This window comes from Benincasa hispida, chromosome 6 (assembly GCF_009727055.1).
Source record: "Benincasa hispida cultivar B227 chromosome 6, ASM972705v1, whole genome shotgun sequence".
Lineage (NCBI taxonomy): Eukaryota > Viridiplantae > Streptophyta > Magnoliopsida > Cucurbitales > Cucurbitaceae > Benincasa > Benincasa hispida.
Window position 1 is genome coordinate 53,220,350 of NC_052354.1, and position 72,089 is coordinate 53,292,438.

At 34.1% G+C, this 72,089-nt stretch overlaps 3 protein-coding genes across 4 annotated transcripts; 2 read left to right on the forward strand and 1 right to left on the reverse strand.

Annotated features, from left to right (window-relative positions):
• Nucleotides 1-10,830: 10,830 nt before the first annotated feature.
• LOC120079780 (topless-related protein 4-like) lies at nt 10,831-22,510 on the forward strand. Of its 2 annotated transcripts, none has more exons than XM_039034163.1 (26): nt 10,831-11,024; nt 11,170-11,290; nt 11,402-11,581; nt 11,689-11,802; nt 11,903-12,061; nt 12,176-12,353; nt 12,471-12,594; nt 12,951-13,066; nt 14,748-14,916; nt 15,044-15,153; nt 15,253-15,322; nt 15,459-15,532; nt 15,679-15,774; nt 15,858-15,953; nt 18,146-18,273; nt 18,385-18,619; nt 18,707-18,871; nt 18,955-19,047; nt 19,235-19,381; nt 19,959-20,069; nt 20,155-20,334; nt 20,787-20,915; nt 21,012-21,107; nt 21,249-21,437; nt 21,531-21,697; nt 21,817-22,510. In XM_039034163.1, exons 2-26 carry the CDS (start codon nt 11,211-11,213, stop codon nt 22,013-22,015), a joined length of 3,405 nt encoding a protein of 1,134 aa, XP_038890091.1. In that variant the 5' UTR covers nt 10,831-11,024; nt 11,170-11,210; the 3' UTR covers nt 22,016-22,510. The 2 variants fall into 2 exon arrangements, with proteins under 2 accessions (XP_038890091.1, XP_038890092.1); XM_039034164.1 differs by having other exon boundaries at nt 10,832-11,024; nt 12,954-13,066.
• A 1,029-nt stretch (nt 22,511-23,539) lies between these two features.
• Nucleotides 23,540-32,668, reverse strand: LOC120079727 (BRAP2 RING ZnF UBP domain-containing protein 1). The gene is made up of 11 exons (XM_039034071.1): nt 32,274-32,668; nt 31,685-31,793; nt 31,485-31,599; nt 31,276-31,373; nt 26,548-26,654; nt 26,181-26,430; nt 25,876-25,929; nt 24,962-25,105; nt 24,785-24,849; nt 24,117-24,171; nt 23,540-24,029 (listed from the first exon to the last, which is right to left on the reverse strand). The coding sequence occupies exons 1-11, from the start codon at nt 32,582-32,584 to the stop codon at nt 23,874-23,876; spliced, it is 1,464 nt and encodes a 487-aa protein (XP_038889999.1). The 5' UTR covers nt 32,585-32,668; the 3' UTR covers nt 23,540-23,873.
• Nucleotides 32,669-33,805: 1,137 nt separating this feature from the next.
• LOC120080259 (actin-related protein 6) lies at nt 33,806-37,872 on the forward strand. Its single transcript, XM_039034875.1, is given in 8 exon segments — nt 33,806-34,541; nt 35,028-35,244; nt 35,326-35,389; nt 35,715-35,799; nt 35,892-35,942; nt 36,035-36,097; nt 36,194-36,600; nt 37,275-37,872. Coding segments are annotated over 7 exon segments (1,206 nt in total). The 5' UTR covers nt 33,806-33,945; the 3' UTR covers nt 36,324-36,600; nt 37,275-37,872.
• The last annotated feature ends 34,217 nt before the right edge of the window (nt 37,873-72,089 follow it).

The following is a 72,089-nucleotide window of genomic DNA, read 5'->3' on the forward strand; positions in this document are numbered from 1 at the left end:
CCTCTAAATCCTTATGTAGACTACCACAAGATCTTCCCTACTATTCTCTCGGTGCTCTAGATTGAGTTGTGGGACTCAAAATAAGCTGGAATTAAAGGGAATATGGAGAAAGCTCACTGAACCAACCCATTAAAAAACACCTTCTTCATCCGAATTTTTCAGCAAAAATTCAATCGGTTCTTCCTCTTTTCTTCACTCCAATCTCTTCGATATATTGCAGACTATCATGGAAAGAGATGTGCTGCATGGGATGTAGCTCATGCTTGGAGTAAAACCAAAAAAGAGGTGGAACTGGAGTAAAACCAAAAAAGAGGTGGTGAGTTCCTTGTGAGCAAGTTGAAAATGAACCTGAAAACCCCATTTTTCAAGTTCTGTGTAATTTTTCAATTTTCAAAAATCCAAAATTGATATTAAAATCATATTTTATTTCTAAAATCAAAATTTATTAATTTTAAAAATTAATTTCATAAATTAATTTTCTAATAAAATTAATAAATAATTATTTAAACAATTTAAATAATTCTAATTAATTTAATATCCAATATTAAATTAATTTTTTACACAAATTCATCTTCATATATTTAAATCACATTTAAATATATTTTCTCCAATTTCGTTTGATTTTAATTTGAACGTTTCAAATTAACTTATCACGCTACTCTAGAGCTAATTCATTTCTGAGCTAGTAGGGGGACCTCATGGACCAACAGATCATGGGCTCCAATGATCCGAGATTAATCGGCTAAACTCATTAGACCAATCTAACCCATTCGTTAACTAATGGGTCACTCTACTAAAACCCATAGTTGAACTTCTCTCGCTGTAGATATATTATGTCCACTCAATATAACCATGATTAATAAGTTAACCCTTCACAGGTTGTCCGCAATAACGGCTAGGTTAAATCTCTGTTTTACCCCAAAAATTACCTATTGTCTTAAGTTCCCACTGATCTTCTAATGAACAATTGTTTTATGATTCAATCACAAAACTGAGTCTCTCTCATACCAAATGAGAGGGTAGGATTCCTTATTCAAGCCCCAGAATCAGTAGGGAACAACCTCTCTACTATCCCTAAAACGACTAGGAGCGAATTCTCTCTTGCACCTTATGTCCCCAACTATCTATCCAATCTCATCCCTGAAATGGCAGTCATATTGAGCTGACACAGTTGAGCAAACTCTCACCTATGCAAATCTAAGTACAATTCTGAGTTCATAGTTAGCTTAGGATTAAGGTCAAGTTACCTAGGTCATCGCTTTGAAATAGTCCGTCTTAAACAGTAAACAACGTTATAAAGTAAGAGTGAATTAGGATCACTTCGTTTGTAGCACTTTACAACTCCTTGTAACAACTACAGAGCAGGTCATATCCAATAGTGTTACCAGAATAAGGCCATATACTATAGATCATTTTGACTATTTACTCAAACCTGATCCACCTTTATGTCTCCACATAAAGTTCAAGTACTTATCAGGTTTATTGGATTTCTATTCGGGTAATAGATCTATTCAATAACACCTTTATTGAATTTTCAGAATAAGCTCTATTCTATTGTTTACATACACGAGTTTTAGGACATAAAACCCAACATTTTACTTGAAATATTATAACTGTCAAGTATATGAGATTTGTTGACTTATTTTAAGTATCAAGTATTTAAAGTCTTAACATCTATTATGGATCAAGGTTTTCATAACATGATAGTTTTTACTTGTCAAATGTAATTTCTTCTTGACATCCAAAAACTGACAACTTAATGAATACTTGATACTTTTTACTTGTCAAGTTTGTATGTGTTTTTTTTTTTAAAAAAAAAAATTATACTATTAGAAATTACCTATATAATTGCTCATGTTTTGAGGTCCAACAATCACATTGATATATATAAGACAAACAATATTTATCAACCAAATAAACGACATTTCCAATATTGTCAACCGTATAAACAAAGAAATATATTCAAATGTTATGTCTACAACATTACTAGACTAACAATTACATGAATAATTCCAAAATCACAATTCTATATCAATACTTTCAATATTACAACACTAACAACCTCATGAATAATTAAAAAGTTACAAACTATCTCTCCCAACAAGTGGATAAAACTCATTTGGAAATAATACACTTAACAACAAAAAAAACTAGTTATGATCCTCGATAAGAAAGAGAAACTACACCATCCTCCAAGCACCACAACACTCTTAGGTAACTCCAAAGTCAAAGCCTCATCGAATATTATTCTAACTCCTTGAAATCTACAAACAAAAGAGAAAGTACTAAAACTCATAAGTTTAAGTCTAAACAACCAATCAAGCTTAGCATTAAAATTAGTTCACCAACAAAGGGACATTTTGTTCACCATAAACTATTATACCAGTATAGATAGATATACTTACCAACAAAGGAACATAAAAGACGATCAATAAGTAAAAATAAAGACAAAAACACTTGTACTTACACGCTGTCCTTACAATTTACAAACTACCCAATTATCTTACCGAAGTTTCACCCTTTTGAACAAGGAAGCATATTCCGGATCATCAGGCTCTGCAAAGTTACTCACAAACTGGGCCAATATCATGAATCAAACAACAAGAAGAAAAGCTCTGAGAAAATAACATCAAAATACAACAAATAACATCAAATAATAGAGATCTTTGAAGAAGTTGATTGAGTTTTGAAGACATTACATATTTGATATATCATTACGACATTCTTTCAAATACCTTCTATGTAGCAAATTGAGTTTGAACTTGCAAATATTTCAATCTCTAATTTACCAAGAACCAGGAAAACAACAAGATTCTAGAAAACAAACAATGAAAAACAATGTAAATTCCATCGAGATTAACTTTATCTGAATCCTACAAAATAAACCAAGAAGACAACAAGAATCTAGTTATTAAAAGGAACACATGCATTTACTAGGGTGAGACAATCTTATAAGTGGTTTCCAAACTAGTTTCACGTCCATCTAAAATTAAGACATATGATATAAGATTCTTTTTACTTACAGAGCAAGTTGATCTCCATTTTAGCCTTTGCGTAGAGAAAATATTATTCTGCGATCATAAACTTCTTGAAAACTCAAAAAGGATCAATATAATAAGATAACAATTACATATCCATCTCTTTTTATCACTTGATTAAAGAGTATATATATATATAAGTAACATTCATCAACCCAAATCAACAACAAACATATTTACAATCTTATCAACCAAAATTTTCACCAATAACTTTCACAAAAGTTCACTTCTTCAACAGTGTCTATATATAACTTACAACATTATAAAGGATTTCTAAGTTAGAAGAATATGGACAACCACATACGAACAATTTCAAAAAAAAAAAAAAAAATAGAATGAACAATTCCAACATTATACTCAATCTCATATGAATAATTTCAAAAGTACAGCCAAAAATGTGATCAGAATCACTTTGTGAAAGAAAGATTGGGACAAAATACAAAGTCCAACAGACTCAATCCACTACTCCAGTTAGATCCAACAAATCCATATACCCCAACCCTTTTTTCTCTCATGAATTTTATCAGACAGGTTGTGTGCAATAACCCAATTGAAGAAGAAAACACCCAAATAAAGAAAACGCATAAAAACAATGATCAAAGCCACCAAACCAAGTGCATCTAAAACAACCCAAATGATCAAACAAAAAATGATGCAAATATGAAACAAAATAAACCAAGCATTTCTATTGCACTTCCCTCCGAATAATCACGGATGTCTAGCCTAGCATATACACACCAAAAGTATACATATGAAAAAGTTTGTGAACATAAATTTAAAAAGAAAGGAAAAACGGAGAGAGAGAGAGAAACTGAGGCGAAGCCAAATCAAACTTGCCATGGGGAAACAAATTCATGAATAAGTTTAACTTGTTTTCTAATTGAAACAAAGCACAAATGAGTTTAACTAGTTCTTCACTAATAGAAACTGTGTACCAATCTTTTTAATTGAAATGAAAATGGCTTTTTGTTAAGCTTAATAAACATTTACCACTATCAAATGGAAATTTCAGCTCTCTAAACCATTAACATTGTTATTTTCCTTTAAGCAGAAACTAATCGATGGCATTACAATTTCCTAGCAGAAACTAATCAAGAAAAAAATTCAATTCTCATTAAAGACCTCGACTGCCTATTACATAATAACAAAGCTTTCTGAACATTAAACGATGCGAATTCAAGAATAGAATCCTTAATTACGGAGATATTACGTTATAGCCAATGTCAATAAACGAATTGAACATCGCAAAAATAAATGAAAATGGATCCAAATTTGAGAAAAATTCAAAGGAAAGAGAAACAAATCGTATCAGCTACGAATTCATAAGAAGAAATAACATCAATCGTATCTCAATCGCCATGTGTAATTGATCACTTCATTCTTATGATCCAATTTTTCTAGTCACCAGCAGTGATGATTCCATCGACGGCGTGAAGAGGAACCACCGATGTGAAGGGTTTGGAGGCACCTCTCCAAAATTTTCATCTCTTCAAGTATATGAAACCTAAAACAGAGAAACCACAAATTACTTGACATTTATAAATCGTGAGGTACAAACGGAACTAAAAAAATCCGAAAATTTCTATCAACCTCCATTTCTTTTCATCAAATTTACATGTTACTTGATGTCTTTTAAAAACGTAAGTACTCAAAAGTTTCAAACGTCAAGTAATGTGGTTTTTGTAGTAATACATATGAATCATTATGTGAAATATAAATCTCTTCAATTAACGAATTTACATAAAGAGATTAAATATTTCACAATCCAATTTTATACAAAGCAGACTCTTTGTATAGGATACTTCTACTCACATGTCTTCACATGAACGATTTAGATTAAATTGTTTGTAACAATTAAAAAGTAGGTCGTGTCACTAGGATAAAGACCAAACCTTATCAATATACTATAGATTTTTTAGGCTATTGCTTGAATCTACATCCACTTGTATATCTACTACATAATGTTCAAGATTTCATATAATAACCTTGGATTTTTTTTACTCTATTGGATTATGTTATGCAAAATAAAAAATAGCAAATTCTTTTATTAATAACAATAATTAGTTACTACAAAACTACGAACTTTAGGGCATAAAACCCAACGAGATCAACTTACAACTTCTTTGTAGGAGTTATGTTGGTTCCAAATTTAAACGAACGTGCCAAAGCAAAAATCATAAACTTCCATGGGACCAAGATCATGTTCCAAAACACAAAAAACAAAAACTTGTTTAATAACTATTTATTATTTCCCGTATCTGATACGTTTTTGTCTTATTTTCATTTGTTTTATAGTTTAATATAATTTAGTTATGTTAGGTAAAAGAATGTATAATTATGTTAAAATATATAAAATATAATTATCAAAATTTTGCATTACTTAATACATATGAAATTTGATACAAAATTAACAAGAATAATATAATTGTTTTTATCCTTTAAATAATGTTGTAAAAAATGATGAAAAGTGTTATTTTGTCACTCAATTTATTCGATTTAAATTTAGAATTAAATATTTTAACAATCATCAATAGGTCCTACCGGGAGTTGAACTCAGTAAAGTCCAGAGTGCTAACCACTACACCATAAAATCAATTGGTGTCTAATTTATAAAAGTTTGTTTATTTTTATATTTAAATTATATTATATTTGCACTTATTCATGTATTTAGTATAAGATTTTTTTTTTAAAAGTAATTATAAAGTTAGAATGAATCTTATCATCTCAACTTTAAATTTAATAACAAGAGAGGAACAAATATCTTTAATCAAACTTGGGAGAACTTAGAGAATGTCTATAAGCCTATACAATAAGTTGTAAAAGAAAGAAAAAAAGAAAGAAAGAAAGAAAGAAAGTCTACAATAAATTGGTCATATTTGACAATTTTGTTAAAAGGAGGAAAATATGGAAAATAACAATAATAATAATAATAATTAAATACATGGCTCACGTTTTCGAGTCTGATTTATCCTTTTGTTTGTGACAATCATTTAAAATTATTTGACCTAAAGGAATCCTTGAAATTGTATCAAACCCATTAATTTAAATAAATAAATTAGTAAGTAAATGATAAACAATTATTTATATAATGCTTGTCTCAATCAAATAAAAAATAATCTGTCTTAGAGTGGAGTGGTTGTTTTGATCACAGCCAATAAAAATGCAACAAATTTAAAACTTTGTCATTTGAATTATTTGAATAATGAAGATTAAATAAAAATTTTGTGTTAATTTAACCTCTAAACTTTTAGGCATGTGAATATTTGATCCTCTTTAATTTTAAGATTAAAATATCATTTTAGTCAATGTATTTAAAGACATATTCAATAGTACGTATCTACTGCAATTTTATTGTTGTTATTTTTTATTTTTTTTTTAAAAAAATCCATAAGCTTTTTCACTTGAAGTTTTTTAAAAAATATCACATGGTGTGTTTTCTTGCAGGAAAATTATTATTGTTATTTGAGCAGCTTTGATAAAATATTAGTGAAATGCTCATTTTACACTTTTAAACTTTGGAGTTTGTATCTATTTAAACCATAAACTAATAATTATATCACTTTAAACTATCAACTTTTGTGAGTATATCGATTATCACTCTCTTTCAAACTTAGTTGAAAATTATTGTGTGAAGACATATATTTATTTCAAATTAAACTTCTACCCTTTATTAATATTACATTTGAAATCGTCTATGCATTTAATTCCTACAAGTAAATTTATTCAAATGTCGGATTAATATAATGGACGACTAAGATTAGTGCATGAAAATTTTAAAAGGAAATCTTAATTGAGAATTTAAATTAAATTCAGTCGCTTTTGAAATTTTATGGATTTAGTTGATTAAATTATAAGAATCACATAATGTTAACCAAACAAAATGTAGTTGATAATTTAAATTGATATATTTACAAAACTTCAGAGTTTAAGTTAATATAATTATTAGTTCATGGTATAAATTGACACAACTTCTAAAATTTACGACAATTTTAAAGAGGTGTAAATTTAAACGAAGGGATGCACGAGCAACTAAACTTAAGTTAACTTTAGGAAAAAAAAATGTTAATATTTGGTTTAAAAAAACATTTCCTTTAAAATTAATAAAATGAAATTGGAAAAAAAAAACATGAGAACTAAAATGATAGATTTGACCTAAAGACAAAGTAATACTATTATAGTTTCAATAATAAAAGAAAAATAAATTGTAACTGTCCGATGAACATCCCCACATAAATTAAATTACAAAAAAACCATATATTAAATTGCATCATCATAATGTTTTATATTTAACAAAAAACTAAATAATGCATTTTATTATAAGAAACACTTTATAATTATATCTATAATTATTTTGAAAAACTTTAAAGTCTTGTGTGCATTCATTGTAATATCTTCATATATATTTTAAACTTTAAGACTTCCTTGGACAACAATATTAAAAACACACTAGATACTGGCTGCATATATATTTATATAACTCACCTTGGTGTCCAATTAAAATTTGACACGTATCAACGTTATATAAAAATTTTAAAAAATAATTATAATCTTTTTTACTATATAATAAAAAAGGCCTAATATGGAGATGTGTGTAACTTAGTTAGATTGTACCAAATCATTGCTTAATATTTTTATATTTGATCTTTTCTAAAAAAAAAAAATTGTACACATACTTTTTTAAAAAAGCACCTACTTTTATTCTTTAACACTTTAATTCATTCACATGATAATTTAGGTCTGTTTGATAACTGTTAGTTTTTTTTTTTTTGAAAATTTAGCCTATTTCATCCACATTTCTTACAATAATTTGCATACTTCTTAACTACAATAGTTGAATTCTTGGCCAAATTCAAAAAATAAAACAACTTTTTGAAAGTTATTTTTTTTACTTTCCAAAATTTTGCTTCGTTGTACCATTGGTGAAAAGTAAATAACAAAGGAAGAAATTTGGAAGTGAAACTAGTGTCTATAAACTTAATTTTCAAAAACAAAAATTAACACAAAATGTTTACCGAACAGGACCTTATTTTTTTTTATAAATCTAAGAATAGTTTTCTTGCATTACATCATTTGTTCTTCGTGATAAAATATATAATATTAGAGATAAAATTTGTATGGGCAACGCTCCACTATCAACATAATGGTATGATATTGTCCACGTTGGATATAAACCCTCATGAATTTGCTTTTGGTTTCACCCCAAAAGATCTCATACTGGTTCGAGATAGTTGTTCTCACTTATATATCTATAACCATTCCTTTATCCAACCAATGTAGAATTTTGATCAGATTTTCAACAAATTTCACATTTCGATTTTTTTCCTATCAGCAACCTTTGATCCCCACATACATAAAACATTATTCATTTAGGTCTTTTCAGTCTAAAAATGTCATTTATCTTGCCCTTTAATACTTCTCTTGGATTCTTACCATTTATGTTGTTTCCATCCTTGTTAGATGCAAATAATGCGATTTCGTTTTAATTTTAAAATATAAATACTATTTTCATTTGAAAGAAATAATAACACACCAAATAAAAAAAATAATAATATTATTATTATTTATTTTTGCTTGATAATAAACTATGCACGTTTTGACCAAAATATATCATTATTATTATAGACAAGTTCAATTTAAAATTGAACTAAGAATATTATCAAATATCCCCTCATTTATTATAATGTATATAATACACTATAATAAAGACAACGCGATCAAATTTTAAGTTACTTTTTAAAAATTATATGCATTGATTACCATATATATTTTACGTATTCAATCCACCATGAAGATTTATGTATCAAAATCATAATTTAATATAATATAATTATTGATTACCAACATGATCATAGCTAAACCCACTTCGAAAAAAGAAAAAAAAGGTATTAATTGCCGCTTATTAGTAAAACAATGACCGGTTTATATTTGAATTGTCATATGCAAATAGAAAAAATGCAACTTGAATTAATTAAAGGTAAGAATAAATAAAAATGGAAATATAATAATTATTTTTTAATTAGAATCTTCTCGCCAAAGTAGAAGGAAATTTCACTGTCATTTACCTAACACGATAATAATAAAAATTATTATTTTTCCCAATAATGATTCAAGTGTTCAAAATTGTTTTTTTCCTACCAAAAAAAAGAAAAAAAAAATTGTCTATATGTGATAACCATTACATCCATTTTAATTGGATATGAGAATTCTATTATAAAATATTTGAATTGACTCGTGAAATATATCACGTTTCATTGTTTTATTAATAATGTGTTGTTTTTAATTTTATTTTGAATAATCAAGGCTAGTAAATGATACGTGACTTTGAAATTCAAATAACGAATAAAAAGTTTAATAAAATGATTTTTTAAAGGGTTCCATAAATGAATTTAAATTCTTTATCTGATATAAAATAAGAGATATTTTGGACGGTGTAATAAATTCATCATTATTTTTTTTTTATATTTTTGAAAAAAAAAAAGAAAATTAGTTAAATTTATCAATATAATCGTAAAAACATATACTAATCTCAAACCAACTTGACGGATTTAAAATAAAATTCAAATGGACCACACAAATGAAAATAAATTATTACCAAAATAAAAATCTTTTGACTAGTTGGAATATATTTATTTATTTTGTATATTCTAGGTAATTCTTAAATTCTATTTTTATGGCAAATAATGAATAGAGGTATTATATTTTTTTATACTGTTGTAGTATATTTTTCTCATTGTCAACCCAACTAGAACGGGAGCGCTACAATTCTCGTGTCATGCATGCATTTGATGTGGCCTAACTCAATTACATTCAATTTGAGCCCACGAGTGTTACTAGACTCGAGTATGCGTTTATAGTGTAACATAGTTGTCTCTTCCAAATTTTTATAAATAGTGGAATACATTCCATATATGTAGATATGGACATTGCCCTCACTAAACTCGAAACTACTTCAATTTATACTAAATTAAGCATCAGAGCATTAGACACACACGAATAATCAATGACATATATCACCTCGACAATTTATTATTCCACTTGAATCAAGTACACTTCTAAATTATAATAATTTAATCCACTTATCCATTTTAATAACATCTAATAACACAAATCTTTTTTTTTTTTTTTTAAATTCTAACACCAAACAAATTTAGTTCGCAAGTCAAATATTTTTTTTTGTCTTGTCATTCTCTCTTTTGAATAAAAAGAAAATAAAACTGAAAATAAAAAAGTTTTATTACATAGATGGTTGATCTAAAAAAAGAGAGTAGATTAGGGACACACTAATAATTGATGTCATATACCATCTCGACTCGATCAAGTACACTTCTAAATTGTAATAATTTAATTCAGTTATCCGTGTTAATAACATCTAATAATACAAATTTAATTGTTTTGTTTTAATTCTAACCCCAAACAAATTTAGATGGCGAGTGAAATATTATAGATGGGTTAACGAGAATAAAAGAAAATAAAAAAGTTTCATTAAATATATGGGTGGTCTAAAAGAGAGAGAGAATGTAAGGCTATTTTCGTAATTTAATTAGGTAGTGGGCTAAGTTAGAAAAGTTAGGTGGGCGAAATTACAGCGACTAGTCTTCGAAAATCCCGCAAATGCAGCCGAAGATACACGCAAGTCCGAGGCTATTTAAGACAAATATAAGTAGAATTACTTATCACTTTTTTATCACATAACCTATCAACGGATAAGTTGGCAAACTTATTACACTATTATTTATCATCTCGTTCTCGGTCGCGGTATTTAATTTGTCCGATTACCTCTGTTTCTTCGCTTCATATTTCTCTCTCTCTCTCTTCCAAATCCCTAACCCTCTCTTCTTTTTTTGTATAAAAGCTTCAACCAGACGAGCTTGGGAGAGAAACTAGAGCGAGAAAAAGCACTGAAACTCTCTTAAATTTCTTAGTCTTCGTCGTATTCGTCTTCATCCTTTCAAGGACTTCCGATCTGACTTGCCAAATCTCGCGGAGGTTTTTTTTTTTTTTTTTTTTTAATTGTTTTATGTAATTCGTAATTTTCAACATGTTCGTTGGGATTTCAATTGGAAATAATGATTGTTGTTGTGATATTTCTTGTGCGTTTGATGTTGCTAATGTTATTGATCTGCTTGGTTAGATCGTGTCGAGGTTCTTGTTTCCAAAATTGAAGACATAAATATGTCTTCGCTTAGCAGAGAGCTTGTGTTTCTCATACTCCAGTTTCTGGACGAGGAGAAATTCAAGGAGACGGTTCATAAGTATGTTTAAATTTCTTTTCTCTGATTTTTCACGTTGCTATGTTTTCGCATGTTCTGTTGTTAATTTGGGTGATGTTGCTAATTTTCTTTTTATTTTGGGTGTTGGTGGAGGTTGGAGCAAGAGTCGGGGTTTTTCTTCAACATGAGATATTTTGAGGATATGGTTACGAATGGCGAGTGGGAAGAGGTGGAGAAGTATCTATCTGGTTTTACGAAGGTTGATGATAATAGATACTCCATGAAGATATTTTTTGAAATACGGAAGCAGAAGTACCTTGAAGCTTTGGACAAGTAAAATAAAAGAAATTTTATGGATTTGATTTATGATGCTTTGTTTTTTCATTTTGACATTTTTCTTTCTTCGCCTCAACTTTACTAAGGATAGAATGAAATTGTAGGCGGGATAGAGCAAAAGCTGTGGATATTCTAGTTAAGGATTTGAAAGTGTTTTCGGCATTTAATGAAGAGCTTTTCAAGGAAATTACACAGTTATTGACTTTGGATAACTTCAGGTACGAGGTTACTTGATTTTGAAAGGAAATTACTTTTTGTTCCTGAACTTCAGTTCTATCATTGTTATGAGATCTCATTCGTTGTGTTATGTTTGCACAGAGATAATGAGCAGTTATCGAAGTATGGAGACACTAAGTCTGCTAGGGGTATAATGCTTGCTGAATTGAAAAAATTGATTGAAGCCAATCCACTTTTTCGTGATAAGCTTCAATTTCCAACCTTGAAGAACTCGAGATTACGGACTTTAATTAATCAGAGGTCTCTACTAATTCTGACTTTTTGTTGTCTCACTATTTTATGGTTGGGTAATTGTAAAAAATTTTAAAACCTGAATTTAATTATTACATTTTTTTTTCCTAATTGAGAATGCAGTTTAAATTGGCAGCACCAGCTCTGTAAGAATCCAAGGCCAAACCCTGACATAAAGACCTTATTTGTAGACCATAGTTGTGGACAACCTAATGGTGCCAGGGCTCCATCTCCTGTGACCAATCCTTTAATGGGGGCCGTTCCGAAGGCTGCAGCCTTTCCTCCCTTGAGTGCTCATGGTGTAAGTTTAGGAGGAGATTGCTTTTCTCTCTCTCTCTCTTTTTTGTGAATTTCCAAGCTATTAGATTGTTTCTTGGCCTCTGAAGTTTGAATGCTGGTCCACTTTGTGTGCTTGTAGCCATTTCAGCCAACACCAGCTGCTCTTCCTACTTCTTTAGCTGGATGGATGGCAAATCCATCCCCTGTGCCTCATCCGGCAGCTTCTGCCGGTGCTATTGGTCTCAATGCAGCTAATAATGCGGGTAGGATGTGAATCTTCTTCTTCCTTTTTCACCTAGGTGGAGAGGATATACACGTTTACATTCTTGCATTTAGTTATGCTGCAGATGTATGGAATGTGCACTTGTAATATTTTGTTCTTGTGCAATTGCATAATCAATAACTTAGAATAAACAAGGTGAAGAATATGTGTAACAAAAAAATGTGGAATTTTCTAATATTATTTAAATCGACACTAATCAACCCCTCTCATTGAGATAGTTGGTCTTCAAAGTCATCAAATGCTTGTTAATTTTCCTTGTTGTCCACTTCTTTCTACTCTCAAGTTCTTTTCTTGTGATCTAATCTCACCCTGTGATTTCTGATGGAAATATGTTAGCAGCTATTTTAAAGCGACCTAGAACTCCTCCTACCAATAACCCAACTATGGACTATCAAACAGCTGATTCTGAACATGTGTTGAAGCGAGCAAGACCATTTGGATTATCTGAAGAGGTACTGCTTGGTTTCTTGTTTTTCTTTCTTTTTATTTTTCTACCCTTAAAAACTCTCTCTCTTTTCCTGTTTTGCATGCATCCCAGAGCATAGCCTTTCACCCTTTCGCATTCTACATTTTAATTGAAAGTCTTAGCACTTATCTCCTGTAAAAAAAAGGAAAGAAAAAGGGAAAAAAAAAATCCCGAAATGTCTCACCCTTTCGCATTCTACATTTTAATTGAAAGTCTTAGCACTTATCTCCTGTAAAAAAAAGGAAAGAAAAAGGGAAAAAAAAATCCCGAAATGTCTCACCTCATGTAGAACAATAAATGTTAAAAATTAAGAAATGTTATATGTAGCAAGATTGGCCTTCTAGCTTAAGAGTAAGACTGAATCCTATTCAATTAAGAGCATTTCTTCCATTCACTTAGCTGCAAAAGTATTGTCTAAATTATTTATCCCACATCACCAGAGGAGCACACTTTGAATCTTGATTTTTGCAAGAAGAGGTGGCTGGCGAGAGCCTTCTTGTATTTTGTCTATAAAAGGCTTTGGCCTCTTCATCAATAAAGCATGATATTTCCCATTCAATCTAATCCTCCAAGAAGTTTTACATAAGTTAAATAAGACACATGTCTCCTTTTGAAAGGTTATCATGTTGGGTGCTTTTCAGATTTGGTCCGTAAATTGAAATCTTGACTTCATAAAAAAATTTCTGCTGCCTCTTTGGGGAATTCCATTTTGTCTTTGTTCCTGTCGATTATGGATGGAACCACTACCTTACCATATGAGTTCTGGTGATAGTAAAACGTCTGTTGGGATAACGACATGGATATTTTCTTTCACTTTACTTTCAGCTTTGATGGGTTCTAGTTTCCTTAAAAGTCTTTTTACACTAAATGAAATTTCCACATTCTCTACCTTCCCTTGAAATATGACTTTTTTATGTCTGTTAATGGGAATGCTTCTTGTGTTATCCATTCAGCGTAGGAGGGAAAAATTGAGTTTTTCATTTTCTTGTGGGAACTTTCACTTCAAGCTTCAAATTTTGGATGGAAGTTTAACCACAACCAATCATGTCATACCCAGTGTTTGCTAGCCTGATTTTCCTGATCTTTGTCTGCACTTCTTAGCAAGAAACTGTTGTAGTGACTAGTGAAATGAATTGATGACATTTAAATAAACTGTCAATTCTGGATATGCCAAGGGCACCTTATGCCAGTCAGTGAAAATATCTCCTGTAAGTCCCCTATTAATTTCCTCATTGATTTTTTCACTCAATCCATTGGGGTTTTCTTTCTCATCAACATTTGAATCTGTGATTTTATCATTCTTGGCCATTTCTTCCCTATATCCTTCGTCACCTTTACAAATGGTTCTTCCTTAGCATATGAGAGAAGATAGTGTATTACCACCTTATTGTTTTCGTTAAGTGTGTTTCCAGTTAACACTGGGCCTTCTTCTCCTAAAAAAGTTTTTCTTCCACTTCTAAATTCGATCTTTTCTTTTTCTTAAATATTTTATCATCGAGAAGTTGGTTGTAGCAATACTTTTGGTTATTTCTGGAATTGATGATGAATCTTGGAATATTCTTAAGTTTCTTATCTATGTATGTTCTTTACCCGCTATTATAATGAAACTCAAAGTTAGGATTAAGGTTTATGTCATTGGTTTTGAACAACCACATGGTTTATTGCAGGTTAATAATTTACCGGTAAACATTCTTCCTGTTGGATACGCCAACCAAGTTCATGGGCAGAGCTCCTATTCCTCTGATGACTTGCCTAAGAATGTTGTTACGACCTTGAGTCAAGGTTCAGTTGTCAAGAGTATGGATTTCCATCCACAACAACAAACTATACTACTTGGTACGTCCCAATTTGTTTTAGAAGCCTATCAATAGTTCTGTTATTATGTTGTTAACTTTACTATACTTGTAGATATCTGTATAAGAGTGAATATCTCACATTTCTTTCAACGTATTTTTGAATTCAGTTGGAACGAATGTGGGTGATGTCATGATCTGGGAGGTTGGTGGCCGTGAAAGGATTGCTATTAGAAATTTTAAAGTTTGGGATCTTTCAGCATGTTCAGTGCCTCTACAGGTTTGGCTCCTGTTGCATTGGGCTACGTGAAACATTTCTTATTAAATTTATATCTGAAGATGGACTTTTGAGATACTGAACTCTTTGGTTTGCTTCTAGGCATCGTTGGCCAGTGATTATACAGCATCAATCAATCGTGTAATGTGGAGCCCTGATGGAACTCTTTTTGGTGAGTTCAATTTTTGTTTTTTGTTTTTTCTTTGTGCTAATGATACTCTTGAGAAGCTGTTGTTTTGTTAGAGATGTATTTTTAAAAAAAAAACAAATTGGTAATTGACTAGTTTGGATTGCTTTTCAACATCCAGGTGTTGCATATTCGAAGCATATTGTGCACATATATTCCTATCAGGCTGGTGATGAATTAAGAAACCACTTAGAGGTTTGTGTTGGGGGGGGGAAATCGCGATCAATTTTAACTTAGTACTTCCATATAATCACAGTATTCAACTAAAACTGCTTAATCCTGATTTTGTTTGGATAATTTTGGTGGTTGACTTTCGTTTCTTCTTTAATTTCTAAGTACAGATTGAGGCTCATGTTGGCAGTGTCAATGATCTTGCCTTTTCATATCCAAACAAGCAGCTATGCTTGGTTACCTGTGGGGAAGATAGGGTTATTAAGGTTTGTTTCTCAGTGACTTTTAGATGACTTCCACATACAAGTTGGACGTTTCTTACTAATAACTATTCTTTCATACTTTGCAGGTGTGGGATGCAGTCACTGGAGTTAAGCAGTTTACTTTTGAGGGTCATGATGCACCTGTGTATTCTATATGTCCACATCACAAGGAGAACATTCAGGTAGTATGAATCTCACTATTTTCAATTTATGACCACCCCCTTTTTTTTGGTGAAATGGAGCATTAAGTGATTTGTCACAATTGTCCGTTTTCCTAATTGGAAAAAATGTATCATAGTTGGAAAACTGATCCTAATAAAATTCTCAATTCTAGAAACTAGTTCTAGATATGATTCATGTAGTGAAATTCCATGGGCAGACCTAGTAACCTGGATTTATCTAAGAGGACATCAAAAAATTCCACAAAAGTTCTAGTAGAAGTGTGAGTAACTTTCATAAAGCAAAAGTAATGATATATAACTAGGTAATATGAAAAAGGAAGAAAAAAAAAAAAAAAAGAAGAAGAAAAAAGAAGTGATATCAACTATGTCGACATAAATCAATAAAGGGCTATGAACACAACGGAAAAGGGCTCCAACTATTTAGAATACAATATAAAGGATAAGTACAAGACTTTTAGGTCGAGACCAAACCTCCACTAAGACAACCTCAGCGTTTAAAAGTTCCCCAAAATAGCTAAAAAGGTAGTAGTCCGCAAAACACCTCTATCTTTGAGAATGGAGGATGGAACAATATCTTCTCCATCATAAAGCAACAAAAATTGTTAAGGGAAGCAAAGTTACATTACATCTCTATGGTACATGATTCAAACTCTCTTGAGGCATATTTGTACAAAATGCACCACTGCGGCTCCAGCTGCTTGGGGAAAAGCCTTTTGAGTAGAATCGACAATGTTAATTTTCTCCTGCTTAGGCAAAGTGTTGAGTCCATTGGCCTGGATGCCGCTTTTTTACCTTATGCCTTAGGAAAGAGAGATGCTAGCTCTTCTTGTCTTCCAGTGGGTAAGCACTTCTCTTCTTGGCCTTGGGAGAGTTAGGTAACTTCAGGGTTCCCTATATGGCTGGCAGCTAGAAAACTTATTAAGAAAGTGTGGCATCGTCTAAACCACTATGCTAGTCTCCCAAAAAGAGAACTGACTAATCGCTAAGAGCTCACCCCGAGTGGAGCCAAGTTCAGATAAGGCCCCATCCATTAAAGGAAAGGATCTCTCTTTGCTTGCATCCTTGTCGCACTCGAAGCAGGTAGTCAATGAGATTACGTCAATGAATGTGGAACAAAGATAGGTGGATTCCCATTCGTTACAGCTTGCTTGCCCACATGGACAGATTAAGCACCATAGTACGCTCTTCTTCTAGATGAGGTTGGGAACGGTTTCCGATCAGCGAGCACCCCGCCCACTATCTCTCATGTATTCAGTGAAGAAAACCATTGTTACTCGTACATACATTTGATGCATTACTCATAATGAACTCAAGAATCCTAATCATGAAAGGATCACTCTTTCATTTGTTAACTAGTAGGTCTTGCATGGCAGAGGATCGTTGAAAGCCCTCGGATGATTAAGGTTGTCCTTAAAAAGATCATTTTGATCATCTTCGATGGTCTGACTAAGGAACATTCTAATAAACAGGTGTAGCAACTTCTTTCTTATCCTTTGTTGGGATCTTGCTTCGGGCTTGCACTATTGAACGAGAGACTTTCTTTCATCAGCAATGGACTTCTTTCCCACCCACACAAAAGGCTTTGAAGGAGACTCCTGTCTGTCTCAATGGAAACTGACCTGCTAAAGGACATCAATAATCACAAGGATTGTGGGGATCACCCTGTCTAAGGCATTTTTGTTTGTAGTATTTATTTATTTTTTGTCTAAGGAATGAAGAGAAGGGGGTTATATATTGGCTCCTCAAAAGAGTGTCAGTGGCTTGATCAGGGAGTTCGTCCTTCATTCGCCTTGTAGGGATAGAAGGGCACTCTCTTTGAGATGTTGAGGTGTGTGCTTTGTTATGAGTTTTATGGAGAGAGAAATAACAAGAGTGTTTAGACGGATGGAGAGGGTGCGCAGTGATGTTTGGCTTTGGTTAAGATTAAGGCTTCTACTCTTTTAGGAAACATTATACTTGGTCCCCTTTTCTTGAAGAGGGGGGGTTGTGGGCTTGGTTTTAGAGAAATAACCATGTGTGTGTCGACCGTTTTCTTTGTCGAGTTAGGTGTATCATGTATGCATAACTTTTAATAGCTATTTCGAATTCTATATTTGTCTGTACCTTCCTATGGAAACAGCCTTTTTGTTGTATATTAGGGTAGGCATATTTTAGTATTGTGATTTTTTATTCTCAACTTCTTTTCTTTCTAGTTTATCTTCTCAACAGCAGCTGATGGAAAAATAAAGGCATGGTTATATGATAACATGGGCTCAAGAGTTGACTATGATGCACCAGGCCACTCATCTACTACAATGGCATATAGTGCTGATGGAACAAGGTCTATATGTTAATACTTTACTATTATGGACATTTTCAAATCAAAATAATACAATGTTATCCTTCCAGTTAGTTATTCTACAATATTTATTCATTCTTATTCATCCTATAGGTTGTTTTCTTGTGGGACAAATAAGGAAGGAGAATCGTACTTGGTTGAGTGGAATGAAAGTGAAGGAGCTGTAAAGCGTACATATCAAGGTCTTGGCAAGCGATCAGTGGGTGTTGTCCAATTTGATACCACCAAAAATCGTTTCTTGGCTGCTGGTGATGATTTCTCTGTTAAATTCTGGGATATGGATAGTGTAAATCTTTTAACAAGTATTGATGCAGATGGTGGATTGCCGGTTAGTCATGATATGATCATCATTTTTGTACTGACCCAAATAATATGCTTGCAGTAAGCTCATTATTTTGATTTCCAAAATCTACAGGCATCCCCCTGTATAAGATTTAACAAGGATGGGGTACTATTGGCTGTTTCAACCAATGATAATGGTATCAAGATTCTAGCGAATGCAGAGGGAATTAGGATGCTCCGAACAGTTGAAAATCGTACATTCGATGCTTCTAGAGTTGCTTCTGCTGCTGTTGTGAAGGTATAATATTTCAAATATTACATAATGCTTTGTTTACTTTATCTTTCCTCCAGCTGTGATTTTATTCAATTATTTTCCTTTAGGCTCCACCAGTAGGTTCATTTGGCCCTACTACTGTGACTGTTGGTATGAGCATTGGAGATCGGACTGCCCCTGTTGCAGCCATGGTTGGAATTGTAAGTGTCGTCTTGATGATCTAGTTAAACCGATTCGAGTTGGTATTACTGTTACTCTTGTTCATAAGTTCTGTCTATCAAAGATGTTTGTTATGGTTCTTTATTGGATATGGGACGAGTACATGGTTGACACTCATAAGCAGTGTGATAATTCGTGACATACCCTTTCTTTTACTGACAATTTCAGAACAATGATAGTCGAAGTTTGGCTGATGTAAAACCCAGAATTGCTGATGAATCAGTGGATAAATCTAGGATCTGGAAACTTACAGAAATCAACGAACCAACTCAATGTCGTTCCTTAAGGCTTCCCGATAATCTAACAGCTTCAAGGGTACGAGTCTTGCTCAGAAGCTTCATTTCTTTTGCCAAAATTTTTAATTACTAAATATTTGTATAATCACACATAAGTTGAATTACCATTTTGTTCCTGTATTTTGAATCTCATTCTATTTTATTTGTTTACTTTCAAATGTTCAAATTTGGTCTATATACTTCTCATAGGTCTTAAAATTAGTCTTGACTTTTATTATTAGTTTGAAATTAATTTTTATCAAAGTTAGTAGAATAATAATAATAATCTTATAAAGACACGATATGAATATGATCCCAAAAATTGCTAGTAGAGACCATTTTTTTTTTTTTTTTGTGTGTTTTGTTTTGTTTTTGAAAAGTTCACAATAAAGTGATAGTAGGAAGTAAATTTAATATGATCGCATTTATTCCTTGAATATCATCATATCTTTTAATATGATTTGTCAGAATGGTTTTAGAATTCCCTTTTGAAGGGCAAGTGGGTTGCTGTATTAAATGAACAATATTACAAACAAATTTCAATGGATTAATTTCTTTAGTGAAGCGCATTTATCTTGTTTTGCAATTATGTTGTGATACATTGATAGCTATTTCAGGTTTCTAGGTTGATTTATACAAATTCAGGCCTTGCAATATTGGCATTAGCTTCTAATGCTGTACATAAATTATGGAGATGGCAGAGAAATGATCGAAATGTGACAGTGAAGGTATATATTTATTAATCATGTAAGATGAATGTTATGATGATTCATTCCTAGAACTCCTCTATTTATGAAATAATGTTGCGTGCAGGCCACTGCTAGCGTAGCACCACAGTTATGGCAACCACCGAGTGGAATATTGATGACCAACGATATAAGTGATACAAATCCAGAAGATGCTGTCCCATGCTTCGCACTTTCAAAGAATGACTCTTATGTTATGTCTGCCTCAGGGGGGAAAATATCCCTATTCAATATGATGACGTTTAAGGTAGTTTCTTGTATCATATTACATAACCTACCATTGTCTCTCTCTCTCTGGGGGTTTACATATGTTTGTAACTGGGTTGTTGAATTTAGGCTTATATTGGAAGTTGCCGGTGTTTAATCATGATTGGCTTACGTAATCACAAAACTAATATGTTCAAATAAATTTATTTACAACTTATTTTGGGATGAAAAACTAAATATTTCAGGTAATAAATGCATGCCAAATATTTCAAGTACTAGATGTTATTGTAATTATCTGAATGTTGGATATTCCAACAGTTCTAACAATCTCATGTTATCTGCTGGTTTTACTTGGCCATCACTGTGGTCGGAATTTTTTTAAAGAAAATGTCCTTACGTGGAGGAGCTGTGGGTAGATATTGAACTATGCCATGACTTTGATGAATTGCATTTTTTATGTATTTCGGTTCTTAAATGTGTTTCTCAATACAGACAATGACAACATTCATGCCCCCACCACCAGCAGCAACATTTTTGGCATTCCATCCCCAGGATAACAATATTATTGCTATAGGCATGGAGGACTCTTCAATTCAGATTTATAATGTTCGAGTTGACGAGGTCAAATTCCGTTAGATTGGTCTTTTTAGTTTGCAAGTATAGCTTAATTCAAATTGGAGTTCGGGTCTTTGATAATCATTAGCTTTCATAATGCAGGTGAAAACCAAGTTAAAAGGTCACCAGAAAAGAATAACTGGGCTCGCCTTCTCGAATCAACTAAATGTTCTTGTATCTTCGGGAGCTGACTCTCAGGTTTGAACTCTGTTCTTAGCTTTTTTATTTAAACTTTTGTTGCTTTTATCTATTTTGTGTTTGGAGTTATTGAGTTGCATGGCTCCTTTGCTTCATCCTTTATTTGTGTTTACGTATTATAATCGTTATTATTTCTTGTAGCTGTGCGTCTGGAGCGCTGATGGATGGGAGAAACAGGTCAACAAATTCTTACAGATTCCAAGCAGTCGAACGACTGCTCCTCTCGCAGATACGCGTGTTCAATTTCACATAGACCAGATACACTTGTTGGCCATTCATGAAACTCAGATAGCTATATACGAAGCACCAAAATTGGAATGCCTTAAGCAGGTAAAATAGTGTGCAGAACAATGCCATATTCAAGAATCAAGAGCATGTTTTTCTTTTTTGTAATTTGTAATTTGTATTGTCTTTCTTCAACAGTGGCTCCCACGAGAAGCCAGTGGTCCAATCACACATGCCACTTTTTCTTGTGATAGTCAGTCAATCTATGTCAGTTTTGAAGATGGAAGCGTAGGTGTTCTTACTGCTTCGACTCTTCGATTAAGATGTCGAATAAATCCGAACGCTTACTTGCCTCCGAATCCAAGGTGTGTTTCTTCATTTTATAAGATCAACTCACTCCTCGTGTACTTGCTATGTGCAACTACGTAGTTCTTCAATTTTCATTCTTTCTAATATATTCCATTGTGTTAATTTATGAGCACAGCTTGAGGGTACATCCTTTGGTTATCGCCGCACATCCATCCGAACCCAACCAGTTTGCATTGGGACTGTCAGATGGTGGTGTCCACGTACTCGAACCATCAGAGTCGGAAGGTAAATGGGGGACGTCTCCTCCAGTTGAAAATGGTGCCGGGCCAAGCACTGCTTCGGGTGCTGCAGGTCCCGATCAACCTCAACGGTGATGTCGACCATAGGAGATGTTTGTGATTAGAACGGAAGGCAAATTGCCGTATTAGATTATGTAGATGTAGGATACCTGAATCAAACATGCTGGCAGCTTGTCGCATGTGGCATTGTAGCAAACCGTGGTGTTGTGCAGTTGGTTCTCGTCCACGAAGACTCAGAGATGACAAGCAAGACGGCATTGTAGGGGCGGACACAAGACGTGAAGGAAGGTTGATGATGGCTGACAATCGAAGAAATCGATTTTTGTTGTATCAACTGTGCTGTCGTGAGATTCATAATTTCGCAATAGTTAATTTTTTCATTAATTTTTTTTTCTTTTTATTTTTGTTCTCTAGTCTTTTGTGAGAAATATGAGTAGATAACAATCTGATGTTAATTTTTCTGAGGGTTTCAATTTCTCTATAGCATCGATTTCCACTGGCTAATTTGACCATCTGTTTGTACATTAACATTTATATCTTCTCTTCATTTTCAAATTACTTTGTCCGTCATTGTTTAGCATGTTTGCCTTATAACTTTATTCCAACATCCATTTTTCATCATCTCTATTTTGCACTTGTTCTCATACTATCCGACATCCGTCGATTATAGGTTGTGACTCAAAATGATTTCAACTTCAAGAACAGTTGGGATGAAAGTTGTTGCAGTAGACACTTTGTCGATCGTGATAGTAAAGAGGCTAACCATGTCAACGAATCTTAGTAACTATTTCAAAAGTAATATCCTAAAGAAAAAACCCTAACTCTTTTCAATTAACCCTTCCCCTCACTTCATCAATGAATTCTCACACGTACCTCTCATCTGCCTCATGCAAAAAAGTTACTCTCAGAATTATAGTACGTAATTTTACACTTCACTCCCTCCCCTCCGCCCCCAAAAAAAGGGCAATCGTATAATGATGTTAAAAAGTAGGATTTAAAAACTATACTTTATTTAATCTACAAAGTATAATATATCGTATAAGATAAAATAATATCCATTTTAGCATAGTGGACACTTTTTTTATATATTAAACTAACCTGGTTGATATCAAATAGATAACACGTCTTGAGTATAAAATACAAGGAACTTTAAACTTCACGCTTAAATGTAGACATGAGATTTAAACTTTCAATTTCAAAGGAAAGAACTATCAAACTATGCTGCTTTATGTGATGTTTCTCAAATTAGATGAGTGCACTCTTTTGAAACATTAAATAAATAGTACCTTTTAAACAATAGCATAGATAGATGACACTTTAAATCAACCGGCTTTAATAACACCTCCTTCTGGTCATAAAACCAAACCCGAGAAATTGTCAAACAAAAAAGTTGCATTTTAAAAACAATGATAATTGTTAACAACCAAATAAATGAGATGAGGATAAGAACAATACTAGGAAGCATCTCAAAGAAGTAAAAAAGATTTGCCACATGACAAACTATAAAACAATTAGGAGAAATGCATGACGCACATAAGGTGAGCATAGCTCAATTGACATAAAAATATGCATCTCATTTTTTTAAAAAAAGATAAAACGAGAGCCTAATGTATGTGTGTCACATATATATATATATATATATATATACACTTCAATACTGTTACTGCCAAAGTGAGTATAGTTCAACTAGCATAAAAATGTATATTCTCGATCAAAAGAAATGAGGTTCAAATCCCGCCCCATGTTGAACTAATACTCCCTATTGACATGGTGTATACAATATATACCTTTTTGCTTTACACGAGACAACAAATCATATAGATTTTTTGCAGGAAGATCATGGATCAAAGAAAGAATTTCCCCCTTTATAAGCAAACTGTTTACAAGCAGAACCTGAGTGAGTGAATACAAGAACAAGCGCCTCTCTCTCTCTCTAATTCCGCCTTCGGCTACCCTTCTTCTTTCTGCCGTTGCTGGGTGACGATTCTTTTGCAGGTACAGGCAAGAGTGTTCCACCTTTTATGTCATCTGAATCCGTAATGTTGTTGAGTGTCTTTTGAGCTTCAATGTAGACTGTAAGATCTCTAATCTGTAACATCATAATCAAACATAGCCAAGTGCTATTAGTGAGACATGGAATACATAAGAGCATTCAGCATGGTGTAAATGTCACTACCTGTTCTTCCAAATCATGTATTTTCTCATTCCTCAACTTCAACAAAGCGAGTTCTCTGTCATACAAAGTGTAATTACAAAGGTGAGAACTTGACACCAAACTTTTTTTTTTCTTTTTTTTATAAAAAACATTTCATTGATAAACAAAATAGGAAAACCCCCAAAGAATCCAAAAGAATGCAAGCATAACGGCTAGCCAAATCATCTTTTTTAAAACACCAAAAGAATGACCCACCAAAAGAAGTGCAAGGTATTGATAATGTTGTTCGGACACACCGATAACCAACCAAAAGCGTCCCAAATAGTATCATAATCATTCCATACTAATGAGTGACACCATACTTGAGTATCAACGCTGGAAAACTATTATTCAATAAGCAGAAGGTGAACCAAGACTCCCAACGTTAGTTCTCTCACCCAGTGCAGACTCCCATGAAATTCCACATCTCACGCTATTATCATTCCCAAATATATGCTAATATCATGTGTCGTGGAAAAGCAAAGGTCGCTGCAGCAAAGGAAATTGTGGACTAAAAGAGGTTGGAATACACCAACTTAATTTCTTATACTAAGTTCACAAGAACTGATCATGTGTGTCATCATCTTCATATAATACTATCAGACAAGGTATCGTATAAATCCTTCAAATCAAGGACTAAGATCATGTACCTTTCTTCAATTTGCTTTGCTTTAGCCAGCCATATTTCTTGATTCTTGATGAGCTTCTGATTTACCTAGAGGAGGAAAAGTATTTAGAAAAACACATGATTGTATGGCACAGATGAAGAGAAAAAAGATCAGTGTCCTTGGCCATAGAAACATGTGATCATCTGAACTACAACGTACGTCGGAAACAATGTTTTTCTCCTTGACACATTTTTCAAGTTTGTCTTGAATGTCCTGAGTCTTGGATATTAAAGCCTCTTCCACTGCTTCAGAAATAGAAACTTCCTTTTTGCTTTTGGCCTCTGCCAGCAGAGATTCATAATACTGTCGAAACAAAAGTAAAACAATTGATCACCGATGTGCATGTGCATGTGCATATGCGAATGCTTAATTAGAGCTGAAAAGAAAAAACCAATGATGGAAATTGGTCAAACTTAAGTAATAAGCACAACCGTTTATTTACTTTTTAGTTTCTACTTCAAGCAACTTAATAAGAAATTCATAAATATATTACACGGATATGCAAAATGTTGATCTAGGATAACAGTTCATACAAAAGATGCTCGAAACCACGATAGCATGGTTCAAAGTGGCATGCTATAGGACAGTGACTTGGAAGGTCTGAAACATGTTACTGTTCAATTTAGAAACGCCCATATCTGACCAACTTTAAACCAAAATACTGATTCATGAAAGATCCAATGCTAACTTGCTCGAGTAAGCCAAGTTTTGAAGGCTTGGATACTTGTGCATTGCTGGAGTCAGGTTCAATTACAAAGAGCCATTCATATTTCAGCATTTGTGGTCGAAGTTTGTCTTGTCTCATCATATACCAAGAGTTACGTCTGTCCATTGCAATTATAAAATACCAAGAACTAAAAAGATCAATGCTGTCAAATATTCAACTTTCACTTCAGAAGAAAAAAAATTCTCAGATAAATCTGAAATATTATAATGTTTTCACATGAACTAATATTGGGAGCCAAAGAGTTTTGAAAGCATCAAGAACTACTTAACAAAAATAACATGCAAACAATAAGGTGCAAGATAAAATTAGAGAAGCCTAATCTAAAGTAGGGAATAAGATGGCATACTTGTCTCTGAGTTTCCAGCTGAGTTGCAAGAAGCCGATTATACTCATCCACAATCTGTTTGGAAATATAAGAATTGAGAATAAGCAATTCTTGTATGGATAATGTGATTAATATACTAAATGCTAAGGCCGATAATTTATATTATCCAACCTTTAAACCTTCAGAATATCACATGGATTAAATTTATGGCCCTAAGTCCATACAGTTCTCGGACCATAATTGCGTAACAGAAACATGTCTACAGACTAGTAAAAAATAGAATTCATGATATATATTCGCCAAAGAATTTTGTTGGAAAACCATACTGCTTCAACTTTACTGCTATATAGGGCCTCATTGATTCCGGAGTCTTCATTGAATTCACAAGTTCCACACTCTCCTTCATGTGACATGCAGTGCGAATTCATCTCTCCAAACTTACAATCAACTTTAGACTGGTTCAAGCGATGAACATAAGTGTCACCAACATAATCCCAAATTTGTTGTGTTCTTAAATCAAGAGAATAGCAGTGATGCATATTCTTCCAATGCCTGATTGCATGCCCTTCCTTATACCTAAGATCAACGTGATGCAAACAGGCAGTAACTAATGTCAGGAAGTATTTTGCTGATAGCAGTCTTCTTGAATATGTCAACTTAGAATATATAAGAAGAGAAGGAAATGTTAGCAACCTTCCACATCCAAGAAAGCCACATATCACGCACACCCAAAGATTCTCCACAGTTCCACAAATGAAGCATGCTTGTTTCTCATCCTGTTGCTGACAGAATCGACAGACCTGATGACTTGCCAAAAATAGAAAGATGGTGTGATCTTCCAATATAATATTTTCGATTTTCAAGCAAACTGACCAATTCTAAGAGGCTTCCCTTGAAGAGCACAACCAGATAGAACTCATACAAACGTAATTTTTGTATTTCAGACTATTAATTGTTCCGAAAAGAAAAAAAGAAAAAAAGAAAACAAAAAATAAGAATCAGATTCAGTAAGATATAGCTATTGTTCTATGTCATATCATGAGAAGGTCAAAAGGTCACGTAAAGATAAATTCATTGACATTTCAATCACAATTTTTTTTTAGATTTAGGAATTAAGAAGTGCTCACAACAATCACCGGGGCTCCTGCATCACCAGTCTTTTTCAGGTTTAGCAGGATCTTTTTTAACAAGAATAAACACTTTCCTGAAAGAATATAAAAGAGCATATAAAAAGATAACCATATCCACCGGCATGTCTGCAATGCGTTCGGCATTCCTCCAATCCCAAGTAGCTCCTTCGTTTTCCTACAATCCTCTGAACATTAGTTCTCCCATATCCGCCTTCATAAATCCACATCAGTCCCCTCCCAACAATTCATTCTCAAAATCCATATGCCAGTCCCAATACCTATATTAGGTGGATCATGATGCAGAAACTGGGCCCCGAAATGTTCATATTTCTTTGGCCCCTCTTTCGAAATTCGCTACTCCATGAGCCCCATAAGGAAAGGAGTACTTTGTCATTCCTTGATTCTCGGCACCATCGGGTCTACTTCTTCCCAAACATCATCGTTATCTCAACTCTTGCCATTTCAACCCATATCTAATGTAGCCCACAACTCGCCCCAAACCCTATCCAGCTTTCCAGGCCATCCAATCTCCATCATTCCACTTTAGCTCACCTCCAACCACCTCGCCCCTATAACTTACGAGCAAATCCCATTCCCCCAATAGGGATGTACGAGTATGCGGATAAATGAAAATTGAGGATTTTAGGAACCACCAAATTATGGGATTTTTCCCTTTATCTTGATTCACACCTGGTGAAAAGGAATTCAAAAAAAGACAACAGAAAACGTTGTCCCATCTCTCATCAACAAGCCTATTGTGCCGATGTCTGCCCTTTAGAGAAAGACGAAGGGGCTGTCATCCGATTGTTCCAGAAGAGTTTTACAGGCCCTGCACTGAAATGGTTTACATCACTAGATCATTCTAAGTTAGCCTTGTTTGAGCAATTATCTCAAATGGTCGTTGATCAGTACTCCTACAACTTAGATGTCAAACCAAAGAGATCTGATCTCGAGGCTCTTAAGTTAGAAAGGTGATGAAAGTTTCAGTGCCTACGTAAGCAGGTGGAGGGTTGTTGCTGTCCAAATGCGAAAAAAAACTCTTTGAAGAAGACTCCAACTCCATCAACTAGTTAGAAGAAGGCTTTTTGGCACATTCTTCGATTGCTGGCTACTTGGTGTCATAGACCTAGACCACATTCCAAAGCAACACCTTTCCTCTTTTCCAAATTATCATAATAATGTAAGCTTTCAAGCCCTTGGCTTTCGAAACTATTAGCAAAGCCCTAGAGCACCCTTTATATATAAAAGTAAGGCCTTAGTTTTCCCTATCAACCTAATAGGGTGCAATGCTTTCTATTTTTTGTTTGTGTGTGTAGTAAGGAGATGTTTGGGATAAAAGCCCCGTCTCCCTTCTAAAACGTCGAGAAAGCTTTGCAAGCTTCCCCTTTGCTCTATAGAAATGGATGGAAATGCCCGCCCGTTCTTCCAAACGCGTCTTGGTCTTGGAGCAAGAACCTCCGCCCGCGGGCGGGCTTCCCTACTATTGGATCGTGAACCGATGCCATATAGAAGACTTTAACCACTGAGTTAAGTAGGTCAATGAGAGTTCTTATTCAATTCATTTCTTTTTTCTTCAATTGAGAATAGTTATGCTATTCCATGACTCCCATTAGGTGTAAAGTGACTGGGTTCCAAACCTCACCCTTGATAAAATGATATTGAAGCAGCTTCATTTCTTTTTGTCTTTCTCTTACACGACAGCATCACGATTGTTACAGTCAACGTTCTGCATTCATGATATTGGGGTGGGCTTCCTTGATATTAAGGTGGCAAAGCAGTTGGGAATTGGCTAATGAAGAGGAAGAACCTTTCTCTTACACGACAGCATCACGATTGTTACAGTCAACGTTCTGCATTCATGATATTGGGGTGGGCTTCCTTGATATTAAGGTGGCAAAGAAGTTGGGAATTGGCTAATGAAGAGGAAGAACCTGAACTTTGATTATCTCTAGCTGTTGGAACAGGGGCGGTTGAAGAAAGTGGTCTGGAGATTCGAACTAAAGCCCTGATCAATGTGAAATTGATCGAGATGGGATCATGATTTTCTTGGAAATGCGTAAGTAAGAGGAGATGGGAGTAAGCGGGCGTTCTATATACTATGAAAACCCTTTGGAATTTCTTTCATTTTATAGAAAAAAGTTATGCACTTCTATAACCTTTCTAGTGAAGTTCACTCCTTCGGTATTGAATCAACTCTGATTTTAGCAGCAAAAATTTCCTTCTTCTTTACTGCTACAGCGGAAACTCGATGTTATTGTTGTTTAGTTTAGCTTTCATTTAAGAGTGAAAAGGAACATCTTTATGAGATGAACGTAATCGATAGATCGACTTTCTTTGGTTAGGACAAATTCAATAGCTTGCTTTAGGGTCCTTAACATAATCTCTTACCGTGCCCCTTCCTCAATGAGTCAGGAGCGAGCCATGCCACATTGCATGGGAGGAACTGATCCTTCACTTCCTTTTTGAGCTTTCGATTGACGGCCGTCCGTCCGGCTCCATCCGGGTTCTCCTTCGCATCACCGGTAAGATATATGCTGGTGATGGTGATCTTTTTCTCTTTTAAGGCATAGACAACCTTGAACTTTTCCATGTAACACAGAAAATTCTCGTTTAGATCGATATTTATCTACTTCTTGTCTGGGCCAGAGCTCCATGCAAAGTATCTTTTCAAAGTTGCAAAACATAATCCCTAGCGGAAGTTGCAATCAACTTGATGCACTTTGTTGTACGGACTCATGAGTATAGGACGAGGACATAATGTGAGGTCGTGGGCACCCATATACCACTTCAAACGGTCTTTGTTTGGTTGCCGAATGATAAGTGGTATTGTACCACTATTCTGCCCATGGTAACCAACGCGTACCCATTCCCTTGGTCTATTGCTTGTAAAGCATCCCAGGTAGTTCTTTAAGCATCGGTTAACCACCTCGGTATGGGGGTGGAAAGCTGTACTCATGTTAAATTGTGTCCCTTGTAAACAAAAGAGCTCCTGCTAGAAATAGCTAATAAAGACCGAGTCCTTTGTCGCTGACAATTGAGTGTGGCATTCCATGCAATGAAGATATTATCGAAAAAGATCTGAGTGGTTTCGTTGCAAAAAATTTGCATCTTTCTTTTTGTTTGTGAGTCGGTCCACACGATCAAGACCCATACTCCTGCNNNCGAAAAAATCTATGGAGACACTCTCCCATGGTCTTTGTGGTATAGGCTATGACTCCATGAGCCTCAGGAGTCTCCCGCTCGACCTTGTCCTGTTGACACACGAGGCACATCTTCACATACTCAACAACGTTGTCTCGCATGCCCGACCAGTAGCACCCCCGCTTTTGCAAGGCCTAGTGGTCCATATAGACGATTTTGTGCCTAATCTAGCCGAAACTTCTGTACATAATGTACTATGGCGAGTCCTCTTTCAGTTGTGGTGTAATTTCACAGCAACTATTTATTAGGCAGAAGGCGGTAACAACCTCCTACTCTACAGTGGGATAATCGAGTTTGGAAGGCTCTTCTTGAGCAATGGCTCTTAAGGATGTGCATATTTGGCTAAATGGTTAATGAATCTTTAATGGTCAAAAGGCCTAGAAAGGACGGACCGGACACCACAAACCGGTCGTTTTTGGAGTCATCATTTCCATAATTTCAAGTAATTGATCCGGGTCTCTTTTGAATCCATCTTTTCAGACTATATATACAAATAACTTCCCTTGGTTTATTAGAAAATCTTGGTAGGATTCCAGGAAAATCAAGCCTATTTACTTACATACCAAACCCTTTACCTGTGGAATTGGTGTTTAAACCATTTCTCAACCCTAGGTAGAAAATCTGATAATACAAGGAACTACGCGTTCTATGAAACAAGAAGCAAGAAAGAGAAAAAGCTATTAAAGTGGTTCAATCCTCCCTTTATTTATCTTTCTTTTATCATCTTGACTAAAGACGAAAAAAGTCTTTGCCGCATCAATGAGAGAAAAATTCCCTCTATCGTGATTGATTCACCTGACGTCATAGCTAATCTCACTGTTCCCAAACTAGCTGCCCCCAACCTAGCAAAGAAGCCATAATGACTAACGATACAAAATTGAGCTCTAATCCAAAGAATAAGACCTAGCGGATAAATACAAACTGGCCTCAATCCAGAAAAAAAGGACGTTCTGTGGGAATTTATGCAGTTATTTAAAACATAGAATGAGAAAAACAAGTTTTAATCATAAAGGCTCTTGGTCAAGCGAGAGTTCATAGGTAAAAAAACTAGTACAAAAATATAATAGAAGAGAACAGAGTATGTATTCACCTGACAAGATAAAGAAGTCCATTTTGAAATGCAGAGGCAGTGAAATGAATGATCACATAGTGTGTGAATTATCCCACTAGTATCAGGATCAAATCTCTCTAACATTCAAATGTAGATTAGGTTAGAAGAATTCGCCGATCAGAATTCTGAACTAAGCAAAATAAATCAAACATCCATCAAGAGAGGAGAAACAGAAACACTTGACTCACCCAGACAAACAGGGCAAGTAGGCAATTCAGTACATCCATCCGGAGGTGACCCAGCTACCTCTGCTGATTCTGTGTACTCGACAGACATCAGAAACAGAATATGACATACCTCAGCCTAAAAATGAATAATATATGCGGCAATATTATATGAGCATGTTTCCATTAAATCAAATGAACAACCGAAATTGCAGTTCTCGTACCTCAGAAGGAGAAAACTTCTTGCCATTCAAAGTGCCAAAAAACCCATCAGCATCCATTTGATTTTCGAGCTTAATCAAAACACTGTATCGTTCTTCCACACCATCGTTCCTAAAAATTCCATCGACACGAGAAGCTATCAAAACGGCTACCAACCACCCTTCTACCATATGCAGATTAAACTCAGACAATAGCCTAACTCCAATGATCGCCTTTAACACAGTGACAGTTTCATCCAATGCATACAAGAAGAACAATAAATTCCCAAGAGAATTCTAACGTAACAGCAATCGTAAATTCACACTCAATGACTCAATTACGCTTCGTGATTGCCAAAAGAACTCAAGGAAAGAATCTAGAAAATAAAAGATTTCAAGTCTTGAGGCTCATAATCCATTGGCCTTATTATTCATAATTCAACATAAAAATAAAAATAAATAATAAAAACCTTCTCCAGAATTGAGGTATGTTTGTATCATAATACCAAGTAAATCAAGAACGCTCAGCTCGATATTGTTATCAGTCAGTAGAATTCGATTCATCGGATACCAAGAAAAAAAGAACGAAAATACAAGCAATATCAAGGGTTACCTGATGAAGAGAAGCTCGGAGACATGGTTGATGCGAGAGCCACAGACGGTGACGAAATCATCGTATGATAGATAGTTTGGAACAGCAACAACAAAGAGGATCGTGGATTGAGAGCTAGGGTTCGGGAGCGATGATTTCGATATGCTCCGGAATAAGTGAACAATACCTCTACGTTCGCTAAATTTCGTGTGGGAGTGAGAAGCTGTACTGTTTCGTTGAGAAATGGTGCTGGTGGTTGAAGTTTCGTCCGGCGAAATTTCGATAGTGATAGGGTGATCGGTGTCCACTGAATGAACTTGCAGGAAAAACATGACGACGGCTCCGTCGTGGAGTCGGTTCTACAACTGAGGGAGAATTTAAAAGGCACGGTGGCCGGACTTGGGTGAATTTATAAACATCACATAATTAGTATATTACATGTTTACCCGTATTAATAAAATATCCATGTAATCAACCTTTTCATTTTCTTATTGTCTTAGAAATATAGATAAAATGTAACAAAAATAAAAAAAAATAACAAGAAGAAACCCCATATGAATGTAGGAAATTTGAACCGCCAATTATCACTCTAGTAAAATCATGAAATACTTCTTTGTAAATTTAAATATTTTTTATCAATTTTCTTTTTATAAATATTAATGGACGTTTAGAGATGCCTATTTACCTTATGGTATTAGAGTTCGTAGAGACCCCCTCTGAACAAGGTGGAGAATCCTCGATTAGATGGGAAATAAAGAAGTGAGTATAAAAAAATTTCTCCTCGTGTATTCTCCATTCCCTGCTCCACCCCACCACCGATGAATATGTGTGTGTAATTTCAAAATGCTCCAAGATCACTTGTAGCATGCTACTTCAAAATTCATAGATGTTTTTTTTTATCCTCTTATGGCTGAAATATTGGCAAATTTAGAATATGTTAAACAAGCAATTTCTTTGGAAATTAAAAGTTTAATTGTTGAGTCTGATAACATTACTGCTATCAAGTTGTAAGAGTTGATTCATCAATAAATGAAGATCGGATATGGATGGAAGAAATATGGAGGCTTTTAATGATGTCTGAATCAATTTCTTTTAATTTTGTTAAAAGAGAATGTAATATCTTGCTAATTATGTGGCAAAAAAGATTAGATTGGAAGACACCTCTTGTGTATAGTTTGAAAGATTTTCGTGTGTGAATGACTAAATTAACCAATATGTTTGTTATTCAAATTTAGCCATTGAAACTCAATAATAATAATTCAGTTTTAAAAAAACATTTTGATTATATATTTGTATATAAAATATTATTATTTTTATTAAGAAATTTTACAGAATATATTGCCAATGATCCATTTAATATAAAAAATTAGTTTGTTGAGAATAAATTAAAAAATTATTATAAATAAAGAAATAAAGAAAGAACGGTGAATTTCTCCCGGAGATTCGATCATCGCAAATTTTGCAAGAAGAATTTTGCAGTAATGGGAAATGAATTTCACTTAAAAATATATTAATATATTATAATTTGGTTGTATAAAAATGATTATAATTATTAGAAGGACCAAAATGTTATCTCAACTTAAAATTTGTATACCACGTCACCATCAACAATGCACCGGAGAGGAGCTTGGTAGAGCTACCTGTCTCAGACTCAGACTCTCAACCATCGGAAAAAGCTCAAACTCCGTTCTGAATGTCCAACGTCGTCGTTTTAGACAACGGCGGTGGTCTCCTCAAAGCCTGTCTCTTATACACATCTAGATGTGTATAAGAGACAGGCCCAATTGACCGAGGGTATCTCATAAACCCCGACCTGCAACGCGACATTTGGTCTCACCTCTTCACCTCTCTTCTTCACGTCAATCCTTCCAATTCCTCCCTCCTCTTGACAGAACCTCTCTTCACTCTCCCTTCAATTCAACGCGCCACTGACGAACTCGTTTTCGAGGATTTCAATTTTGCTTCTCTCTATGTTTCGGATTCTCCATCTTTAGTTCACTTCTATGAGGCCAGCCGCCGCCCGACGAGCCTTCTATCTAGGGCACAATGTAGCCTTGTTGTTGATTGTGGGTTTTCTTTCACTCATGCTGCTCCAGTGTTCCAGAACTTCACTCTGAACTACGGTGTCAAAAGGATCGATCTGGGAGGGAAGGCATTGACGAATTATTTGAAGGAGTTGGTGTCATATCGTGCTTTGAATGTTATGGATGAGACCTTCATCATGGATGATGTCAAAGAGAAGCTCTGTTTTGTCTCCCTCAACGTCCCCCGCGACCTCCAGATTGCGAGGTTTTCACCCATTTTCTTCTAGGGCAGGGGTTTGGAACTTTGGAGTTATCTAATGATTTCATAGATGAATTTTGATGGGTGTTGTTTGAAATTCCTTATTCTTTTGTTATCTTCTGACTGTTTGTTTCTTGGGAAAATATTAATGAACGTGAATTGTTGTTAGAATACCATTTTTTCAGGCTAGTTATCTGGCTTCTGAATTTTGGTTATCTCAGTGAAGTTTCTTTTATGTCTGTTTGAAGATTTATTATGAGATTGTTTTAGGCTGTTAGTCTTTTTCTAATCTTAGCATGCTGGGTTTCCTGGTAAATATGGGCAAAGGATAGTGAAGTTATTCAGGTTTTAAGGCCTTTTGGCTTCTAACTTTGCTACTCCATAGAGTGATTTTGTTTAGTATTTTAGTAGTTTGGCTGTTTAAGTACTTCTGGCCTTGTTTATGCATCACTCTGGAACAAAAGCTATATTCTGTTGTGGATTTTTGTGTAGGAAACCGGGAAAGGAAAATCTCTTCCGATGCACGTATGTGCTCCCTGATGGCATTTCATATACAAGGGGATTTGTTAAAAATCCAGATGAAGCTAAGAGGTATCTCTCATTGACTGATGAAGCCTCATCTCCATCACTTGGAGTCAAGAAGGATGTGATTGAATTAGATGTATCAGAAAAGACGGAAGACAGGAAGAGAATTGATCTAACAAAAAATGTAAATTCTTATTTTTGTGAATCAGTATCAAGCTTTCCTTGTTCACTTGTTTGTTAAATTCAATCTTCATGCTTTCTACAGGAATTTGATTTGACAAATGAACGCTTCCTTGTTCCAGAAATGATTTTCCATCCTGCAGATTTGGGTAGGTATCATATTCTTATATTCTTGATTTAAACTATGAACAATTATGAATTTTAATAACCTTGGATGATAAACCAATGTCTCCCCTTTTCTCCCTCTCTCTAGGGACTCTTATCTTGGTTAATCTATTTTTGTGTTTGTTACCTGAAAACATAATTATTTTTCAAATAAAATTACCATCGTAATTTGGACAATGGGGCATGGGTTCTCAAGGTTTTATGTAGAATCTTTTGAAATCTCAATTATCTTTAATCAAAGACTCGAAAAGCTATGCCTTGCTATGTGTATTTCCGTTCGATTTGGACTTACTCAACCCGTTGAAACAGGAATGAACCAGGCCGGCCTAGCAGAGTGCATTGTTAGAGCTGTTAATTCTTGCCATCCTCATCTGCACCCTGTGCTCTACGAGAGGTATTTTGTTTGCTATGTGTTGGTAGACTCATAAACAGGCATATAATTTTTACTCGTTTTAACCTGATACTGACTACTGTACTTTCAAACAGCATTGTTTTGACTGGTGGAAGCACTTTATTTCACAATTTTGCCGAGAGATTGTGAGTCCCTCATTTCTTTGATCGGACATTTTGTACGTTCTTGATTCAATTAAATCAACAATTTGACATTCAATTTCAATTAATCATCTCAGAGAGAAGGAACTCCGTCCTCTTGTCCCAGATGAGTGTCGAGTGAAGATAACAACTCAAGAAGAGTAAATTATATGACCCAAAACTTAGTTCTTTTTAGTTTTTATCCATTCAATATATGACCTGACACTAAATTGTAAACACCCGTGCTTTTGTTGCAGTCCCATTTTAGGAGCATGGAGAGGGGGATCACTATTAGCATCTAGTCCTAGTTTTGAAGCGATGTGTGTTACCAAGGCTGAATACGAGGAACTTGGATCTGCTCGGTGTCGGAAGAGATTTTTACACTGAGTGCTTGAAAGCGTAAAGGTTACTACTAACTTTGACTGAACTAAATCAGTTATTTATAATCAAGTTATACTACTGGGTGCTGCTGTTCTGTTTCTAGTTTTAAACCCTAAAATCATTTGTATCTCAAATGATTTTGGAGCAATAAGTTCTGTGTAGATTTTCTCTATAGTTTATGTGCAAAAACATGATCATGCACAAGGAGAGGAAGAACTAACTGATCACCCCATAATGAAGGTTCAAGCAAGCTTCAATGGTGGCTCGTTCAGGCAGATGAAAGGTAAAATGAACTTTTCTTCCTCATTAGAACTTCTTAATGTTTTGGCAACTCCGAGGATTGTTCAGCTTGAGGATTCAGCTGAGGGGACGGATCTAGTGAAATATGGACATCAAGTGATTTTTTAATGTAGTTTTTGAAAATAATGTTAAAAAAAGTCTGGTTTCAAAAGTACTTGCAACTTTTATTCAATACCAAGAAAAAGGAAGATGATTTTTGATAAATGTCTCTTTTAAGAGATCATTTTCCAAGACTGTACCCAAAATCTATGCATATATATATATATATATATTATATGTGCATAAGCCAAAATCTAAATTAGATTATAAGTAAATCACCTTTGAATTAAAATGGTTTACCCAGATGCATCTTTCCAAAAGACAATATATCATTTATTTAGAATTATTTCAAAGCCAACTCTCTTTAAGAATTGTCTCAAAAAGATGGTGGCTAGAAAACCCCAAATATTTCCAGCAAGATTTTTAAGTATTGATGTTGATGGAAATATCACATTTCCAATTTTATGATCTGTCTTTGATATTTTATTGATATTGATGTTGACATCTTTACAACATATTAAAAATATGGATTCATCGCTTACATAGATTAAACCCGAATCTCTTGGTTCATTGTAACATCCACACATCAATGATATATTCCATTCCGGTATATGTCAGCGATCAGGCGTTTGTTGGTCAATTCTAAGCCATAGCAGAGACCAACTATCGGCTGAAAATTAATTTTATATACAAGGGAGGTAGATGCAAAATCTTCATTGGACTGATTGCAGAGGGTTTACATGAACGGTAACTGAACATAATTCAACCGATTTAAGCATATATTCTCATTCAAAAGGTAAGAGGTTCGAGTTTCCACGCGACTTGCCTATTTTGATTCTTGCTTTGGATTTGGATTTGGCTTTGGTGTTGTATTCCAACATTTGAATATGGTCTGATTTGCCTCTCACAGCAAAAGTTGTCAGTCAAAAAGAGTAATTTGCTCTGTTTCTGTTTTGCTGAATCTTGTTTTGGTTGGAAGCTTGTAGATGTATAATTGCTTTGCTGGTGTACATTTGGCATTTAATCTCTCAATGATGCTGCCTGTCTGTCACATTAATGCTGGGGCTGATCTCGACATCTTATTGTGCCTGTACTTGGGGAACATTTTGATTTTATTTTGTAAATTCACTCTATGATTCTTTTTTTAAAGTTATTCTTGTTGCCATTTGGTTACCCAAAACCATTTTTCTTAACATAGAATTTATGTTAAAAGTAATCATTATCTTGTTAATTACAGGCTTTTTCATTTTTTTAGTATAATAGGAATATGAGGGGATTCGAACCATAATTTTTTTTTTTTTTTTTATTACAATTATGAGCTTCTTTTAACATTATTATTCTTAAAAATTACATTACATTTCCTTGTTTTCTTTTTTCTTTTCAATCTGTGGTTGATATAAGGAGGTGGTGGAGGAGAAAGAAAGAGGCTTACACGTGTAACAATAGGGGAATTGAAAGAAAGAAAAGACGTTTTATTTCAATGACTGTAGCAGAAAATGACTTTTTTTAACATATTTTTTTCTCTGAGTTCATCAAATAGAAGGTGAACCTAATTTAAAAATGTTAATAAAATTTTGAAAAGATAATAATTTATACCTTAAACTTTTGAGGTTATATCAATTTAAATCATGAATTATAAAGTATATCAATTTAAAATTTGAACAGGTTCTCTGATGCACGTAAGTATGTCCAAACACTTGTGGATATCAAGGAAAAAAAAAAAAAGAAAAATTAAATCATGTATTGTAAATCATATCAATTTAAAACTTGTATATATCAATTTTTATATTTCATTACATTTTGTTTGGATAAAGAGCTCTCCTAATTTAATCATCTAAATCTATAATTTTTTACAAGTGAATTAATTTAGGTTCTATTAATATTTTTTTTAATTAAATTCTAATGGTCTCTCTTATCAATTCAACATTTGAAAAATATATACACGTAAGAATGAATCTATTGAAGATTTTCAAAATGGTCTAAATTGATTCACTTGTAACCATTTAGAAGTTTAACTTAAACAATTATATGTTTTGCATTATATTTTTCAACTACATCTCAATGAAGGGATTAATTATACGTTTAACATGATATTTTTCAAAACTTTTCCTAATTATTGTCTAATTGATCTAGCCTTTTATATCACATTCAAAATTTTAAAATGAAAACTTGTCATATTGGTTGACCATTGATTGAATTTAAGTTTGATTGGGTTCATTTAGTTGATATACACCTCAATGGGTAAAAAAAAATCAAACTTCTTATCATAATCTATATTATAATTTGTTGAAACCAATTTGGATTACATATGTAGACGACATATCAATTGGTCTCGATTTTTTAAAATAGTATTGTTTTTTGGACAACATGCATGAGTAGAGGAATTAAACTTCTGAGCTTTAAGGTTGATAATAAAAATTTTATGTCAGTTAAGTTATGTTCATGTTGGTCTAAAATAATTTCACTTGAGTACATAAAGACTGTTAAAAAGGAAAATAATTTCACTTATATTAAATTTGAAAATGTGTCTAATAGATTTTTTAGCTTTTAATTTTGTATTTAGTACACACTTTTTAACGTTACGAATTTAATTTATAATTTACTTTATACATGCACACACACAAAACATTTCAATTTTATTCCCTTGCTATTTTCCTACCAAATCGGAACTATCAAAAGCATGGTACGATCGTCTATTGGACGGCCCGGATTAAAGATTCGAAATAGTGGAGTCGTTTTCCTATTGAAAGAAGCAAGCGACATGTCGTTTGTCTGTTTTTTTGTTTTTTTGTTTTTTTTGTTTTTTCTGTTTACTTTGAAGATAGCCATTCATTTATCCCCTTTTCAAATTTTAAAAATAATAATAAAACAAAAAGGACATGAGTGCAATTAGTCCATTTTAATGGATTAAAAAAGAAACTTGGGAAAAAAGTTATAATCTCATCAAACTTTAATTTGTCTCTAACTTGTTTGACTTTTTTTTTAGTACAACAAATACGCAGGTAGGGACTTAATCTTCAACCACATCAAAAAAATGAGTTATATCTTAATTGTTGAGTTATGTTGTTATTGATGAAATTTTTTCGTATCTTCAAGACAAGAAAGAAATAATAACATTGACGACCTTTTCTAATTTTTTTTTCTCTTTGTTGAATGATTTATGAACGTTGAACAAAAATACCAAAAGTACGAACAAATTATGATATAAATAGAATGAAATGGTAAACATTTTCAATAGTTGAGGTAGCCTTAATAGATAACCTTTGTTTGGTATTAAAAACACAATCAAGCTTTGACAAATATATTTGTGGTCGAGATTAAACTAGAAGACGTGAATGAACCCTTCCATTGAAGACTTTCTTTGAGTTTCTCTCATATCTTTTGATATTTTATTCATCTAAATACAATTTTGATTCCTAAATTTTGCTACACTTATATTTTGGTCCTTAAATTTTTTAAAATTTTACTTATAGTCCTTGGTCCTTGAACACTTTTGTGTTCATCTGTTTAACTTTTACAACTCAACTTAATTAATTTTTTTTTTATTAAATTACATGTTTAATCTACAATGGAGTAATAAAAATGTAATATGATATGGAGTATTACATCAGATTTTAATCTTTTGAGATTTTTCAATATAGAATTAGTTTAGAAATTAAAAGTTAAAACTAAAATTTTAAGTGAAACAAGATAATATAGTCAACATTGAATATATTTTAACTATTAAAATATTTGAAGTTATACGTTTAAATTCTCATCTCCAGATGTATTTTACTAAAAACGAGTTAAAAAGATCATAAAAATAAGAAGTGGTAGAAGTTGGAACACTCAAATCAAAAAAGGAAAAAAAGGTTGAAGAATCAAAAGTTAAAATTAAACTTATTTATTAATCATGATCAATAAAATTAGCTTTAGCTTTTTTAGCTCCCTAAATCCTTATCACTACTATTCACCAATTGGTTTAGAAGATGAGAAATAATAATGAAGGAAGAGAAATCAATTTCTCTCTTTATAAAAAAGAAAAGAAAAATCAAATCCAAATGCAATTATTGAATCATTGGGAAAGAAGAGTTGACTTTAAGTTTTGCTTTATTATTTTATGCAAGTGAAAAGGAAGTTTAAATTTATTTTTTTAAGTAGTGAGTAATTCTCATTTTTGTTGCTAATACACATTTTTTATTAGTTAAACTATAGATGGAAAAAAAACCATAATATAAATATACACAAAAATATGGTAAATCATTAAGGGTATATTTGGGTTACCTTTTCAAGTATTTAATTTAAAAATTAAGTTATTTTAGAAGAAATTAAAGTGTCTGACAACCACTCAAAATAGTTTCTTAAGTGTATTTTAATAATTTTTTATAAAAAAGAATGTTTAAATAAAGATGAGTTTTTTTAAAAAAAATTCTTAAGTCAATTTAAACCAACCTTAAGTGTTATATTAAAATTTGACAATAAATGAGAGTGAAAAATTTGAAACTTTAATCTTTTGATATAAGACATATGTCTTAATTATTTGAGTTATGCTATGCTAATTCTTTATTATTTTTTTTAAAAAATTATGATTTGATTTATCATGCCTTCCATAAATATGATAATTAAGAGTCTTGCTAGAAGATACAACTAAATGACATTTTAACTACCTTCAATTACCTTGATTATTATATTTGGACAATATTTATTTAATTATATTCATGCATAATTTGTTTGTTGTTGTCTAGATTTGATGCACCAAAGACAAGCTATAAGAACATATAGTAAATGTTTAGATAACTTTTTGCTTTTCCATCTTAAGATGGATTACATTCATAAAAATATGTGGATCCCGTAGTTGTTGTACTAAAAAATATATTATTTAAGAATATGAAAAAATTTAGAAATTGTTATTGATTGATGTATATTATTGTTAGGTTTAAATTATATTTTAGCCCCTTCATTTTTCTCTTATGCTTCTATTCTTATTATTAAATTTTACATACAAATTCATTTTGGTACTTACCATTGATTTTTTTCATTATATTTAATAGAAAGTTTGACATAATATATATCTTGACATTGTGATTGGTTGATGTTACATGTAAAACTTGAGCAACAAGTCTTGCAACATATTGAGGATATTGTTAAGGACATTGTTACATGTCTAGCAGCAAATTGTGCATAATATTTTTTTCTTATTTGTCAGCGAGATTCTGCAAATTTCGTGGCTTGCTGTCTTTTTCCCTACAGAGATGATCTATTCTTTCTTTGAATATCTTCTAAAAGTTAGCCATATTTATATTGTGATCTTGTTCATTTTATAGTTAGCCTCTTTATTAGAAAAGTTGAGGGTTTCAAGCTTAGGATTTGTCTAAGCTTCAACCTTCATGTATTGTTTTTAAAAGATGTTTGTATTTCTCGTCGAGTTGTAGTTTTCGATAGCCATTGTAAAACTTGGGAGAAGTTTTCTTTTCATATTGTATTTAAGGGGAGCCTAAGTATGGTGAAGGTGAGAGGATCTCACACTTAGGAGGAGCTTAAGTATGTTGTATTAAAGGAATCTCATATAAAGCTTGGAGAATAGGGATGACAAAATTTCTCGCGGAGTCGGGTCCCTGTGGGTCCCCAACCCGATCGGGGTAGGAAATCCTCGGTTTGATCGGGTACGGGGATCAAATCGGGGATTTAAATCGGGTCCCCGGTCGAGGACGGGAAGGGTATCCCTGTCCCGTCCCCGATTAAATTTTTTATTTTTTAATATATATATATATATAATAATATAATAATAATAATAATAATAAATTAAAAAGAAAATCAATAACAGTAGTTGATTTAATTGATTTGTTTTTAATTATTATTATTATTATTATTATTATTATATATATATATATATATAATAAAATGCGAGGAATTTTCCCCGCAGGGACCCGAATCCCCGAACGGAGATTCCTCCCCCGACTCCGACCCCCCAAATTGGAGAATGAGGCGGGAACGAGGATTAAAAATCTCCACGAGGACAGGGATGAGGAGTGCATCCCCGCCCCGGCCTGGCCCCGTTGCCATCCTTATTGGAGAAGCGTTATTGTGGAAGTGGAAGATTAAGCTTAGAGAAGTCTAAATTGAAATTGAAAAGGAAGTTATACGTGAGTCACTGAAGAGTAAAAGGATCGAATCCTGAGTGGAAGCATGTGAATGCCTTGGATTTCGATTTTTCGATTTAAATGAAACAAAATCAGCACATAAAACAGAACCAAACAGGGGATAAACATATAATAAACTAGCAAACTAATTCAAGAGTAAAAAAGAGAAGGAGAATATCATATACCTTCGTTGATTCCCTAACTCTTCACGATTTCCTCGTCGTCTTCTCTGAAACGATTCTCCAACGAACAATGGACACTACCATAAGTGAGATCTCGTTATTCTCTCAGGAATGCAATGGTAGAAGAGTGGGTTTACACCTTGGATGAAGAAAAGAATAGAGAATATGGAGAAGAGAAATTTTGAGAGGAGATTAATTTGAAGGCTAGAATTTCATTTCACCAAATGAATTCTCTTACCCTAATTTGGGCAAAATAACAAATTCATATGGAGACCTTCTCCATAACTTTCCAAAAATACCCTTAAGGTTAATTTAATTAATTAGCCTATTAATTAAATAATCATATTAAATCCAATTTAATATATATTTAATTAATTAATAACCATCATATGTTTATTTGCCTCCACCTCTCAAAATTAATTAATTAATTCTTTATGAATAAGATTTATAAGAATTTAATACTTGAATAATATTCAAATATTTACCTCCTAATTATAGATCAAGTCTATAATTAACTATATCATATTAATCTCATTAATATGTTATTCCATCAATTGATTTGAACAATTCAAATCATTCATCTTTTCCTTTAATAAGCCAACAAGGGGATCTTATGGACATATAGATTAGAAGCTCCAATGATATGAGATTAATTAATTAAATTTTTTAATTAAATTAATCAATATTCATTAACTAATGAGCACTCCATTAAAGACTGATAGCTGCATTATTCGCATTGTAGATATATTTCTGTGTCCACGAATATAACCAATAACAACAAGTTGGTCATTCATTCCATAATACCAATTGGGTCAAATTACCATTTTACCTTTGGGTTACCTCTGTATCCTTAAGTACTAGTGCTCCTCTAATGAACAACCTGTTTATGGTCCAACCAATAAACAGAAACCTTTCTCAGGCTAATGAGAGGGTAAAACCCTTTGTTCAAATATCAGAGACACCACTTAAGGGAATACTCATCTATTTACCCTGAAGTCGGGAAGGAGTGAATTCCATCCTGTATTATTATGTTCTCAACTCTCACTTGGTCTGTCCCGAAATGGTAGGCTTATTGAGTCGGGGAATTGACCATTTTCACCCATACAAATCAAAAGACAATCACACGTGAACAGGATTTCATAATACACTCAGGATTAAGACTAAGTTATCTAGATCACCCAATTGAAATAGGAACCAAACTAGTTAACGATGTTACATCTAGTGACTACTATTTTGGGGTTTGATCTTATGCAAACTCATTGTATAGGATACCCCCACTTGTGTCACCTCACGAATGTGTTGGATCATTATGTTTGTATCAAATACAAAGTGGGTTGTATCTATAGTGTCACTAGGATAAGGTATCTAGCCTTATCCCTATACTATAGACCTTTTAGGTCGTTTCTTGAACATCCCTATATGTCTCTACATATAGTTTAAGACTCATAAGGCAGTCTTGGATGTTAGTTTATTGGATTTAGGGTTATTAAGACAAAATAGAATACAACACAATTAACAACATTTATTAAATTAACATCGATAACTCTTTATTGATGACGATCAATTGATAACATTTACTATTTACGAGTTTTAGGGCATAAAATCCAACAAAGAAAGAGTCTATCAGAAAAGTACTTTTCATTGTAATCGCTAAACTTTATATATAATGAAGTTTCGTTCCACCAGACATACAACTCCAAGATGCAAGTGATATTGCATCAAATTGAGTTATCAATTTTTGTGTCTTTATATTTCTATTTACTTCTGTGTTGCCCATTTGTCATACATATTGTTTGTGACATCATGCTTGAGACATTTGTATTCTATGTTAGATCTACTTTATTTTTTCAATATAAATATGTAATTTAAGCCACATCAAGCGTGGTATATCATATTTAAAAAAATAATCCTAAATTTTTTAATTTAAATCCCAATGTCTCTATATTCCATGTGTTAAAGAAAAAGAACAAGTGTGAATGTTGAAAAGGCAACAAATCATTTCAACAATATAAGATAATGAGCATGGTAAAATAATGAGGCTCCAAATACATAAACATGAGTGGATAAAAAGAGGAGTTGATTTTGTGACAATAATGGTCAAAGTTTGGCATTTGAATCTTCTGTTATTTGTACTGAAAATAATTGATGTTGATAGTACTGTGTAACATTATTTGTCTTTGAACTAAATGTTTTTTCCCTCTCTCTCTATATATACATATTATCTAGGAAAATCCTTCATCATATTGTGAGAGGTAATTTTTTTCAAAAACTCCAAAATCATGTGTAATTTGATTGGTTGGAGTTGCATTTCATTGTCACTTTTTTTTTTTTTTTGAGTTAAAAGAGGATAGGGACATGGCTATCCTCATCCTCTCTTCTTTCTCATGAATATCCTTGTACTTTGTGTATATAAATATGAACTTTCTATTCATTAGGTAAATGAACAAAACATGTGGTTGTGTTAAGTTTACAACAACTTTTTCTTTAAGAAATTGATAAGGACTAAAATTACCTTTTCCCAAGTTCTAAGACTAAAACAAAAATCTTCAAAAGTTTAAGCGTGATAGTATATTATCTAAAAAGTTTAAAAGTAACCAAAATGAACATAACTCAACCATCATAGTACATGTACTATCAACCTCGAAATCAGATAGTTCGATTTTCTCAGCCCATATATTATAAAAAGAAAGTTTAGAAGTAAAAATAAAATAAACACTCATTTACTGGGTAATGCAAGGAATAGGAAAAAAAATATAATAAACATACCAAATTAAGATATCTTCCTTCTTTTTAAATGATAAGTTTAATACAATTTTTTTTTAAGTTCGTGCATCTCTAAATTTTTAAGAGTGTCTAATAAATTTTGAACTTTTAAGTTTATGATTTTAATCTTAAAAATGTTTAGCAAGTCTTTAAATTTTTAATCTTAGATATCATTTCTTAAATTTTAAATTTTGTATCTAACATGTCATTGACTTATTTAACATTTTTAAAAAATTCATGGACTTACTATACGTAAAATTGCAAATTTAAAAAATCATATCAGATACAAAATTCAATTTTATATCAAATAAATCAGTTAAATTAAAAGTTGGGGTGATTGACATATTAGAAAGAGGTGGATGAGGAACAAAAATGATTGGCTCTACTAAGTGTAATTTTTTTTAATTTTTAATTTTAGTTTGGTTTTTTAAATATAGATATATAATAAAATGAGAAATTCTTATAAACAAAAAAAAATCCCAAAAATTTTGTAAAACATTTCAGAATATTTTTTACTTTTTGAAACTTTTTGCTATGAATGTAAATATTTTAAAATGTTTTTTTTATATTTAAAAAGTTATCTAATAAAATACAGATGAATATTTTTTTTTCCTTTGGTGTTTTCTTCTAAATATTCCAACAATACATTTTTATCTTTTTATTGATTTAAATTTCATTTAAATTTATTGAGTTCAAAACAAATTTAATATTTTTAATTACTTTTTAAAATCTAGTAAATTAAAATCTTCCTTTAAATTTTAGATGCCAAATGATTTTTCTTTTTCTTTTTTCTTTTTACGATAACATTTACAAATTTTAAATTTTTGTAAGTTGATTTTTTTTTTCATTAAATGATATAGTAATTGATATTTAATCAAATATTTTATAGTTACTAATATGAATAAAATATCATATATTTTCTTTTATTTCCCGTGGGTAACCAAATTAATAAATTTTAATTTCAGTGATTTCAAATCAATTTGGATCTAAACACAAATAGTAATTTGAAATCAATTCCATCATCTAAAATTATTGATTTGAAATCTATTGAAATCCTGATACCAAAGGAGTCTAAAGTATGATTAAAAATACAAGAAAAAAATAAAGAAGAACAGAAAACAATGGACCAGACAGAAATTAAAATAAATAGACCAAATAGTATTTAAAACCAAACTACTACTTTCTTTCAGAAAAACAAAAAATAAAAACTGCTACTTTTTGGTATATATTTATCTGAGCTGAGAAATCCTTTATGAAAAGCCTTTTTAACAAAGAGGGGACAGTATTTCTTTTTCACATGAGATTTTGATTTTTTGGATTTTTTTTTTTCTTAATTTGATTGAATAACATAGTTTGGTTCAAATGTAGTCGTTTATATGAACAATTAAGAATGAAAGTCGGTTCGATTTTTTCGATTTTGGGCCAATCAAAAACCAAATCAGACCAATAGTTTTATAAAGAATGAATCCAAACCAATGTCCAATAAAAAAACAAAACAAATGGATTGACTTTTATTTGGTCCGATTTATTATTGTTCTCGACTTTTTGTATTTTCTTTTTTTCTTCTAAATTTTATTTTTATTTCTACTTTTGTTTTGAATTGGTTCATTTTGCTAATTTTAAATTAAAATTGGATCTACTTCTTTTATTTATATGTTGAAATTTGATATTTTTGTTTTTTATTGGCATTTTTTTATATAAAAAACACACAAGCACCATAAAATTGGTCTTTTTTCTAAACAACAAATATATATAGGCATCATGATAATTAAAATACTAAAAATACCTTTTTAAAGTTTATTTTTAAGAATATATATATCCTTAGTTCGGTTTGTGCAATATATATACCAAAAACCAAATATATATCCCCTATTGCTCCAAGCTAAGCACGCTTAACTTTGGAGTTCTTATGATTAAGCCACCGAAAAGGAAGGTGCACCTTGTTGGTATAGGTAGTAACTTTCATTTCTTTTAAATCTTTCTTAACCATACTTTCATGTCCTCAGGATCTCTCTCATTCGGATGTGATACCGGTTCATTCATGTATCCCTCCTGAACTCGGGTCGTTATAGTAGGCCTCCCTTGGCCGAACCACGTAAAACCATCGTGTTCATCTTCTTCCCGATCGTCTTCTTCTATCGTGTACCTCTGATCCATCGATCTTGTAGCTTTTAGCAAACGATCGTCTAGCTTTTAGCCAACGATCGTTTCCTTCTATAAGCCCCATCGTGTAGACGACCATCGTTTAGACGCCTTCGTCTAGACAATCTTCAGAAAAGCCTTCATCGTGTAGACGACTTGTCCCTTATCGTGTAGACGATCTCCAGCTTTACCTCCCTTCGTCTAGACGACCGAAGATTCGTCGCCCTCTGCGATTTCCCGCAACCTTCTGCTAGTTCTCTCTTTTCTTTTCTCTCGTTCTTTCTCTGCAAAAAGAAAAGAAAAGATAGTCATTCGAAGTGCATAACCAGCAGAAGTGTGATGCTCTAATCTCAGCCATCAAAGTGTAAGGTCGAGATCCTTCATCACACTGATTGTGCTTTCAGCACATTGTTTTGTGTTTGTGTGAAGAAATAAGGTGGTTTTCGATATTCGATTAAGGGCCAGCATATTGTCAAAGCCCAAAGATTAGTGAGTCTGTGCATTTTTCAGCCCGTTATTCTCATTTCAAGCCCAACAATTTGGTTTTTACTGATTTTTCAAATAACCAAAATTAAAATAATTTTAAAAGACAGAGGCCTTGAGATTTAGTTAATCATAACAAAATTAGAATCATATTTTATCTTCATTCAATGAATAATCACCCTTAGGAGTCGTTTGTTTCACGGACATCTTAGATTCCCATGAAGTGGACATCTGGATTGCCTTGTTTGTTTTGCGGTATTATAAGATAGTCTGACATCTGAAGATTCTTGGTGTTTTGGATGCCCTTCTGAAACATGGGTTTTCTAGATTTCTGAGTTGAGAACATCCCCATTTTACATTTTTGTCATTTCGTTTTATTTTATTTTACACACACACACACACACACACACACATATATATATATATTAATTTTCATTTGCATTATATAATAAAATAAATACTGTCAACATCGTGTATCATATATTTTTAGTTATATCATAATTCTTATTATTTTTTAGTAATATATTTAAATTAATATTTATTTTATAAAAATCTTAAATTTCTATACATTATTTTGTTGAGAAAAATGACATATAAAAATAATATAAATTGTATTAATTTTAAAAGAAATTTAAATTGATAAAAACAAATATGTTATATAACTTCAAATTACATCAAATTAGTTATAAATTAATAAATAGTCATAAGCACACTTATTCTGACAAAACACGGTAGCTAAATGACTATCAAAATATGAGTTTAATTAATTTGAAAATATTAAGAACCAAACTAGTTAACGACGATGCTTCGTGAACATGAGTTTATAATACACTCAGGATTAAGACTAAGTTGCCTAGGTCATCCAATTGAAATAAGAACCAAACTAGTTAACGATGTTACATCTAGTGGTTACTATTTCGCGGTCCATCTTATGCAAACTCATTGCATAGGATACCCCCACTCGTGCGTCACCTACACGAACACGTTGGATCATTACGTTTGTATCAAATACAAAGTGGGTCGTATTCATAGTGTCACAAAGATAAGTTACCTAACCTTATCCCTATACTATAGACCCTTTAGGTTGTTTCTTGAACATTGATCCCTACATGTCTCCACATATAGTTCAAGACTCATATGACAACCTTGGATGTTAGTTTATTGAATTTAGGGTTATTAAGACAAGTAGAATACAACACAATCAATAATATTTATTGAATTAACATTGATAACTCTTTATTGATGACGTTCAATTGATAACATTTACTATCTACGAGTTTTACGGTATAAAACACAACAAACTTCCACTTTAGCTAAAACTCTAGTTAGTGGGTTGTACATAATATCAGAATCCAAAACAGTGGGAATATGGTAAATAAATACAATAAACTAGGACATCCATATACCCACTATACATCTCCCACTTGCCCTAGATTATACAATGTACATGTCTCGTAGACCTAAATTATCTAGATGACCCTTGAACACTTTAGCTAAGAGAGCCTTTGTAAATGGATCGGCAATGTTGTGCTTCGAGGTGATCTTTGTGACGAACAAATCTTCTTGTTGCACAATCTCTCATATCAAGTGATACTTCATTTCAATATGCTTTCCTCATTTGTGACTGCGAGGTTCTTTAAAGTTGGCTATTGCCCCATTGTCGTCACAGTATAAGGTGATGGGCAAGTCCATATTTGAAACCACTTCCAAATAACTTAGGAACTTCCTAAGCCAAACTACTTTCTTTGCTGCTTCACAAGTAGCTCCATATTCAGCCTCCATAGTGGAATATGCAATGCCTCCTTGTTTGATATTCTGCCATGCTACATCTCCCCTGTTCAAGGTAAACGCTGATTCTAACACGGATTTCAAAAAATCTTTGTCAGTTTAGAAATCAGAGTTAGTGTATCACGTAAGGATCAAATTTTTAGCTCCATACACCAGCTTGTAATCCCTCGTTCTCCTAAGATAGTCGAGGATGTTCTTAATTGCAGTCCAGTGGTCTAACCCCGGATTGGATTGGTACCTACTGACTATTCCCACTGCATAACAAATGTATGGCCCAGTGCAGAGCATAACATACATTAAGTTGCCAACAGTTGAGGCATAGGGAATACGTCTCATATCCTCAACTTCCTGAGGTGTATTAGGACACTGTTCCTTAGACAAGTGAACCTCATGCTTCAAAGGTAATAAACCCTTCTTAGAGTTTTGCATCGAATATCGAGTCAACATTTTGTTGATATAAGTTGTTTGAGATAGAGCCAACGTTTTGTTCTTGCAATCCCTAGTGATTTGGTTCCCAAGTATATACTACGTCTCTCTCAAATATTTCATTTGGAATTGGGTTACTAATCATTCTTTAATTTTAGTAACGTACCCCACATCATTCCCAACGGGTAGGATATCGTCCACATAAAGTTCTAAGAAAGCTACTTTATCGTTGATGGTTTTCTTGTAGATACAAGGTTCATTAACGTTTCGGTCAAAATCAAAAGATTTGATTGATGTATCAAATCTAATGTTCCAAGATCTGGATGCCTGCTTTGACCTATAAATGGATCGATTCAGCTTGCAAACTTTTTGCTCCTGACCATGGGCTATGAACCCCTCGGGCTGAGACATAAAGATGTTCTCTTCAAGATTTTCATTAAAAAAAAAAAAAACAGTCTTGACATCCATGCCATATCTCATAGTCATAATATGTGGCTATAGACAAGAGAATTCTTATAAACTTAAGCATAGAAATAGGGGAAAAAGTTTCCACATAGTCAACCCCTTCCCTCTAGGTATAACCCTTTGCTTAAAGTCTAGCTTTGAAGGTCTGCACCTTTCCAACTACACATCTCTTTCTTTTATAGATCATTTACACCCTATGGGTTTAATCCCTTCAAGTGGATCTACAAGCTCCCATACTGAGTCGGAGTACATATAGTCCATTTTAAAGTCCATGGCTTTAACCCATTGGTCCTTGTCTACGTCATTCATTGCTTATTTATAAGACATCAACACCATCATTTGGTATGAAAACCTGAGTTTCGGTTAAACCCAAGTAACGGTCAGGTTGTATCACAACCCTCCCACTGAAGACACTCTCAACGATTGAGAAGGACGAGTCTAACCTGAAGTGCTGACTTCTTCATTAACTCTTGATGAAAGACTAACTGAATCGACAACCCTAGTTAATGTTGGGATTGATGCCCTAAATCTCGTAAGGTCTTGTAGTTTGTAATTCTATTGTACAACTATATTATTTGCTTAATAAAGTATGTTGTTTTATTTGACATTTAGTAGCATTAAACCTACAAACCAATAAACTAACATATAAGGTTATCATCTATAGCTTAAGCATGTATGTAGAGACATACAAATGGATCATGTTTATGATAACCTAAATGGTCTGTAGTAGATGGATAAGGTCGGATACCTTATCCTCATGAAAGTACGAGTACGACCCGCTTTATAGATGTTACAATTGTTGTAAAGTACTACAAATGCTTTGATCCTGATTAGTCATGTGGAGACATGTGAACGGGGGTATTCTATACAAAGGAGTTTGTATAAGACCGGACCACGAAATGACTAGTCTTATTATATAACGACGTTCATAATTGAGACTTATATTTCATCAGGATGACCATAGGTGACATGACCTAAATCCTAAGTGAATTGTGAACTCTTACCAATGAGGGTGGTTCTTTTATTCGTATGGGTGAAAGTGGCCAGATCCCCGACTCAATAAGCCTATCATTTTAGGAATTCTTCTGATTGGGGAGCTTGAAATACAGCTACGCAAGACGAAATTCACTCTTTCCTTAATGTCGGGGTAAGTAGATAAATTATTCCTTTAAGGATTGATTCCGTGTTGGGTTTTATGTCCTAAAACTCGTGGTTTGTAAACAATACTCATTCTGTAAATCAATAAAGTTGTCATTGAAGTTTGATTCAATAAAGTTGTATTGAATATATGAATTGCTTATTTCGTTTTAGAAATAAATCCAATAAAATAAAAGATCCATGACTATTACATGAGTACTTGAACTTTATGTGGAGACATAAAAGTGGATCAGGTTCGAGTAAATAGTCTAAATGATCTATAGTATATGAATACAAGGAGTTGTAAAGTGCTACAAACGAAGTGATCTTGATTCGTACATGTATTGACATGAGAAGTGGGGGCGTCCTACGCAATGAGTTTGTGCAAGATTGGACCAAGAAATAAGTCATTCCTACTTTATAACGTTATTTACTGTTTATAATTGACTATTTCAAAACGATGACCTAGGTAACTTGACCTAAATCCTGAGCTAAATATGAACTCCTGTTTATTTGGGATTATCTTTATATTTGCATAGGTGAGGGTTGACTTAAAAGCACTGGCTCAATAAGCCTCCCATTTTAGGGGTAAGACGGGTAGATAGCTGGGAACATAGGGTGCAAGATGGAATTCACTCCTACCTGCTTTTAGGGATTGTAGAGAGGTTGTTCCCTTAAGTGCTGACTCTGGGTTTTGAATAAGGGGCCCCACCCTCTCATTGGCTTGAGAGACTCGGTTTGATGATCAGATCACAAACTAATTATTCATTAGATGATCAGTGGGACTTAAGAAACAAGAAGTAATCTCAGGGGTAAAACAACCATTTGACCCAACTGTTATTATGAACAACCTGTGAAGGGTTAACTTACTAATCATGGTTATATCTAGTGGACACAATATATCTACAGTGAGAGGAGTGCAACTACGGGCTTTAGTGGGGTGACTCGGTAGTTAACAAATGGGGGTTTATTTGGTGTAAAGAGTTTAGCCAATTAATCTTGGATCGTTAGAGCCCATGCTCTGTAGATCTGTAGGTCCATTAGGTCCCCCTACTAGCTCACAAACGGATTAGTCTTAGAGTAGCGTGATAAGTTGACTTGAAATGTTCAAATTATAATTAAGGGAACTAGTAATTATATGTGATATAATTACACGTTTAATTTTGGAATTAAACAAAATTGGAGAATCAATTAATATTTAAATATGATTTAAATATTAAATTCATAAATAGGGATTCATGATAGTTGAATTGGTGATTAACTAATTTGATATTTGATATTAAATTAATTAGAATTAATTAAAATTTTTAATTAATTATTAATTATTAGTTTTATTAGAAAAATTAATTATTGTAAAATTAATAAAAAAAAACTCAATTTTAATTAAAGAATTAAAATGGAAAAGTTAACTTTTAATTTTAATTTTGGAAAAGTTTCAAATTTGAATTAAAAATTGGAAAATTAGAAAATTGGAAACGTGGGAATTTCCCATTTCTTCAACTTAGTAGCTCATTCATGGTTCTACTATTTTTACAGCTTAAATTCTCAAGCTTGAGCTGGAATTCATGTAGGATGATTTGCATGAAAGTCGTGTAATATAACAATGAGATCTGAGTGGAAATGAGGAGGCAATCAGTTGTAATTTGCTGAGAAAAATGGTTGAAGAAGTGTTATTCACACTACTGAAAACCAGAAAACCTCTCTCCTCCGTTTCCTTAATTCAAACTTATTTTGAATCCCACAACTCAATCTAAGGTACCAAAAGAATAGTCGGGAAGACCTTCTGGTGGTTCACATCCAAAAGAAGGGAGGATTGCAGTTGGAAATCGTGATTCAAGAGGTACTTCAAAAGTTAGTGTTGAAACTCTGTTTTTAATTTAAGAGCATGCTGAATTTGAAGCTAAAATTAATGAATTGGACTGCTTAATTATCTTGTTTTTCTTTCGTTGCTTGCTTCCTTAATCCAACATTACGGGGCTTAAACAATGTGGTGTCACACTCTCTCCTGGCCCGAGAGGGGTTTGATCATAGTTGGACTATGACTTATTATTCATTAGAGGGATCGGTGGTACTTAAGAAGTTAAATGTAACTACATGAGTAAGACGGTAATTTTGGCCTAGCTGTACTTGCGAGCAATTTATGAAGGGTCATCGCACTGTTAAATGGTTATATCCAATGGATACAAAAATTTATATGTAGTTTAAAGAGTGCAATTGTCGGTCTTTAGTAGAGTGCCCGACAGTTAATGGATGTTGAATAATTTAATTAAAAGAGTTTAATTAATTATTCATTATTCAAGTACCATTGGAGCTTCAAGCTACTAGTCCATGAGGTTCCCTCTATAGCTCAACAGGGATTAAATAAGAACCAATTTTGGATTAATTTAAATTATTCAAGTTAATTGAGGAAATTAATTATACGTGATATAATTAATTTAATTTAATTATATATGATATAATTACTACAATATATTTGATATATTATAATATAAAACTTATTTGAGAGGAAATAAATATTTGAATATGATTCAAATATTAATTATTTGAATTGGATTCATATATTTAAATTTAGTATAAATGAGATTTATATTAAATACCATGCATTAATGAGAGAATGAAAATTATACTTTATATTGTATTTGATACAATATTAAACTATAAGTTATATGTTATATTTGATATAACATAAAATTTAATATATATTATATGATAAAGTAGTTATCTTATAAATATATATCAATGTTAAATATTATTTCTTTAATTAATTAATTCTTTTAAAAAATATTTTGGGAGGCATTTTTCTCTCTACTATGTGTGTGTGAAAAAATGTGCAGAGGATTGTAACCATCTACCACTTCTTGAGTTTGATAAAGAATACGCAGAATCTCTCTGATAAAAAAGTTCTCAGGCTTTCACCCACTCTTCCTCTCAAATTCTCTCTCTTCCAAAATACCAAGAACCCAAAACTCCTTGGATTCTCATCCTAGAGAATATAAAGGAAGCATTCGTGGTGGTGGCTAATTAAGGTTTCGAGCACGTTGCTATTTTGGAGAAGGAATTACGTGAAGATCAGATCTTCAAGGGTGAGTTTTCTTCCTCCTTATCTCTATTTTCTTAAATTCTATTAGCATGTTGTAATTAAATTAAATGCATAATTCTTCTGTATTTTTTTTTTTGTAAAATTCTTGTTTTTTAAAAATTGGGATTTGGGACCGATTCCTACTTCTGCTCAAAGACCTTTATCAGTTCCTTCAATTGATATCAGAGTAGAGTTTTTGGCCTAAATTTTCTAATTTTTTCAGAGTTAATTTTACAGTTAATGGTGAGATTTTAGCATTCTGTATATTAGTTAATGTATGGAATAAATGTTTACAACTTTAGATGTTTTCGGGATTGGATCTAGTCTTTACAGCCTTTAATTTTACAAATTTGACTTGTAAGGGCCCGTGTTTTGGGTATAATTATTGTTATAGAGTCTGTATTAGATGTTTGTTGAGTCGTTCATGGCAATTCCGATCGATTTCTGAAGAAGACGAGGCAAAAAACGGAGGAGATTCGAAGAAGATTGCAACTGTACAGTGCCTTCTATATAGTAGCATTGCAACGATGTATCCTAGCATTGTAATGCTGCGATTAGGCAAACGGAGCATTTTATCCGTAGTGTTGCAACGCTAAGTCACAGCGTTGCAACACTGCGAGGCAAAAAGAAACAATCAGTTCGCACCCGGTTCGATCTATGGCTCAATTGGTTCGTGTCTAGCTCGGTTGGTTCGAGCGATTTTTGGCCGGTTTGGGTGTTGGGCGGTCTGATCCATGCGGTTCAAGGCCTAGTTCGCTTGTTTTGAACTGATTGAACATTAATTTTATAATAGATAGTTATTTTTTTTATCAATTAAATTAATATAAGTATTATATTGATTTAATTAATAGTTTAGGAATCCAATCACAGTCCAATAATTGTTTTTAAATTATACATTTGATGTATGATTTATTTTAATCTTATATATGCCATGATGTATGTCATATAGTGAAAATCCTACCATAGGTTATGCATAATTCATGCATCATTTATATTATAGATGTTATAATATACAGTTGCACGATTTAATTTTTATAGCATGCTCATGCATCATATAATATAAGTGTTATAGTATATGTTTGCATGCATTAATAACATAACCATGCATCATTTATATTATAAGTGTTATAATATATAGTTGAATGTATGTATGGATGGATGTTATTAATTATTTCATTAACTTATTATATAAGTGTTATATATGGTTAGTAATAAAATATAATTGCATGAAGAATGACAATATATTAGGTAATTTATAATTGTTATAATTTTACTAAGTGTGTCAATGAATGCAATTATATGATTTTAATTTATTTCATTTATTTTATAAAAGTTATAATTAAATGGAATTAGAAATTAAAATCAATAATTCATAATTGCATGCAATTCACCTAGACCTAAAATCACATTTCAAATAAGATTAGAAATTAAGTTTAATCTTTTCTGTAGCTCAACAAGGATTAAATGAGAATCAATTTTGGAGTAATTTAAACGGTTCAAATTAATTGAGGGAATTAATTATATGTGATATAATTAATTTAATTTAATTACATATGATATAATTACTATAATGTCTTTGATACATTATAATATAAAGTTTATTTGAGAGGAAATAAATATTTAAATATGATTCAAATATTAATTATGTGAATTGGATTCATATAATTAAATTTAGTATAAATGGGATTTATATTAAATACCATACATTAATGAGAGAATAAAAACGATAGGTTATATTGTATTTGATACAATATTAAACTATAAGTTATATGTTATATTTAATATAACATAAAGTTTAATATATATTATATGAAAAATTGGTTATCATACAGATATTTATTAATGTTTTATTAAAATATTTTTTCTTTTATTAATTAATTGATTTTTTTTTTTGAAAAATCCCCCATTCTCTCTATTACATGTGTGGGAAAAGTGTGTAGAGGGTTGTAACCATCTACCACTTTTGAGTTTTATAGAGAACACACATAATCTTTTTGAGAAAAAATTCTTAGGCTTTCACCCCCTATTCCTCTCAATTTCCATCTTTTCCAAAATACCAAGAGCCCACAACTCTTTGGTTTCTCATCCTAGAGAATACAAAGGAAGATTTCATGGTGGTGGCCAAGTAGGGTTTCGAGCATGTTGCTATTTTGGAGAAGGAATTACGTGAAGATCAGTTCTTCAAGGGTGATATTTCTTCCTCCTTATCTCTATTTTCTTAATTTCTATTAGCATGTTGTAATTAAATTAAATGCATAATTCTTCTGTATTTATTTTTTGTAAAATTCTTGTTCTATAAAAATTGGGATTTGGGACCGATCCCCACTTCCACTCAAGGAACTTCATCGGTTCCTTCAGTTGATTATTCAGTAGCTTCACTTAATACTATTTTGCTATGTGGTTTATGATCTCTCATGGGGTCTTCCTAAAAAAATGTAGCGTTTGTCGATATAAACACCTTATTTTCTTTAGGGTCATAGAACATACCACCTCTTGTTTCCTTAGGATAACCAACAAATTAGCATAACCTCAATCGAGGTTCCAACTTCTTAGGATTTGTCACTAACACATGTGCAGGACAATCCCAAATTCTAAAGTAATATAAACTGATTTACGCCCCCCTCGCCCCCACATAACTCGAAAGGTATTTCAGAAACACCCTTCAAGAGAATATTGTTCAAGATGTGAACTGCAGTCTCTACTCCCCAAAACCAGTTAGGCAATTGAGCATAGCTCACCATAGAACGAACCATATCTAATAAGGTTCTATTTCTCCTCTCTGATACATTGTTCTGTTGAGGTGTACCAGGTGCTGAAAGTTGGGATTGAATTCCATGTTCTATCATATAGTCCTGAAATTCTAAATCTGTGTATTCTCCACCCGATAAGATCGTAGTGTTTTAATCGTTTTACCTAATAGGTTTTCAACTTCAACCTTATACTCTTTAAATTTTTCAAAGGCTGCAGATTTATGTTCCATTAGGTATAAGTAACCATACCTCGAATAATCATTCATGTAAGAAATGAAGTATTTGTACCCTTCTCTAGCCTTTACATTCATTAGACCATAAAGATCCGAATGTATGAGCTCTAAGGGCTCTTTGGCTTTATAACTTTTTCCACTTAAAGGTCTTTTAGTCATTTTTCCTTTCAAAACAAGATTCACACTGAGGTAATGAATCATCTTCTAACTTATTTAGAAGTCTATTATTTACCAATCTTCCGATCCTATCAAGATTTATGTGACCTAATCTCAAATATAAAAAATACATATCATCGTTACTTGAAAAAATTCTTCGCCTTTTTGTTTGAGTATTCATAGTTTTAAACATCTCATTATTTAAAAGTACTTTTGATTCAGTTGGTCTTAACACGTATAAGTTGTCTTCTAGTTTAGCTAAATAGATAGTCATACCATTTATCATAATGAACACTTGTTTGATTGTTCAATTAAATAGTAAATAGAAACAAGGTCTCCTCATTTTAGGAACATTGTATAAGTTTTCTAAAAAACAAAAATCTATTTCCGAAAAAACAACTTAGCAGCTCCCATTGCACGAGCTGAAATGGCATCTCCCATTCCAACCTTGAACGTCATTTCACCCTCCTCGAGCTACTGGAAGGAGCTGATTCCTTGTGAAGAAGAACAAACGTGATTAGTGACTCCCGAGTCAAGTATCCAAGCATTATGGTCATTTTTCACTAAACAGGTTTCCAGAACTAGTAAATCATATTTACCTTCATTCTCTTTCTTCTTCTCGGCGAGGTACTTGTGGTAATTGCGTTTCCAATGACCATCCACATTGCAGTGGAAGCACTTGCCCTTGTCGATCACCTTTTCCTTATCTGTCTTTTCTAGCAGCGGGAGTCTTCCCTTTCACTTATTTCTTTTTCTGGAGCGTCTTAGAACTAGAGGATGAAGGAACAAACTTGGTTCCTAAGGATGAACCCTTGTGGAACTTCTTAAAATGGACAACATTTACTTCTTCTTCTACTGATGCCTTACCTTTCATAAGGGACCAATAAGCCTGTAACTCATTAAGAAGGGTAGTTATGATGTACTATATTTTGTTCATAACCACATTACTGCAGAATTGAAGGAAACTCTTTGGAAGAAATTCTAAAATAGAGGACACCTAACTTTGCTCGTCGATGACAGCATCATTCATTTCGACGACATTGAACTGGACTATCAGGTTGACAACATGTTCTCTCACTGATTACCCTTCCTTCATGCGTGAATTATAAACATATTTGAGGGTCTCGTGCCGGATTTGAATGGACCATTGTCCAAATATCTCTTGAAGGAACTCCATTATCTGACGTGTAAACATTATGGCCTCATGCTTCTTGGTAAAAATGTCAGACAGAATTGTCAAGATGTAGACTCGGGCCTTGTCATTGGCCTTCGTCCAACGGTGATAAGCATCCTTCAATGGTTGGGATGCATTATGAGGGGGGACTGGAGGTCATTCCTCTGTCAAGATGAACCACAAATTATCAATAACCAGGATTGTATTAAGATTAGATTTCCACGTTGTATAGTTTTCACCAGTTAATTTTTTGTTTTTAAGGAAGGAAATGATTGTGGAAGATATGTTGAAGCGAATATCAAACAATTGACCTTATTGATTATATTTTTCTTAACCCATTACTTAATTATCCAATTAATTTAACAAAAAATACGTGTAATCATAGAACCCTAATTAAACTATTGATTTAGTTTTTGCAACGATACTTCAAAATTTTAGAGCAACATCCATCGAAGGGTGATCGACTACTCCTCCCCTGAGTTGAGACAATCTCAACTAATCACTAATACTAGAATAAATCTTATTCTTATAGTTTTTAGCTATCATTTTTTGGTCAAGGATTCATTAACTAGCTTAATTCATTTCGTAAGTGTGATCCTCTCATTTTCGGTTTCCTGTGGTACGCTTCAACAGGCTACTTAAAGGAATGACAACTGTTGAAGATTAACCTAGAGACTCTATTCATTACTGGAGTTTACATTTTTCTTACTCCTATAATTAGACCTTCTGAAGTGATGGTCACTCCAGGACGACATGCAGGCAGACCATAAGAATCTCACGACGTAACATAATGGAGGAGATCGTAGGATACATTGACACGCATCCCTCTCCCACTTATTATGAACAATTTCCCTATTCGCCTTGCCATTGACCTATGCAAACACTTTCCGAAGAAAGGCCGTGTCCAGGGAGACATGAAGCCGAGCATGGATCTCATAGTATGAACTCCTAGGGACGTGAGAGCAAAAATTTGATATATCTCATATACCAATTTTTTCCCACTAAAGTATTCTAATATTTCTAGGGTTTCATTATACTTAGTTAAAAATTGACGAATGAATTTATCTAAGTTCTTTTAATTAGCTCAATATAATATTTATATTGAATGATTTAACAATACTAGATTTTATTTATTAAACTCTTTATCAAAATCAATTATTTATGGCATGAAAATGTTTGACCAATTCATCTTCCAGGTCGGTTCCCAGGTGGAGGTATTCCGTTTCCGTCATCTTAAATACCCCCGTCTAGACAAAACGTTCCTTAGATAAAGGTCCCTTATGGAAATTATTTTATTAATTTAATCTTTTGAGGAAATTCATTTTAATCCTATTAAAACAAATTAAAAGATTAACATATTTCTACTCTCATTAGAAAAACTTCCAACATAAGTCTAGGTGAATTAATTTTAAACAATTTAAAATTAATTTGGACCTATGTTTGCATGTAACTCTTGATTATATTTTTAAAAACATAACACTTATATTTTAATGCTTTATTAAAACCTATAAATTTGCATCTAATGATATTGAATAAATACAATAATTATATTTATCTAAGTAATGTCATGCTCAATGCAAAATTCATTTTCATTTGATAAATATAACACTTATATTAATCAAACATGAAAATCAAACATTCACATACATCATTCCACCATTCATTATAACAATTATAACATTGCATGATGCATGAACATGCTTAATGTGATCATACATCCTTATAGCATGCTAATTTAATAATGCATCTATAAAATATAATCCTTATATTTAATTATGATGCGTGAACATGTTTAACTTAAGGTGAGAATTTTTTAATCTCTGTGACATACAATATGTTATATGAATTCAAAATTTATTCTAAACATACATCCAATGCATAATTAAATTAATTTAAACACAAAAAATGAGACTAATTTTGGCACCCTAAAACAAAATTAATTAATTAAATCAATATAACTTTTATATCAATTTAATTAATTAATCCTAAAAATAAAAAAATAAAAATTGGTTAAAAAACCAACCCTTCAGCAACCTCTTTATTGTGCACACTGCCAGGGTCCGTCACATATTTGGAGCGTCCCAACACTGAGGGGCAGCGTCATGACACTACGAATCAGTTTGCATATGGCCTTGCCTCGCAGCATTGTGACGCTGAAAGGCAGAATGCCCCTCTTTTGTGCTTTTTTGCTCCAAACTTGCCCCGAATACATCTGTTTTTCCTGATCTCTTCAACAACACTTGCTCTTTCGACCAACATGGACTTATAAACTTGAAGCAAAAAATAAATACCCGAAAAATACAACGACCCTTACATTTTAATCACATTAAAAGTAATCTAAGTGTCAAAATTGAAAACATCCAATCTTGCAATCTTTCATTCAAAATGCAAATTTAAAAAACCCACCTCTAAACTAATTTTTCTTTAAAAAAATATAAAGAAGGAAGATGCAAGAAATTGACTCTGATACAATTGTAGGTATCAAATCCCGAGCGGAAGCGTGTGAGCACCTTGCATCTAGAAAATTGATTTTTTGAATAAACAAAACAGTGTTAAAAAACAGAACATATGAAATAACCTAATTTGGAGAAGGGAAATTAAAAGAGAACCATTCTTACCTTTGAAGATTCCCAAGCTCCACGAAAAATCCTTTCGATCTTGACATGAACTTCTTCTAAATCAAACTTGAACACGACCATAAGAATGACCTTGTTATTCTCAAGGATTCTAATAAAAGGATAGAGGTATCCAACTAATTGAAAGATAGAGAGGTGGAGTGACTTCTCTTAGAGAGTAAAGACAGGATTTGTGTTTTGGTGGCTAGGGTAAATTCATCAAATGACATTCTTGTTGGGATTGGTGTCCTAATTATCTTGGAGTCTCGTTGTTTTGTAAAATTACACATTGTTCAATGAATAAAATAAGTGTTATTTAATTCTGGCATTTACTCATATCCAATAAACAAAGCTCCTTGGTTATCTTATGTGAACTTAAGCATGTATATGTGATATACAAGTGGATCATGCCTTAAGTGATAACCTAAATCGGTCTGTAGTATAAGAATTAAGGTGGGATACCTGATTCTGGTGACACTTCGGATACGACCCGCTTTGTAGAGGTTTGCAAGTGTTGTAAACTACTACAGATGGTAGATCCTGACCATTCGTATGGAGACGTAAAGCGGGGGTGTTCTATATAAAGAGTTTGTATAAGACCTGGACCACGAGATGGCTAGACTTTGTATATAACGCCATTGATACTAGAGCCTTGCATCTCACCTAAACGACCATAGGTGACACAACCTCAATCCTGAGTGTTTTGTGAACTCCTGCCTTTGAGGGCGGTCCTTTGATTAGTATGAGTGAGAGTGGCTAGATTACTAACTCAACATGCCTACCTTTTTGGGGACTTGTTTGATCTGGGAGCTGGGAACTCAATTCACAATATGGAATTCACTACTTTTGTAACGACCCGACCCCCTAGGACTTAAGTTAGGTCATTAATAAATACATGCATGCATGGAACTTAAAACGACACTCTGTTATGGTAAAATAAATGCTAATTAAATAAGGTAAGTTCAAAAGACTTTCATTAAATTGAAATATTAAAAACAATAGTAGGGTACCCATAAATCGTAAATGATAATAAATAAGTCTGAAAAACGATTCTTAATAGTAAGTTTTAAACATCAAAACTGAAAGTTAAGAAAAACATGAAAAGAACTCTAAATCTCAGGAGCGGAAGCATAAAACTAGTCCCAGTGGCTTAATCACGAATTCCGCTTGTCCATCACCGGTGCATCTCTACCCTTACCTGAAACAATAACATGAAAAAGAATGAGTATAAAATACTAAGTAAGTAACCCCATTACTGGGGTTAGGTTAGGCATCTATGTCCTCTAGATGCCTACCACTGGTGGAACATATAAACTGTCCTAGTCCTCAGGGGACACATACATATATGAAGAAAAAAAACTGAGTTCTATCCTATTATAGCTAAATATGCCACTACCTCTGGTGAATCCCGAAGGAAACACAATCTGGTAAATCTCGAAGGAAAACAATCTGGTGAATTCCGAAGGAGACACAAACTGGTGAATCCCGAAGGAGACATAAACTGGTGAATCTCGAAGGAGACACAAACTGGTGAATCCAGAAGGAAACACAAACTAGTGAATCCCGAAGGAAACACAAACCTAGTGGGCATTCTAACTAATCAGTAAAATCACTAACATAGGCTCAACACCATAATCATCACAATAACTCTATGACATATATATGCCTCAATATCCACAGATCATATACAACCTCATGGAATCAAATATTATCTCACACTAGCAATTAGGTATCCATGTGCACAAATACATCTTTCATATCCTCAAGCAAAAATGTACAGCGGTTATACTAAACTATCAGATCATCATGCTGTCGTTCTATCATAACATATACTAAAATATCAGTTCATCATGCTGTCATTGTACCGTAACATACATCCATCATGCTAGCATACATCTGGTGACTGGTTCGTGGGCGAGTCTAGTAGTAAGATTACTTACCTCGAGTCGATACTCCACAAATAAAAATTAGACCATCAAACTATAACGGCAAATCCAAAGTAGCGGTCCTACAACAAAACAACTCTCAAATTTCAATTGAAGCCATAATTGTAAGACTTCAGGTCCAAAACCAAACTATCAAGAACTTACTCAAAGAATGAAAATCACTTCCACCTTCCTCGACGGTGCCTCCTTTGACTTTCAAACTCCTTGAAGACTTTAGCTTGAAACAAAATTCAGCAAAGGCGAGTCATAACACTGAAACACAATATTAATGGCCAAGAGAACGAAACAAACCGACACAACCTTATCCCATCAGATTTGACAAAGACCAAGACAGACCCGATGCGACAAGGCAACAACAACTAGCAGCGAAATAGTTAGGGTGGCGGACGCGGCTTTGAAGCGGTGCTCGCGTACGATCGACACTAGGCGAACGACAGAGGAGACCGACCGGACGAGCGACGCGCAGAGGAGCTCGACTGGACGAGCTGGAGAAATTGGGCGAGCGGCTCTCGGCAGAACGCAGCGAGACGCCTTCAGATCTGGGCTCTCGGCAGAACGCAGCGGACGAGGCGTCTGCTCTGACTGATTGGCGCGCTGAAGGGGCTTCGAATCATCGACTGCTCGTCGACGTAGGGTTTGACAGAAAACTGTGCTGGCATCGATGGCTAGGTTTTCTCAAAGGGGGGGAGGAGAAGGGGGCGTGGTGAGATTGAAGAAGAAGAGTTTAAGTTTTGTTTTTATAAAAATAATAATAATAATAATAATAAAACTAAAAGACTAAAAAGGAAATAAAATAAACTTTATTTTATTCCTTTCCTTATTCCACTTTATACTATTAAATTCATTTCCTTCCTAAAAATGAAATTAATTCCTGTCATTAATTTCTAAATTGAATAAATTCAATGCCAAAAATTAAATTCCACAACTACAGTTGACTTCCTAAATTCTATAAATGTCCTCAATAATAAAAGGAATTAATGAAATTACACACACAAAAAAAATGGGGTGTTACATTTTTCCCTCCTCAAAGAACTTTCATCTTCGAAAGTTCATTCCTGAAAAAGTTCTGGGTACTGGGCCTTCATCTCGTCCTCCCGCTCCCAGGTAGCCTCTTTGAACTGTTGATTCTGCCACAGGACCTTTACAAATACAATTTCCTGATGGCGCAATGTCTTTACCTCTCTAGTGAGGATTTCTATAGACTTCTCCTTGTAGCTCAAGTTGTCATTCAACTGTAAGGGCTCGTAGTCAACTACATGGGATGGATCTGTCACATACTTCTTTGCATCGAAACATGGAAGACATTATGAACTGAAGACACTGTTGGGGGCAATGCCAATCGGTAAGCTACAAGGCCAACTCGCTCTAAGACCTCGAAAGGTCCAATGAATCTCAGATTCAACTTTCCCTTCCTGCGAAACCTCATAATATTTTTCATGGGTGCCACTTTTAAGAACACTTTCACACTAGTCTCAAATTCCAGGCCCTTACGTCTTACATCGACATAGCTCTTCTGTCTACTCTGAGCTGTTTGCATACGAGCTCTGATCTTCTGTATTGCCTTATTCGTGGTCTGCACTAATTCAGGTCCTAACAATTTCCTCTCTCCTACCTCATCCTAACACACAGGGGACCTGTAACTCTTCTCGTATAGAGCCTCAAACGGTGACATCCCAATAGTGGATTGGTAGTTGTTATTATAAGCAAACTCCATTAAATGCAAGTGAGCATCCTAGCTTCTCAAAAACTCTATGGCACAGGCATGCAACATGTCTTCCAATATCTGATTCAATCTCTCTGTCTGCCCATCAGTCTGTGGGTGGAAAGCTGTACTGAAGTCTAACTGGGTCCCCAAAGCTGCTTGAAGACTTTTTCAGAAGTTAGACATGAAACGAGGGTCTCTGTCCGACATGATGGACACAGACGCCCCGTGCAATCTCACCACCTCTTTCATGTATATCTGTGCCCATTTATTCACTGAAAATATGGACTTCCCAGGTATGAAATGTGTTAACTTCGTAAGTCTGTCTACCACAACCCATATCACAGTAAAACCTTTGACTGTCCGTGGAAACCCCACGATGAAGTCCATAGACACATGCTCTCATTTCCATTCTAGTACACTCAATGGCTGTAACAAGCCTGCTGGTTTCTGCCTCGGGGCTTTCACCTGCTGGCACACCAAGCACTCATTGACGAACTCTTTTTTATATCATTCCACCAGTAGTAACGTTTCAAGTCCCGATACATCTTGGTGCTGCTGTGGTGAATCGAAAATAAGGAACTATGAGCCTTTGGCAACAACTCATCTTTAATATCAGTAACTGCTGGCACGCACAAACATCCCTGATAAAGAAGGCCACCTTCCGCTGATACTGAGAATTCACCATTTTGGCCTGACCCCACCCATGAACTCTCTCCTCCAGATGAGGGTCATCTCGCTGCGCATCAATAATCTTCTGCCTTAGACTCGGTCGCACTGACAACTGTGCTAATTGTGTCGTGACCTTTCCCACTGCCACTACAATCTCTGCCCTCTCTAGCTCCATGCACAAATGAGTTTGTCTGGTAATGAGGGCTATTGAATGAGCCACCTTTCTGCTTAGAGCATCTGCCACTTCATTTGCCTTTCCTAAGTGGTACAGAATTTCACAGTCGTAATCCTTCACCAGCTCCAACCACCTTCTTTGCCTCATGTTCAACTTCTTCTAAGTGAAGAAGTACTTCAAATTCTTGTGGTCGGTGAAAATCTGTGTCTTCTCTCCATACAAGTAATTCCTCCAGATCTTGAGAGCAAAAACTACTACTGCTAATTCCAAGTCGTAAGTGGGGTAATTCTATTCATGCTTCTTTAACTGACGTGAAACGTAAGCAACTACTTTGCCCTGCTGCATCAATACGCATCCCAACCCCTTCTTGGACGCATCACTGTAAATGACAAAACCACTTGATCCATCTAGTACTATAAGGACTAGGGCTGAAACCAACCTCTGCTTCAGGTCTTGGAAACTTTTTTCACAAGCCTCATTCCAAACAAAAATCACTCCCTTCCGGGTCAACTGGGTCAATGGGGCGGCTATATGAGAGAAGTACTTAACAAATTGTCTATAGTAGCCTACTAACCCCAAAAAACTGCGCACTTCACTGACTGTGGTTGGACGAGCCTAACTCGTAACTGCCTCAATCTTTGCAGGATCCACAGAGACACCTTCCTTCGACACCACATGCCCTAGAAAGGACACATGACTTAACCAAAATTCACATTTAGAAAACTTAGCATACAGCTGATTTACCCTCAACGTCTTCAAAACTTTCCGCAAATGCTCCCCATGTTCGGCCTCTGTCTCCAGAAAGGTGTCGAGGAATTCCTTGAACACCCCATTCATCAAATCCATGAACACTGCTGATGCATTCGTTAGACCGAACGACATCAATATGAACTCATAATGCCCATACCTCGAACGAAAAGCTGTCTTGAGTATGTCACTCTCAACTGATGGTATCCTGACCGGAGATCAATCTTCGAGAAAATCGTAGCTCCCTGCAACTGGTTGAACAAATCATCAATCTTGAGGAGGGGATACTTCTTCTTGACGGTCACCTTGTTTAACTCTCTGTAATCAATGTACAGTCGTAATGATCCATCCTTCTTTTTCACAAACAAAACAGGTGCACCCCATGGTGACACACTAGGGCGTATGAAGCCCTTGTCCAACAACTCCTACAATTGGATCTTCAATTCCTTCAACCCTGCCGGGGTCATCCTGTATGAAGCCTTCAAAATAGAGGTTGTGCCTGGCTCCAACTCAATAGCAAAATCTATCTCTCGCTGTGGGGGCAGTTCGGGAAGATCATCTGGGAAAACGTCTGGAAAATCCCTCACTACTGGCTCTGAAGTCAAGGTGACTTCAGTCTCTTTAGTGTCCACCACACTGGCCATAAAGCCCTAGGCTCCTTGTCAAACAGTTTGTTGGCCTTCAATGCTAAAATCACTTTGGGTAGGACTACGATCCCAACCTCTTTAAACTTAAAATTGGCTCTTGTAGGAGGGTTAAAAATGACCTCCTTACGGGAGCAATCTATGCTAGCATGATTAGCAACTAACCAATCCAAGCCCAATATCACATCAAAATCACGCATATCTAAAATTATCAAGGTTACATCTAATGTGCGATTTGCTACCTCTACCTAACATGCTTTTATCTTTTCTGTAGCTAACATGATCTCTCCTAAGGGAGTGGAAATGGACAATGCAAATGGCAAAGGTTCTGAGTCTAACATGGCATGCCTTACAAATACAGCAGATATAAACGAATGCAAAGAGCCAGATCCAAACAAAACTAAAACATGGTGCCCCAAAATGGGAAGCATACCTGTCACCACTGTGCTTGAATTCTCGGCCTCACATCGAGTGGTAGAGAACACCCTGCCCTGCTGTTGCTGACGACTTGGGCCCCCCTGAAACGAGCTTATGGGTTGGCCCCTGTGTTCAGGCGCGTTCCTTCTTGGGCATCTCTCTGACATATGCCCTTTCTGGCCACATCGAAAACAGACCCTAGAGTCGGCTAGGTAACGTCTCTAGTGTCACCTACCACAAGTAGTACATATTGGCCTATCCTCATTGTCCGTCCCAACTTGGGAACCTTGCTGTCTTCACTGACATGGAGCACTCACTGTGTTCTGGTTCCTCTGCTGATGCTCAAGAGTGTTGTGTTCAGCCTTCCTTTTCTGACCTGTGAAGGTCCCAATTCCGAGCAACCTTCTATATTCCTCTCCCACCTGGGAGTCAACATCAATCCTTACGGCGACCCGCAGTGTCGCAGCATATGTCTTGAGGTCCAAGGCATGTACCATACCTCGTAGTCCGCTCCTAAGACCCTGGATGAATCTCTCTATCCTCGTTGCTTCGGTGGCTACTAGTTTAGGAGCAAAGTGGGATAGTTTATCAAATTCTTGCTCATACTCCTCCACCGACATAACTCCCTACCTCAAGTTCAAGAATTCTTCCTGCTTATTGTACCGGGTGTTGGCCAAAAAGTACTTCTTATAAAAGCGCTCCTTGAACTGCTCTTAGGTTGCAAGTTCACCACCAGTATCAATCATTTTCTCTGCTGAGCGCCACCAGATTTCTGCGTTACCAGTCAACATGAAAACTGTGCATTGAAGCTTGTGCTCCTCTGGGCACCTCATAAAACGAAAAATCATCTCAATAGATGACAACCACATCTCTGCCTTGGTGGGGTCCCCCAACGACCCATCAAAGGAGCGGGGGTCAAACTTTCTAAAATCCCTCAGATGCTTAGCCTCAAGAGATAGACCCTGCATGTCTCTGTGTTGTGGCCGGGTCTGCTGTAACCGCTCGGGTGGCACTGGTTCTTCCTGAGCTTGGATTTGGGCAGTCTGTCCTGCCATCATGTTATAGATCAGCTCCTACAGTTTTCCCATTAGGGAGGATGCAACAGCTTCACTAATTCTGACTTCCATTTCCTTCTCATCATCTTGGGTCATAGTCGGGTTTGGAGCTGTCGGGACAGTCTGGCTGCTCTCAGCTCCCTCTTTTTGCACTTTTTCTCTAACGGTCTTTCTTGTTCTAGGTTTAGGTGGCATGTCCTGTCATGAACTCATAAATTAACTATCTATCTCTGGGTCTTTATCAGAAATCATGCTATTAAAACATTACATCACTAATCTCATATATGCATTGAAACTTTTGTTAGTACGACATACCTGGCGAGGACGGGGGATCCGTTATTGAGCCACAGGGACTATCTAGACTTACTTAGTAAGTCAGTCTACATAACCCAAAACATGGGCTCTGATACCAACTGTAACGACCCGACCCCCTAGGACTTAAGTTAGGCCGTTATTAAATACATGCATGCATGGAACTTAAAACTATAGGTTATAAATATAGTATGATAAGTTGGTTATGATGTATGAGATACATCTAGTGGAGGATTTATGTAAATGAGATTTACATTAAGTACCATGGAATAGAAAAAGAATTATGGTTTATATGTTTCATGAGATGAAATATTAAAACTATAGGTTATAAATATAGTATGATAAGTTGGTTATGATGTATGAGATACATCTAGTGGAGGATTTATGTAAATGAGATTTACATTAAGTACCATGGAATAGAAAAAGAATTATGGTTTATATGTTTCATGAGATGAAATATTAAAACTATAGGTTATAAATATAGTATGATAAGTTGGTTATCATTTATATTTATAATAATATTAATTATTAGATAATTAATACTTTTTCTTTTAAATAACCAAATGTAGTGGGTGGTTTTTGGATCATGGTAACCTTGAGTATAAAGGAAAGTGATTTCCTATTTTTTTGAAAAAAGAAAGAAGAAATTTTCACAAAAGTTTGAAAAGAATTTGAGTTTTCTCTCCGGCGAAAAGAAACTCACAGAAGTCGTTAAGTAAATACAGATTTACTATACGACGGCTGGGTGAGCTAAACGATCGTGCAGGTGCTAGCTAAACGATCGTGCAGTTTTTACTAAACGATCGCATAGCTTTGTTAGACGATCGTTGGCCGAAGGTAAAGGATCGTGTAGAATCGATCGAGTTAAATGATCGCATAGTTTTTGCTAGATGATCGCATAGTTTTATCTAAACGATTGGGCATTGACCTATACGATAGGTCTCCGACTTCTCCCACTTGCCCAGTCGTATATGCGATCATTGTTTCCTCCCTACGTCTGCCTCACACCAAGTCCGAACAGAGCCCACCCTCTAGATTCTCACACCGAGAATACCAAGGTTGTCTTGTTGGTGGTGTCAGACTCAACCTGACATCGTCGAGGTTTTTCGGAGGCTGTTCATGGTGTTGTGGAGGCCGTTCGCTGTTGCAGAGGAGTTCGTGTTATGGAGAAGATCGTGACCGAGGAGATCGTTGAGGGTGAGTGCGAAGTGTTCGTACTGTGCTTGTGCGGTGTTGCGGTCGTGTGATCGGGCGCTCGTGGTTGCTGTGTTCGATTAGAATGTGCATCGGAGCATGGAGACGCTTCTGCATATGTGTGTAGAGTTTCCCTCTGTATATTTTGTATTTGTTCATGCTGTAATTTCTCTGTATATTTGCATAACCGTTTGTTTTGAAGTCGATTGTAAATGTATTGTTGATTCATGATTGTAATTTGGAATAGTCTTGTTCTACTACTCATGGAAATCTCATTTCCGATTTCCTTCAATTGGTATGAGAGCCAGGTTCTCTAATATTCCAAATTACAGATCTGAATTGAACGTTTTTTATAGTCACGGTGGGTTTCTACATTTATGGTTAACCGTTTTCTGCATTTGTGGATGAATTTGATGAATATTTCGGGTTTAAATTGCCTTTTTGTTAAAGTTTTCATTATTACAAAGTGTTAATTGTAAGGACCCCTGCGTTTTTAGACGAAATTAACTTTGCAATCGAGTCTGTAATTCGAAAAGTTCGAGTTCGTCGAGTCATTCGTGATGAAGCTTCAGCGTATGGGGATGTAGTTCTCAACGAAGAAGAAGATCAAGCGTTGATCGGATCATGTAGCTTCAGGTAAATGATCGTAGGGATTTTACTAAGCCATTGTTTAGTATTTTTTTCTAGACGATCGTAGAGTAGTTTCTAATCGATCATTTAGCTAATGCTTAGCGATTAGGTAAATCGTTTACCATATCGCATGGCGTTGGTTGCGTGATCGCGTAGGCGCTGGAGGTAGGCGATCGTAGTGGGAGCATGTGATGCTCGTCATTTAGTAGAAGGCATGCACTAAACAGTCGTGTAGTTAGCAAGCTTCATCGCTTCGTTACTATCTATGCGATCGCACGTATGCGATACAGAGATGCTAACTAAGCAATCGCTTAGGCGATGGTGCTTCGCGACATCGTAGTCGCTTAGATGATCGCGGAAGGCGGGCATCATGCGGAGCACGCTAAGCGATCATGTACTTCAGGCTTCATCGCTTAGTAAAGGTACA

What these genes read in the sequence shown, in the direction of transcription:
- LOC120079780 (XM_039034163.1), top strand. Translation starts at nt 11,211, where the DNA reads ATGTCTTCGCTTAGCAGAGAGCTTGTGTTTCTCATACTCCAGTTTCTG. An exon ending in CGGACTTTAATTAATCAGAG is followed by an intron (nt 12,062 to 12,175) that starts GTCTCTACTAAT and finishes TTGAGAATGCAG; the next exon opens with TTTAAATTGGCAGCACCAGC. An exon ending in TACTTGCCTCCGAATCCAAG is followed by an intron (nt 21,698 to 21,816) that starts GTGTGTTTCTTC and finishes TTATGAGCACAG; the next exon opens with CTTGAGGGTACATCCTTTGG.
- LOC120079727 (XM_039034071.1), bottom strand. Translation starts at nt 32,584, where the DNA reads ATGTTTTTCCTGCAAGTTCATTCAGTGGACACCGATCACCCTATCACT. An exon ending in TACTTGCCCTGTTTGTCTGG is followed by an intron (nt 31,374 to 31,484) that starts GTGAGTCAAGTG and finishes TTTGAATGTTAG; the next exon opens with AGAGATTTGATCCTGATACT. An exon ending in GGACTTCTTTATCTTGTCAG is followed by an intron (nt 26,655 to 31,275) that starts GTGAATACATAC and finishes GCAAGTCATCAG; the next exon opens with GTCTGTCGATTCTGTCAGCA.